The sequence below is a fragment of the Nilaparvata lugens genome, chromosome Y (assembly GCF_014356525.2).
Source record: "Nilaparvata lugens isolate BPH chromosome Y, ASM1435652v1, whole genome shotgun sequence".
Lineage (NCBI taxonomy): Eukaryota > Metazoa > Arthropoda > Insecta > Hemiptera > Delphacidae > Nilaparvata > Nilaparvata lugens.
Window position 1 is genome coordinate 2,810,936 of NC_052519.1, and position 72,089 is coordinate 2,883,024.

Here is a 72,089-nt window from a genome sequence, read left to right on the forward strand (position 1 = left end):
TGTGGACTTCACCTCGAGGACTTCGGGACATCGCGGGATTTCATGGACTCGATGACTCAAGCACTCAAGGACTTCGTGGGATTTCGCGGACTTCACGAGCTTCTTCGAGATGACTTCAGCTTCAGCGCAAGGCGACTTGTGAATTGACACTACACTCTACGAGATCGATTTTCCTGAAGATAATAATAATAATAATAATAATAATAATAATTTTATTAATGGAGACAACAGGATAAACCCATTTTGCCTCCTTCACACAATACAATATTTTCAACACATTATACAATTTGGAATACAAGAAGATAAAAAATGAAGAAATATACAATTAATATGAAAGAATACAAATAATCATTGAAGTAATTGTAAACAATAATAATTGATTATAAGAATAATTATTAAACAAAATAGAATCAAGTAATAATAAAAAGAGAAAAAAGAAGAAGAAAGAATGAAGAGAGAAAGGATGTCTGTGTAAAACCAAGAATGAATAATCAAATTAATAATAATAGAAATTTTATAAAATCAATCACAAAAAGACAGATCACATGCTACCCAACCAAGTTATATGAGATCTTACGGAATTTGGAGGGGGAGAACCAGAAGACGTCTAAGTGCTCCGAACAATGATTAAAGATTCTCTGAGCTCTATTTAGAGGAGAGTTATAATGACTTACGGTTCTAGAGCGCGCTATATGAAATGAAAAACCAGAACGGCGAGCAATGGTATTTACATATATATTAATTTTTGATAGCAAATGGGATGAATCAATTTTATTATTTAGTAAATTATAAAGGAAAATAAGTGATTTGACATCGCGTCTTACTTTCAAAGAAGTAAAATCGAACTCATTTCTAAGTGAATTGGAAGGATAATCAAAAGGACAAAAGATATTATGTTTTCTGTAATAAATTCATCTCAAAAATTTGTTCTGTAAACGTTCCAGTAGATAAATCTGTTCATTATAATATGGATTCCAAATTTCACATGCATATTCTAACAGGCTTCTCACAATTGACTTATATAGAAGTATCAAAGGCTCTACATCACTGAAGGGCGAGCAAGTCCTCAAGATGAATCCCATCTGCTGATTGGCTCTATTAACTGTGTACTCAACATGTGAGTTGAAAGAGAGGTCATAGCTGAATACCACCCCCAGGTCCTTGAACAATTCCACCCTTTCCAAAGGGATACCACTTATAGAATATATATTATTATGAGGAGCGGATTGCCGGGTGAGACTCATGAATTTGCATTTATCTACATTAATTTTTAACCCATTTGAATCACACCATCTGGACATATGATCAATATCTCTCTGCAAATTGTAGTAATCATTTGGATCCTTAATTTCTTTAAACAACTTTACATCATCTGCATACATGAGACAGGAAGAGCTGTTGATAACAGATGGAAGGTCATTAATGAATAAAATAAAGAGAAGTGGTCCCAGATTAGAGCCTTGAGGTACGCCTGATGGGCACTGAAAATATTTTGAATTGAAATGATGAATTTTTACATATTGAATCCTCGCCTCAAGATAACTCTGAATAAGATGAACTAAATTTTTACTGAATCCCAGTACTTCGAGTTTTCTAATCAGAAGTCTGTGATTTATGGTATCAAATGCCTTAGATAAGTCTGTGTAGATAACATCAGTACGCCCCCCACGATCCAAAGTCTGTGACACTTCATTACTGAATATCATGAGATTGGATACAGTGGAGCGACCAGGCAAAAATCCATGCTGTTCTGATGATATAATCTTCTTACTCTGTTCATAAATTATGGAATGAAGAATTTTTTCAAAAACTTTCGAAAAGCAATTTAAGATTGATATAGGTCTGTAATTTTTATATTATTTCTATTTCCACTTTTAAAAACAGGAGTAACCCTCGCAATTTTCCATTTCGATGGAAATTTACCTGACCTAAGAGCTAAATTGAAGATGTATTCTAATGGCTTCAGCAGCACTGCAGCACAGCCTTTTACAATATAAGTGGGGATTGCATCAGGACCCTCAGAGCAGCCCGACCTCAGCCCATTGATGGCAGATAGGATATCATCACAAGAAACCATGCCAACGCTCCCATCTAGAAATGAGCACCCAGACATCTCCGGAAACTCCATCCGTGCATCAGGCGCGTCAGCCCCATAAACAGATTGAAAATACCTGGAAAACCCATCTACAATATCAGCCCCACAGTAGGACTCACCGTCTAGTGTCATGGTCGACTCTACAAAAGAAGTTTTCCTTTTCGAATTAACATATTTCCAGAAGTTTTTTACGTCATATCGCAAGCTATTCTGAATTCTATTGAGATACGCCTGATGAGACAGTGCAATTCTATTTTTTAGAGATGCTCTTAATGATTTAAATAGATCATCGTGATAAGGTGAAGTTCTTCTCTTTCTTGAGCATTTATTTTTAATTTTCAAATCAGATATAATATCAGATGTAAACCAAGGAGGATACTTATTGTTTGGAAATTTCATTTTCCTTCTTGGAATAAATTTTTCAAAATTATGGTCGAGTACTTCATAAAACCTATTAACTGCAGAGTCAACATCATCACAACTCAAAACGGAGTCCCAACTGCAGTCACGGAGACCACAATAGAGGCCAAGAAAGTCCCCCTTGCAAAAGTCATAACTAAACTCGGGTGATCGGTTAGAGTCGAGCTCTGACGTCATCACTGAGTATGAGGCTTCCACACACAACGCAGGATGGTGACCATCTTCAGGGAGAAGTGGATCATCGCTTTTCATAACTCTAACTGGGAAATTACTCAACACAATATCCAAAGTTCTATCAAGCTCATTTTGCACAGAATTATAAGATATTAAATCATAAAATGACATGAAGCTATTAAGGATTTTTGCTTTAGTTGATCCAGAAAACAGATTATAAGTATTAGAGATAATTTCAGGCAAATTAAAATCTCCAATTATCATTAAATTACTACTAAGTAATCCATTAAGAGATTCAATATAGTCACAGTAAGTAAGAAAAGTATTTGATGTTGTAGATGGTGGCAAATAAACAGCTGATATATGATAAAACGTTGAGTTCAATTTCAGTTTAATTCCTACTGAATCAAAACAATTTCCATTATTCTCGCAAAGCTCACTACAAAGCTCAGACTGCAATGATTTTCTCACTGCGATTAGCACTCCACCTCCCCTCTGACGACCATCACCCCCTCCCCTATCACTCCGATAGACAGTGTAGCGATCATATAAATTTCACAACTGAGTATGCCGCTATGCAGCCAGGTCTCAGTCAAAACTATCAAATCATAATTAGCAATCAAAAGAGATTCATGAAGATTTAAGGTCTTAGTACGAAGTCCCCTGACATTCTGGTAGTACACAGACAAACAAGAAATGCATGACATAGGATGAATAAAGATAAATAAATAAATAAATGGGTATTGATACCCCAGAAAAAGACTAAGATAAAAATGAAAGATAAATATATTATAAGTATGATATTATTACAGCCATCCTCAGCCGCAAAAATTATATTAGATAGAAAATAAAACGGACATTTGAAAAACTCTTTGATCGTTCGTGGATGTAAGTTAAATTTAACTTGATAAACATGATTCTATCTATTCACAGAAAACGAAAGATTTACTTCCAATCCAACCGGCAGCTTATCTGCCGATAAGAATATCGGAATACGGTACAGTTCTATAACAATTTATTTTGTACAACTCATAAGATAGAAGGAATATCAAACAGAAAAGTATTTGAGAGTTGATTATTCAGAAAGTGAAATATACTCATATAAGCATAGTATATAAAATCTCATTTAGCAAAAATATGTTTTCTATACATCCTTATTCGTATTGAAAAAAAAGTGTAATAATCCACATAACAATGTAGATAGATTTGACTCGAGAGAGAAAAAACACAACTCATTAATCACATCCCTATAAATAAAATCTGGCACGGTACAAAATGATCAAAGCTGATTATGTAGAAAAAAAACAGAAATATTGATAAAACTATAAAAAGTAATTTTAAAAATAAATAATGAAATTTAATCAAATAAAAAGCGAAGGAAAAGAAACGTGAAAAGAATTAAGAATCTACACATTTCCGATAACACATCCGGTGAATTATAAAGTTCATTATGATACCTCATTCAGCAAGAATATGTTTTCTATGCATCCTTTATTGTATTGAGAAAAAAAAAAGAGTACTGATAGAGATAATAATATAACAATATAATGAGATTCCACTTGAGTGAGAAAACATTTAACCCAACTCATTAATCACATCCCTTTATATAAAATATGAAACAAAACAAATCATAGCTCAATACAATAAATACATAGCTCAATGTGAAAAAAAAACAAACCTAGATATAGCTATAAAAAGTAATTCAGAATAAAAATGAATAATGAAATTCCGTGAGAAAAATTAAGATTCCAAACATTTTCGACAGCACATCCAACATATCATAAAGTTCACTATAATAAACAATAAATGAGCACTTCATAAAAATAATCTAAAATCAGATCACTCTAAAATGAGTAAGATTGAATAATAAAAGTAACCTCACACTGTATTTTAAGCTTTAACAGTAAATAAACAATTGAAATAAAAGTAACCGTCACTAATGAAATGGTTTTAGAAAGAGAGAGAAGAGCAAAAAATAACAAACATTTATCAGTATGAAGTAAGAAATTAAGTGAACAAAAATTTTGAGAGAAACAACCACAGTAAGAGTAATCTAGCATTGAGCAGTGATAGGTACAGCTTTGAGGTCCTCCTCTGAATTAATAGAAAAAATACGTCCATCAGGTACTACTCTGATTTTTATTGAACCGGATTTATCCACCCAAACATACTTGTATTGAAATTGTCTCTGGAGATTCCTAGCTTCAGCAAAGAGCTTTCTACGTTGAGCAGTTAATGATAGATTTATATAAATTTGTCGTTGCTCACCTTGCAGTCCAATATGTCTTGTAGAAAGACCCTTTACCACTTTCCGACCCTGTAATATTGCATGCGTGTCAGTACGCCTCACAAATTTGGCAATGATAGGTGGCGTCGCTTTGCGTGGTCCCCTCACTGGCAGCCGGTGACAGGCGTCGATCGCATCAGCTGTAACATGCATGCCGACGGCCTCACATGTTTTCACCACCAGACCGATTATATCTTCGTCAGGAGCTGAAGGAATGCCGTGAAGCTCAACAGTATTACGACGTCCATACTGTTCTAAATCGTCCAGCTTCATTGTCACAACACTCAACTTCTTCCTGAGTGTCCCATTTTCAGCCTGCAATGATTCAATGATTTTTTGCTGATTCTTTATCAACTCCTCCTGCTTGGCCAACATCGCTGAGCTGGAATCGAGTTTTCCATGACAAGAATTGAGTGATTCTTGAAGTTTATTCTGACCTGCCAGAATCTCCTCTTTGAATTTATTCAAAACACTATCTAACGAATCCGCAGGATTATTAGTAGTAGTCCCAGAGGAAACCGAATTTAAATTTTTCACAGGTGTTAGGTCTACGCTAGAGCAACGCTGTTTACGAAAATTTGCTAAACACTTTCTGCACCTCCACGAACTGTTTGTCAGCATATCAATCTCTACAGCACTCAAATCTTTGTCCACTTCTCCACGAATACATTTACTATGGAAGAGAGACTTACATTCAACACATGCAAGCTTGTCCCTATCGGATCTTTCGACCAGCAAGTTACAAACCGCACAAGCACTCATTTTCACGGTATTGTAAAATAAACAATAAAATGAGAAACGACCAAATAAACAATACACTACAATAATTCACTGCCCGTAAATTGAATTGAAATCAGTTTCAAATACGGCTGAAGATGACTCGCTCAACTAATTCATTAACAGAAAATAGCAGGCTAAATCAGATAAAGACGAGCACAATATTTCGAGCGTCTGACTTCGTCGAGAGCCAACTGATAACTGAACGAAGATCTGGAGGATATTATGCAAGCAGAGACGTTTGGCTGTTAACACAAGCAGGGCCTGAATTTTCATCACGTAGTGTGCTGTACACTACTCAACAACGGAGAGGACATCAGGCGCTAATCAGAGCTTCCGTATAACGAAGAACAAACTTCATCTCCTGTGGAAATCATAACAGATGAATTTCGATGATGGGAGATTTCATTATTTTGGCGGCTCGATTGGATGGCAGTTGGATGAATTACTATCCAGTGACTACTTAACTAACGTAGCCTATTACTGGTTGGACACACATGACTCCAGAGTTTATGAATTTTGTTTATTAATTAATATGTGGTCTTTTATTATAGGTTTATTTTATTCAAAGTAAATAACATGAAACTTATCACGTCCAGTCAATCAATTATTTATTTTGTTATGATTTCAATCAGAAATTAATTACCTTTTATTCAATTATTGTTTTGAATATATTTGTTAATGTTAATAATGGTCGAATTTCATAGTATGTACAGAAACTTGTCAAATAGTTTTCTACTTAATTCATGTATTTGAACTTGATCTTTATTGATTTTTTTCAAGTCATTTTATCGAATTCGAAATTTGTTAAATATTATGGTCGTTATTTGGCTTATTTTATCATTTTTGAGCTGAAATACTTATTTCTCATAAATTTTTTATTGAATTTTTCTTGTTTAATGATACTGTGGTCGTGTTTTTTTTCACATTCTTATTTAAATTGAATTTGATTTTTCACCTTTGAAGTTATTTATTTTCTTGATTTTGAGATTTTGTTAGCTGTAGAGTTTTATGATTGCATAATGGAAAGTTTAGTAGTTTGATTTTGAAAGTTGTTTTTTATACAGTAGAATTTATTATAATTGTAAAGGGGTTATCCTTTTCCTAAAAATTTTCCTTGAATTAGATTTGAAATTTCTTATACTCATTCATATTCCTATAAGTAGTAGTTCTCATATTACATCTTCTCGACTTCGGACTTTGCGGGAGTATGTGGACTTCACCTCGAGGACTTCGGGACATCGCGGGATTTCATGGACTCGATGACTCAAGCACTCAAGGACTTCGTGGGATTTCGCGGACTTCACGAGCTTCTTCGAGATGACTTCAGCTTCAGCGCAAGGCGACTTGTGAATTGACACTACACTCTACGAGATCGATTTTCCTGAAGATCTGGAGGATATTATGCAAGCAGAGACGTTTGGCTGTTAACACAAGCAGGGCCTGAATTTTCATCACGTAGTGTGCTGTACACTACTCAACAACGGAGAGGACATCAGGCGCTAATCAGAGCTTCCGTATAACGAAGAACAAACTTCATCTCCTGTGGAAATCATAACAGATGAATTTCGATGATGGGAGATTTCATTATTTTGGCGGCTCGATTGGATGGCAGTTGGATGAATTACTATCCAGTGACTACTTAACTAACGTAGCCTATTACTGGTTGGACACACACATGCTACTACATGCGAGCTGAGCTGCGAGATATTTCTTCGACAGTTGAGAGACGGCTCGACTTAAACCTTGGATACCTTACGATCGTCATCTTATCTTTGGTGCATGGTTCAATTTGTACCTGTGGCTGGAGGTCTGAAGGAGTTGAGGAAACTATAATGATCATGGACGAACAGCGGACATACAAGAATCGGACAAATATGGGAGGACTTCACATACAAGGACGACTACCAGTTCATCGCTCAGAACATTGAAATATCATCTACATCTTTGAGAACTACTTTAACCTATCTACATTCCAGAACCCCTAAAATTTGAATTGTATTTGTTGAAAAGTTAATTTATTTAGAGAACTATTGTTTGTGCAGCATAGTTTCATTCTGAATCGTTGTAATTTAGTTTGAGTAACCTACCTTTCTATGTAAATGTTCAATTTCAATGTATAGTAGCATTATCAAGTCAATCAGGCACACGTTTGTTTCCAGAGTATATTATTTTGTTTTATTTTTTTTTTTGTTCCCCTCTTGACTACAGACTCAGGGACGAGTCTTTCAGCGGGATGGGTGATGTGTCACCTGGTCATATGGGACATATATATGAATCATATATTTATCTCATATTGATCAGGATTTTAGAGTTTTAATTTAGAAAAGTTTAATGAACAATGTTTTTGTCCTTGAACAGTTTTTGTCATCGACAGAAAGATTGTTTATTTCTTTTGTTATCAAAATTATTGTAGCTTCTCTTTTGTTTTTGATAACAAACGTGCTCGCTTGTGCGACTGATAAAAATATGTAATTGAAATGGCTTCATGTTTGGCATTGACTGAGTTATATATTAATACCCGAAATTTTACTTTGAGTTGTGTCGTTGTGTCGGTGTGTGAGCTCGTTCGTTAGGACTGTGAGTAAAGTCCGGCTGTTCTGGTGAAGGGGATAGATTTTGTTCTTGTTTTATAATACAGTTTTCCTGTCACAGTTCGGGCAGTTTAAAGAGAATTGTATTATTGAATAAGAAGGGATCTGAACCCACTTCATTAGATCAGTTTTTTATTTATTTTTCTTTATTAATTAACGTCGCGATTAACCAGTGGATGCCAAATTGGAAGCCATTTTCATTAAGGTAGGTGACTACTGAGTCATTGTTTTAAATTTTCCATAACCACAACAAATTTAATCTTCACTAGCAGCCAAGCGAGTAGCCCTTGAAATTTCATCTGTTTATTATTATTTCGTTATTTTCTAATTATAATTCTAATTTTGTACAAATAATTTATTGTTTTGTTTTAATTATCAAAAACCAGTACGATCATTTCTTGTTTTTCATTTCCCCACCTTTACACTAGCTAAAGCTGCGTCTACACCAAAGTTATTAACAAAATGTTTATTTTTCCTTCCTCATAGATTCTATTAGATTGAACATACTGTAGCTTATCATACAAATGATGTGCCTATGTGCTTGTCAAGATCCGTTTAATCTAATAGAATCTATAAGGACGGAAAAAATAAACATTTTGTTAATAACTTTGGTATAAACGCAGCTTTAGAAGACCGACCGAGGTGATTATTGATAAACAAGTCATACGGTGATCAAACTAGAAAGATTTCTAGGCCTTTGAAGCACTTGACGAGCCAATCCTGTTAATTATCAATCAATAATATTGATTATTTATTATTTTACAAAGGCGACTTTGTAGAAGTATTGTAAGCCTAGGTGATGATGATGGGATGAATGATAATACAATGAAGGTGGAGTTATGAATGAATAAAAATGATAGGTTATGCTATTCTCTTGAATTGAGTTCTTTTTTTCAATCCAGAAATAAAACTAAAAATTTTGAATTTGATTTGATTAAAAACCGAATATAATAGAATGATGACATTCAATAAACTCTCAGAACTTGAAAATATTGAGTTATTAAGAAAAATGTTGAACCAGAAATAAAACACAAACTAATTATGACATTTTTTTCAAATCGGGCAACTTAAAAAACTTTTGTATTTCAGAAAAATAAGAGTTTTTTTAAATAAATATCCTTATTTACAATATTGACTATTCAATGGGTAAAATTATTCAAAGTTCCTACTTTAGGGAGTGTCTCACATCTTCGAGTGCATATTCCTACCAGACAAACAGAAACAAAAGTAGGACATTGTGATGTTCATGAACATGGGACGTTGTCACAGCATTGCGTTTACATTGCAGGTCATTGCTGATACACAGGCAGTCGAGTCATAAATAAACATGACCTAATAAATTCTATTTTATTTGGTTCAAAGGTAAAAGAAAATGTGTGGGAGTTTATGTTTTGGCTTTTAAATGGCAATATGTTACTGCTGGCAAGCAGCTGGAGCAAATGATTGAAAATGTACGTCCACGATATAAAATCAATGTGTCTAAAAGCTACTTCAAGTTTTGGTTGTACAATAAAAATTTCAACAATTTTTATCGAACGTCCAAAGTCTAAACTACACACACATCAATTTTTGAATGAACAATTTTTTTTCGTCCTTATAAACTCTACCAGGAGCTTGACAAACTCATGATCACATCATAATATATGTTTGTCAAATTTTGTTCAATTTAATCAAATTTATTAGGATGGCATAAAATCGTAAGTTCAAAAATTGATGTGTGTGTTACTAGACTTAAGACTTATTCACACAACATTTTCCCAAACTTTCATAATAATTGGTCTAGTAGTTTCTCAATCACATATAAACACTCATTTGTCTTTTTCTTTAGGGCTTTTTGTAATATAAATAGAAATACAAATCTCAGTACTCTTTTAAATTATTTTATCACAACATGATTCGTACATTAAATGCCATTTTCAAACTTGAAAATGGTATTTAATATCCGAATCATGTTGTGATAAAATAATTTAAAAGGGTACTGAGGTTTGTATTTCAATCTATATTTAAACATTCATTTATATTTTTCATTTTTATATTTTATCCAAGTTGTATTATATTGTGTGATTAAAAAATAAAGTGATAGATTTTATAAATTAAATAGTAAGCACTATTATTCACATTAGTCCATATTTTCTTATGACTCTCAATCTATTTCTTGAATATTCCAATGCTGTCTGTTGTACATTATAATTTTTATAATTTTAGTCGAGTCAGATCTGTAATGCAGCATCTGGACAATGCTTCAACAATGATCAAGTCTGAACTTTCCTTGTTGGACTAGACCCAACAACAGTGATTTTTCATGTGAGAAAAAACACTACATCGAAAATTTGAAACAAATTAGTCACACAAGGTGTTTTTATTTTAATGACAGAAATGAAAAGTCTTTATATTCTACATAATTTTCAAGTTGCAATTTATTTATTTATATATTAATACATTAATATTTACAGATCTATCCTAATAATATTTCCTATCTACCTAATATTTACAACCTCTTCTGGAGATAATACATTAATATTTACAGATCTATCCTAATAATATTTCCTATCTACCTAATATTTACAACCTCTTCTGGAGATACGGTCAACCTGAAAAGATGAAAATTAATTATTTTTTAATCAGTTATTTGAATGAACACAGTAATATTAGTTTGAGTCAGGAGTTCCTAACATCATATCATCACATGTTTAGTCTGATTGAACCACATCTGTAGATTATCAATAAATATTTAGGACATTTATATAATTATAGTAACATCACACTAAAATGCATATAGAAAATGCATACAAATCAATAAAAATGCACATAGAATCCATAAAAAATATTTAATCGAGCATTAGCGAGTTTTTACTCTCAACTCAAGGCCAAAGTCGTTGTGCGTCTGTGTGAATATTCAACAATAACTTTTGAAAGATTTGATCAATCAACTTCAAATTATGAACACATACTCTTCGACTCTTTACAGCTCAAGCTCGTTGGACAACAAAATTTACCGACTCCTTCGTCCTTTTTCAGGATATAACAAATAACATTGAAATTGCTCAAGAAAAACATTTGTTGTTATTCATCATTAAGCCAGCTGAAGAATTCATTGCATGCAATTACTACAGTTTTTCCATTCATTCATAACATCAGCTGAGGCTATTTGGGAGCTGTCACACAGACAGTCCTTCTTGGGCTGACACATGATTTCAGCTAATTTGCAACTTTTACATCAAAAAATTGATACTGATTGAGATATCAATGTGCGGTTTTCTCTTGGAACTCTGTATTGAAATCATGTATCACATGACCATCTTCTCATTTAAAAAAAAAAATGAATTTCGATTCATATGAGGGACAAAGATGTTGAAGCGAAAGAGTATTTTTTTATTTCAAATATGATCCCCAATGAAACATCCTTTCAAATAATTCTTGTAAAAGAAATATTTAGCTGTTTTCATAATTTCAATCAACTCTGTATAATTAAAAGTTGCGCGTTTCAAAAATTACAATACAACATTTCATGAGTGAGTTCTCCAACCCAGGGTGTCACTAGTGCAGAGTTGGTAAAAATTATGGATACAGCTAAATATTTCTTTCACAAGAATAATTATTATGACATCAGGATTCATCGGGGGTCCCATTTGAAATGAAAAATAACTATTCAAAAATTACTCTGTCGCTTTAATATAAATGATAATTTCCACATACTAAAATTAAGGTACAAGTAATATGTAACTTTTTGGCTGTCGACCATTGATTGTAATGGTTATCTAGCCAATCTGACTCTTACCTTCTCACATTACTTCTTCCTCTCCAGCGATGTCAAGAAGGAACCACTCATTCTGAGGCAGTGGCCTATTGATAATGTTGTCGGCACCATGAGCCACTGCACTCAGAAAGTGTATTATTGTGATCTCGCCGTTTATAAGACGACGGATCGCCTTCTTGACATCGCGAGTAACTTTGTCTTTTTTCGGTCGGTTGACCGCAATCTCTCTATGTACTCTAATGAGATTGTCATAGGAGGTTCTCTCTATTAACTGGAGCCTTCCTAAAAAGCAATTAATTCAAAACTTATTACAAGAAAATTTTAAACAATTGCAAACTTCAAAGGACTTGAAATAACTACTGTGCTCTCATCAGTTGAACCACTTTTTTATTGATCTTGCAGCTGTATATTTGATCAAGTGCAGATTCAAATTGGCGTGAACGCAAGCTGAATGATTTTGGAATACACATTTGTTTCATTAAAATCAAATACCTAATTATAATAATAATAATTGTTATTATTATAATCAATTTGTTTCATGTTTAGTACGGTACGGTAGTGATTCGTAAACAATAATCAATTGTCAATTTATAATATAGGAGTTTAAGATAAGATGAGTCATATGAACTATGAGTGGGGGGGGATGTAAACTTGTTTGTCAATGATTAGATGATACAACATGGCATGGCACTATGAGCAACACAGAATAAAATACACCAGAAGGCATCCTCTACCTATCTATTAATATCATCGACAGCCTATCTACTTTAATTGAATATCCAACAACAACTCGAATTTAACTATGAATTCATATTGAACTAGCCGGATGACTCATCTGTCTAGCCAGTGGGCTCCGCCCAGAAAACGCAGGAAAAATGCTCAAAAAGCGCTGATCTTGGTCGGAACTTGGGCGTTATTTCAAAACCCTACCAATACAACATTTTCATACCTCAGCAGAGCCTGTGTATCAAATTTGAACATTTTTTGCCAATTAGTTCTTGAAATAGCTGAGAAAACGTTGGAAAAATGCTGTTCTTGGGTGCCTCTCTGGAAAAATCTCTGGAAATTTTTCAAATCTGTTCTTAGAGCGCCTCTAGTTGGCCAACTATGTTGAATTTGAGCCTATTTGGTCCAGTAGATTTTTAGTTCTGTTGATTATGAGTGAGTGATAGAATGAATCATTGTCATTTTGCTCTTTTATCTAACTATTATAAATATATAGAGTGCCTAAAAATAAATTGATTGAATAAAACCCAGAGCAGTTGCTAATTCCAATTTGGAATCGGTTGAATGAGGTTGGCTAGCATTAACTAGGCCTAGGTGGAACCAGGAATTTTATGAGTGCACGAAACTAGTTTTGCTTATGCAAAAAGGTATTGACATGGATACTAATAATTTTTTATGATAATCGATTAATTATCTATTCTTATTTATCTGTGGACAACGTTGATCAATACGTATTTTGCAACGTTCCAATTTCCACAAATTATTTTCGTGCTGTTTACATCATACAGAAAATATTAGCACATGATCTTTTTGTCTTTGCTATAGTAGCCTACAGTACTACCACTTAATTCAAAACAACAAAATTTTATCAATAATATAGGAAGAAGTAATGACTAGGTGCTAGTCGCTTGATTCTAGGTTTCATTCAATCGACCCAATAATAATGTATCACTTACTTATGAAGCTCCATATGTCGAGATTCACGCCAAACGCACAGAGAAGTTTGGCGTGGAATGACTCGAGGTCATTGTTGGTCCTCCTGGCGCAACCAAAAGTAGACAATGACTCCACGCCAATCACACCCACCCAGAATCTCCTCACATAAGCTGTTAAGTTCTGCAACCGAGCATCCATCTCTCCCTCATTAATGTAATCTATGATTGCATTTAGGCCATCAACTATTGAGAAGGGAGGAACTCGGTTGCTATGAGGAGGTCCTCTCTGTGCTGGCAGGTGTGGCAAAACTACCACCTTTCCAATCCAAAACTTGGATTGACGTGCCTTGTTGCTATTAATGAATCTGTTTCAATATCATATTGAATCTTCTTTTAAACTTGATTTCGAACTGTAACTTACTAATGTTTGGTAATGCCCTGCCTTTACTTGACTGTTGTGTTTAAACTGGTAGCCACACACTTGCTTAGGCCTACCTCAGTTTCCATATGAACTGGACAATTCAACTAAAGTTAGCTCTTCAAATATTGAACAGTGATTAATATTTTCTTGGAGGATCTTTCAATGTTTCCAAACGAACTGGGAGTTATTAATGTGCTATAACCAATCATCCTATCCATACAAGTGTTGGAAATCCGCATCAATTCACCACGGACAGTATACCCATACTTCAAGCAAGCCTACCTTGACTATTTCCTGGAGCCAACTTGAACACCACTATCATGTTGAAACCCTAGGTAACTGCATATTTTTACCATCTTTGTATTTGCTAATTACCTTTATCTTCCTATCCCTTAAATAAGGTTAGGGTTGAGTTCATTTATTATTTGGATCTATTCACTTAGGCTATTTTTGATTTTTTGTTGCTTCATCATAGGTCAGATTTTTGTATGAAACAAGAATAACTATGACAACCTATTGTAATGTTTTCAATCATTCAGTTCAGTATTTGAATTTTCAATCATGAATGTTGTCAGAACATAATCTTTTCTTGTTCATGATGCAACTTACTATTGCATAATCACTTAACATATTAAAATATTGGTTACTTGGTAAAATATTGTACATCACAATTTATTGACTTAGGATTTTAAAACAAACAAGCAATTTTAGGCTAGTTATTTGATCATCACAATTTATTGACTTAGGATTATAAAACAAACAAGCAATTTTTATTGCATCAAATATATTTTGTTCAATTACAATATCTTGTAATCTACAAATTCTATAAATATTAAATTCATCACATTTTAAATCCAATTTCAGTATTTTTCAAGCTCATTATTGTATTGTATTCTTATGATTAGTATTCAAGTTATTTGTAAGTGTGAATTACCATAGATTCAGTGTATCTTATCTGAATTGTCTCTACTAAACTTCGATGTTTATCAATTATAAATTTTCCATATTAAACCTCAATGGTTATTGATTTTGAACTGCCTCTAATGATTCTTGATGTTTATCAGTTATCTTAATTGTCTGTTTCTCCATATAAATTTTTATGTTTACTGAACTTGACAATTTGTTATCAACCTTAATGCTGTATGATTTTTGAGCTACTTGTATTCACTATCAAAAATTATTGTTCTGCCATTTCTATTTCAATACATTTATATATTGCTCACTTGGTATTTTTTCTCCAAGAACCTATTCATGTTAGTAATAATTTTTCCGTCTTTTATGAAACAAAGACGGTGGTCCTCATTATTAAAATTATATTGTATCTGGGTCAATGACCAATAAGCAAAATATTTACATCACATTGACCAGCCGCTCTATACTGATCCACTAGCAACCAGAATTCGGACTCAGAAACAATATAAATTGGTCCTCCGCCCGGCCGGATCTCCTATTAATCTTGTAATTTTGTTTCTTTTCATGTGTACTCAATCGCCCATGTACCTTGTAACCTGGACTGAGGGTTGCTGTGGACGAGGGGTTGCCAATGAGACATACCATTCAGTGGCCAAGCTGTCCATGCCATGTATCAGTTGGACAAGTTGCGCGACCATACACAAGCCAGCATTAATCACAATTACATCACAACCACAGCACAGGTGTCAGTGAAAGTGCAGTGATAATCTCAGTGAAGGTCGTATGAGAATTTTCTTTTGTTATCAATACCTTTTTTGTAACAATGGCTACATCCCCTCCTCCCAGTGACTCACGTTCAGTGTCCCCAGATTTAGGGTCTGAGCATTCTGCTCTTATCAATTCTAGGAACAATTTACTAGAAGAAGCTAACTGGTTCTTCACAGAGTATCCAAATTTTATTGTAAATGATGAAGCAACATATTATCACTTACTTACCATTAAAAATGAAGTTGATCTCCTCAGAGATAAATACAAGAAAATTCATGAACAAATACAACACAAAAATGTATCATTTGACAAGGAATCACACTTTGAAACAATTAAAAGGTTCATATTATTCATTTCTAAAGCAAATGCTGCATTGAAAGCTTTTGAGGCTAAAATAACTAACACTCGAAATGATCTTGTTTCACAACAATCAGTACAACCTGCTACTACTGCATCACAGCATGCAAATTTTAATTTGCCCCAAATTCCTCTCCCTCATTTTGATGGAAACTTCTCAAAATGGCAGGCATTCTCCAGTGCATTTATGCACATGATAGGTAGTCAGGAGCAAATTAGTAGCACATTGAAATTTTTCTATTTACAACAAACATTGAGTGGTGAAGCTCTAGCAAGAGTGGAACATATTGATGCCAATGAAAAAGGGTTTGAAGTAGCCTGGAAATTGCTCGAAGAGCGATATGACAATAAACGACTCATTGCAACAAACCACATCACTGCCATTGAGTCTCCACCTGCAGTTAAACGTAACTGTGCACAATCATTGCGTGCATTCATTGATTTTTGTAAATCACATATTGCTGCCCTTCAGGCACTTGAACTTAAGAATCTCACCGACTTATTGTATATGCATAAAATGTTGTCGCAATTGGACTCTAACACTGTTAAGGAATGGGAGAAATCAGTTCCTATTGACAGTATTCCAACAATTGAGAAGTTTTGGAATTTCTTGGAAGCACAATGTAAAGTTATGGATGCAGTTGCATCCAGTGCTAACAATTCAACAACTATTCACTCTAGTAACGCAACTAATTTTGCTTCCAAGCAATCAAAAGTTAATCACTTTCAATCAAGTAATCAAAATAATGTAAAAATGTTTCATATTTGACAACCAATTGCACTTTCTGTAAAGGCTCAAATCACATGGCCTATAAATGTAATGAATTGCTCAAATTACAGCCTTCTGACCGTTGGAATGCTGTCAAAAGCAAAAACCTTTGCTTCAATTGTCTCAAACCACATGTTCCTAATCATGGTTGTTCTACAAAATCTTGTTTTCATTGTGGTAAGGCACACCACTCTATTCTGCATTCACTAGGTTCGGGACAGAATCAACAAAAAGGTAAAGAAGTTACTTCTAACAATATTCATTCGTCAGTGAAAAAATCATCAGTTGAAAATTCCATTATTGGCAATCATTCAAAGGCTTCATCTTCATCTGTTGCAGTCCTTCCTCAATTAAATGAGAGGAGCATGGTTTCATCAGATAATAATGTACATTCAAATGTTGCATCCTCAGTTTGTCTATTTCAGCAAGCTAGTGTTCCTCTTCTTCCTACAGCTCAAGTTTTTGTTGAGGACTCACAAGGAAATTTGATTAAATGTGTTGCATTGCTATACAGTGGCTCGGATTGCAACCTTATCTCACAACATTTGGCTGATAAGCTTGCATTACCAGCGGTCAGTACTGAAACAACTATTCATTCTATTGGTGGCAACCAATCAAAGTCAACTTATGTTCTTTCAATTCTTGTCAAATCTACAGACCAACAATGGTCTACTGAAGAATCTTGTATTGTCATTGATAAAGTTCCATCTTCTTTCTCAAATTCCAGAATTGAAATAGAAAAACTTGAAATTCCATCACACATTTCACTGGCTGATCCTAACTTTTTCAAGGCTAAAAACATTGATCTTCTTCTCGGCGCTGGCGTTTTTGCTTCAGTCTTGTCAGCAGGACAGATTGTCATTTCCAAAGATGCACCCATTCTCCAGAGCACAAGGTTGGGTTGGATTATTTTTGGCTCTTGTAAGGTACCCAGCTCATCTGTTCCAATTTCTCATGTATCCAATTTTTTGTCAACAGTTTCATCAAACACTCCTTGCCAACTTGAAAAATTCTGGGCTCTCAAAAGTGTAATTGTGGAGATTCCACCACCTGATGATATTGCTTTCTCAGAAAAGCATTATGAAGAGCACACTCATCGCCAGGAGGATGGTAGATTCATTGTATCACTCCCTAAAAAGGGAATCATTTCATACTCTGGGTGAGTCCAAGTTTCAAGCACTTAGACGATTCAAATCGCTGGAACAAAGATTAGCAAGGAATAATGAATTGAAATCTCAATATGTGGCCTTCATGGAAGAATACAAGGAACTACAACACATGACTAAAGTTGATGAGCCCACAGAGAATCAAGGGGTGTACTACATCCCACATCACCCTGTCTTTAAACTTGATTCTACTACTACAAAACTTCGAGTAGTTTTTGATTGTTCTGCCAAAACTTCTACTGGTGTTTCCTTAAATGATGTTCTTCATATAGGGCATACTGTTCAGCCAGAGCTCTTTGAAACTGTTCTGCGCTTTCGTACTCATCTTATTGCCTTTGCAGCTGATATTGCAAAAATGTATAGGCAGATTCTCCTAGATCCAGCTGATCGTGATCTACACCGCATATTCTGGCGTGATGACATCAATAAACCAGTAGAACAATATCGCCTTAATACTGTGACTTATGGTTCTGGTCCTGCAGCATTCTTGGCAACGCGCACACTAATTCAACTTGCTGATATGGAAGCAAGGGATGACATCTCAGTGTCTCAAGTCATCAAAAACGACTTCTACGTGGATGATTTAATATCTGGCTGTAATACTCTTGAGCAGGCAGTTACTGTATCAAAAAATTTGATCAGCACTCTTGAAAAGGGTGGTTTTCAACTTCGAAAATGGATGTCCAATTCTACAGATCTTCTCAGTACTATTCCATCACATCTTCTAGAGACATCATCTACTAAAGCAGTTGCCGACAGTAATGATACTGTTGCAAAGGCCCTAGGCCTTATTTGGAATTCCACTTCTGACATGCTATCAATTTCATCAAGTGTTGGAGAGATCTCACACAAAACAACTTCCACTAAACGGGAATTTCTTTCCTGCATTGCGTCAATATTTGATCCATTAGGTTTAATATCACCTATTGTCATTGCTCCTAAAATTCTTTTCCAAGAATTATGGTTAGCCCGTATAGGCTGGGATGATTCATTACCCCCAGGTCTACAGGTCTATTGAGTAAATGGTTGAAAATCCTTCAAGAGCTGCATTCTATCTCTAATATTGATATTCCATGTTGTGTAATCAGTGCTGATACTGATTCTACCTTTGAATTGCATGGCTTCTCTGACGCCAGCCTCAAGGCATATGGAGCTTGTATATATGTTCGTTCTGTATCAAGTAATGGAATAAAGGTCCACCTACTATGCTCAAAATCTCGTGTAGCACCTCTTAAGGCATTGTCTATTCCCAAACTGGAATTATGCGCTGCACATTTATTGTCTCGGCTAATCAACAAGGTATTGAATGCTATTAAGTTACCAATCTCCAATGTCTTCCTATGGTCTGACTCGCAAACTGTGTGTGATTGGATCAAAACACCTCCTGATAGGAAAAATGTCTTTTGTTCTACTCGTATTTTTGAAATTCAAGAGTCTACCTCATCATTTCATTGGAATCATGTTCGCACATCCAATAATCCTTCGGACCTCATCTCAAGAGGTTGCTCTCCACTTGAATTAATGAATTGCAAACTGTGGTGGTCAGGTCCATCATGGTTATCATCTTCAAGGGAGTCATGGGACTCATTTTCATCAAATGTATTATTGTCTGAATCTACTCGTGTTTTTTTAGTTATTAATTTTAATCAATCTGTATTGTCTAATTTATTTGTAAGGTGCTCTAATTATCATAAAATGGTTCGCTCTGCTGCATATGTATTACGCTATCTTCATAATTTGCAGCATCCTGATGATAGGAAAAATGAATTTTTATCCGTAGATGAAATCAACAATGCTGAAATTTGTTTAATCAAGGCTGTACAGGCTGATGCCTTTTCCTCTGATTTGAAGGAGCTGAATTCCAACAGTGAGCTTAGCCCAAACAGTACATTACATCCATTCACTCCTTTTATTGATAATCAGGGTGTGTTGAGGGTTGGAGGTCGTTTGGAATTGACTAACTTACCTTATGACACAAAACATCAGATCATCTTACCCAATAAACATAAGTTCACATATGCATTGATTGTAGCATATCATCGTCGTTCAAGGCATGCTGGTGTCCAATCAACTATGGCTAGTCTTCGCCAAAGATACTGGATCATTTCTACTCGTCGAACCATCAAAAGAGTTCTCAAGACATGTAAAATGTGTTTCCGATTTTCCACTATCAGATCTGAGCAAATAATGGGGCAACTCCCACATTTGCGCACAAAAATTGACTTCCCATTCTATACTTGTGGTATCGATTATGCAGGTCCTATCTCAATCCGTTTGGGAGGGCCTAAATCAAAAACTTTCAGCAAAGCTTACTTAGCTCTGTTTATGTGTATGGTAACTCGAGCCATACATGTAGAGATTGTTTCTGAACTATCATCAAAATGCATTCATTGCTGCATTGATTCGATTTGTAGCACGTCGTGGCATTCCTCATACCATTTCATCAGATAATGCTACCACGTTCCATGGTGCTAACAATGATTTGAAGGAATTATTCCAGCTATTGTCTTCATCAAAAATTTCAGAATGATATTCATGGTGTTACATCTTCATTGAATATTCGGTGGTATTTTATCCCACCCCGAGCTCCACATTTCGGTGGAATTTGGGAAAATGCCATAAAAAATTTCAAGCACACATTGCATAAGACTACATTCAAAAGGACATTGAATTTTGAAGAGTTATCTACATTTGCAGCACAAACTGAAGCTATTATGAATTCCAGACCTCTGGTACCTCTTACAGAGGATCACAATGATTTTTCTTACTTGTCTCCTGGGCATTTTTTGGTAGGTCATCCATTAACTGCCTTACCATTCACTCAACCAGTCACCAAACATGTAGACCATGTTTCTCGTTGGCGCCACCTAGCAGCTACAACACAATTGTTTTGGAATAGGTGGTCCCAGGAGTACCTAGTTACTCTGCAGAAAAAACAGAAATGGACCTCCTCCTCAGAAAATGTCAAGATCAATACCATTGTAATTTTGAAAGATCTTGGCACACCACCATCAGTTTGGAGGTTGGCCAGAATCCTTGAGGTACATCCTGGTGCGGATAATAAAGTCCGAGTTGTCACACTTCTCACACCTACAGGCATCTTAACACGTGCTATTTCTAGTATTGTACCTTTGCCTCATGATAATGAGATTGAAAATATAATTATATAAGTCCAAAGTGTAGGTCATATTTTATCTAAATTCACAAAGAGTTCGATTCTTGTTGGCAAGAAATCATTGTTATTTCACTAAAAGATAGGATAAAATGAATAGTTGCCCTTCCAGGGGGAGCTTTGACAACCCACAAGACTCATTTTTCATTTACATAAATATCGAAAAAGAGCATAGGACCTTATTTTTTTGTTCAGCTTGCCAAAATACCCCTCATTTCAATATTAAAATTTTCGACTGACTGTACAGTGAGTCAATCATTCCATCAAGGCTTGAATAATTTTGAAATTGTAATTAAATAAAAATGGCAGAAAATAATTATCATGTAAATATCAACACCTTTAATTAAAGACATATTAACTGCATGCGTTTTCATATTGCCGATACAGCATTGATAAAACTGCAGACGTTTATTTAGCAGTCTCAAAAAACTGTTCTAGCTGAAAAATTGATAATCCAAGCCACGTGTAGGCCTATACATTGCATCAGGAAAACAAAGTTTAAAACTATGGTTTTCCTAAACATATGTTTTTGAGATAATTTCTTTGATGCAGCTGTTTCACATTCACCATTATATTATACAGAGTTAATGAAAATAAAAATATTTATTGACTACCAAAACAATACTATTATTATATCAATCATAATAATTAATTATCAAAACAATACTTTTATTATATTAGTAATAATAATATTATTAAACATATTTATCCATTATCAGAACAATATTATTGAGGTTAAGTGGAATCAGGTAGAAAGCAATAGTAGAACAGATGTTCTTTTTTGAATTTCTATCATATTATTTTGTTATTTTCAATGATTACAACATATGTTAGAATATCACATGTCAATAAATAAATTATCCCATTTCCATATGGCGTTCTCCTTACCATGTCCATAACCTCACTTAATAGGATCCTTTTTCATCCTTTGAAATCCTTAGAGGCAAAATATCTAAAAATCCGTTCTTAGTGCGCGTCTAGCATGTTTGAAGAATATTTGTGCAAAGTTTCAAGTCTGTAGGACAATTAGTTTGAGCTGTAGTGTGATTTTACATAAAAATTTTCGAAAAATGCTCTCTCCTGGACCCCCCTGTGCTCCTGATCGAAATTTTTCTGCATAGATCTAATTTTTTTTCGTAGCTGAACAAAAAAGTTCCTCATGACTTTGCTGTGCAATGAGCGGTTAAAAAGTACAAAATTTTGGGGGGGGGGCCCAGCTCCCTCAGGGGGCAAATTTCTGAAAATCCTTTCTTAGTGGATGTTTTCAGGCTACCATGAACAATTGTGCAAAATTTCAAGTTTTTAGGCTCAGTAGTTTGGGCTGTGGTGTGATTACAGTCTGTCGGGGCTTAGCCTTTTATAAGTATAGAGATATATATTACCACTTTAAAGTTTTATAATATAAATATAAACAGTATATACATGACACGGATAGATTAAAAACACTCAAAAACTTACATTTAAACGAAATCAAACAGGTTGTCAATCAACATGGTTGTTGTCATCATGGTTGTCAATCAAACAGGAAGTGAAGTGGTGCAGATTTGAACATTCCAAGATAGAGACGCAGTAGAGATGTTGTGTAGACCATAGAGCACAGACGTGCTCTACACAACATCTCTACCACGTCTCTATAGTCAACCGTTGGAATGTTCAAATCTGCACCACTTCACTTCCTGTTTGATTGACAAAGGGGGCCCAGCCCCCGAAAATTTTAATCTAAGTTTTTATAAAGTTTTTAATCTATCCGTGTCGTGTGTATCCTGTTTTATATATATATATATATATATATAAATTAAAACAGGAGACACAAGATATAATTAGATTGAAAACACTTAAAAACTTACATTAGAAATGGGAAATTTTCGGAGACTGAGTCTCCTTCCTCAACCGAGCAGACTGCAGTTTTGAATCCAACGGTCGACCACAGAGTACGCATGGAGAGTCAATTGTAGCAGCAGATACCACAGATTACGCGGTGCAGACGGATGGAGAGAAAAAGGGTACTGATTCAGGGGACATTATGGGGTATTTAGGGGCGGTTACAAACGGGATATTTAAGATTTGAGTGAGTTATGAATAAGGAAAGGTGTAGCTTATGAATTGATAGAAAAGAGGAGATTTAAAATTAGAAATAAAAAAGAATTAGACTAAAATTGGAGAAAGGAATTTTAGAATTGAACTTGAATGAAATTTATTTTTCATTTTTATTGAACATTTAATATATATTTGATAGCTGTGAAATGTATTATGATATGATGAAATTTATGTCAATTTAATTAAACAGTTGCTAGCTTTGGTACTATTGCTGCCTGTTGAGACCAGGACTGGAAGCAGCTCCAAGCACCCAGATAAAAGCCAATTCTTTCGTCTTGACATCTATGGAGGGGGCTGTGGGAGGGAGGGTCTTAAGGACTTTGACTTTGAAGCATTGGTCAAAGTTGATGTTGTGCTCAGAGCCATGGGTAAGGATGGGTAGGGAAGTACTATTTTTAAAGGAAGCCCTGTGATTGTTAATCTGGAGGTTTAGGGCAGTGGTGGTTTCACCTATGTAGAAGGCAGGACAGAAGTTGCAGGAAAGGAGGTAGATGCAATTTTTGGAGATGCAATAACTGGATTGATGGATTTGGTGGGTGTAGTTGGTGATAGGACTGGTAAAGGAGATGGAAGAATCAGTGATAGGACAGCTTTTACTGCCGGGGCGATTGCAAGGTAGGGTACCAGGTGGATTTGGGATTTCATCAGAGGTGAGTGATTTGTTTTTACTGAGAATTTTCTTGAGGTTGGGAGGTTGCTTATAAATGAGAGTGGGTGGTTGCTGGAAAAGGTGTTTGGTAGAGGGATTGGAGGAGACGACATGGAACAGAATGCTTACCCTTATTTTCAACATAATAGGTTGCTAGGGGGGAGACCTGAGGGGGATTTCTCGGGACTTTTGGGAAAATGACCTCTTGGGAAGGTCCTATTGATGGAAAAAATTCAGCTTTCGTGTAATTTTCAGACCGAGAAAACATTCATTCACTGGGCTAACAGCTTACCTGAGTGAAATGAAACCAGCAGCCTTGGTGTTGGGCGCCTGGAAAGATACGTTTGCTGGCATTAATCAGTCCTACTTCAAAGTAATGATTGAGAGCTCGACGAGAGCGGTCGTATCGGAGTGGTTGCTGAGTCAGCTGTGCAAAGTTTGAACGTTCCGTAACAAAATATTTCGTGCTAGTGAACTGTGCTGTAGTGAATATTTTATTTGAAGATTTAAAAATGTCTTGTTTTATTTGCTCTAAATCCGTTCGGAATTCAGGTGAGCTGATTTCATGTGTCGACTGTGAAGCGAATTTTCATATAGGATGTGTGAAAATGACCAAGGACGATGCGGACTACATAAAAGAGAAACAAACAAATTTGGAGATGTAGCAGCTGTTCCTCTACACGTCGGAAAAGTATGGTGAGTGAATCGACAACAGGAAACAAGGACGTGACTCTCCAAGAACTCGCAGGAGTTCTTGAGGTAATTGCAGGAAATCAGACGTCGATGAAGGAGAATATTAAGAAAATGGAGTTGGAGCTTGGGAAATCAATTGAATCATGTCATCAGGCGATTAACGACATAAATAAGAAGTTTGATGAACAAAACAAGCAAATTAGCACATGCCTCATCAACATCGATAAGCTTTCAACAGAAGTAGCTAGCCTCAGGAAAGAAAATGCAGAACTGAAGGAACGCGTCGAGGATATGGAACAATACTCAAGATCGAACATGCTGGAAATAAATGGTATACCCAAAAAACAGGATGAAGATGTAACAGAAATCATTTGTAGAATGAGCGAAGCATTAGGACACAAAATAAAAGCAGATGCAATCGACATTTGTCACAGACTTAAACAACGAAATGAAAACCTACCTCCACCAATCGTTGTCAAGTTCGTTCGTAGAACAGACAAACAAGTAATATTGAATAAAAGGAAAGTTACGAGGCAGTTTTCTACAAAGCAGATGGGAGAAACAACGGACCATCCAGTCTATGTGAATGAAAGTCTAGCACCTACGCGAAGAAGGATTTTCACCATGGCGAGAGAGATCTTCAAAAGAGGCAACATCAAATACCTATGGATCAAGGAAGGGAAGATTCTACCTAGGAAAGAAGACGGAACACCAGTTATTGAACTCAAGAACAGGGAACAAGTGAAAAAGTTGAGCGTGATAAGTGCATCAAAGCAGCCAGGTAACCAAGAAAATAACAGTGTCAGTATCGTAAATAAAAATGTCATCAGAGATAAGTAACAGAGAAACACTAATTATTCATCAAAATATACGCAGTCTGCGAAGTAATTTCGATTTATTCTTAGTGCAAATGAGGAAATTAGAAAACAACCCGCTAATAATAGTCTTGACAGAAATATGGATACTAGAGAATGAAATAGACTTATATCATATAGAGGGCTATTCCGTACATGGTAATTTCAATCATAACTACAGAGCAGGAGGAACTTTGATTTATATAAGCAGTGAGATAACGTTCAAAACAAAGACAATAGTTTTTATTTCAGCGGACTGTGTACATATATCTTGTTCATATAATAATTTTGAATTTCAGTTGTTGGCTGCTTACAGGTTGCAATCAAACTCACCCAAAATATTTCTTAACGAATTAACCTTGTACTTAGAAGAAATATTTAATATTAACGAAAACAATGAGGTCCCTTTCTTTTTCACGGGAGATATAAATATAGATCTTTTTCAGAACACCAGAATTATTGACGATTACAAATATCTAATGAATAGTTTTGGATTTGAATCACTCAATACTGATTACACTCATAGGTCCCGATTTTCCAACTCTTTAATAGATCATCATCTTTACTTAAAATCCGGCAAAAATAGAACAAAACTGAATAAAATTAATCTAATTCCAGAAATACTACATTTAGATATAACTGATCACAGTACAATCATACTTAAAGTTGAAGGATTGAAGAGATCCAACGAAGAAGCAGATACAAATTATAAAAAAATATGCCTAATCAATTACCGGAAGTTGAATAATATTTTATCATCGATGGATTGGGATAGAGAAATACCAGCAGTATCAGTTGATGCGAGGGATGGGAAAATTTCATTGACATTTTAAAAAGCGCTATCAAAGATTCACAAGAAAATCTTCTTTTAAAAAATAACTTGACACAGAAATATAGGTCGCCATGTATAAATAGTTATCTGATCAAGCAAATAAACTTAAGAAATGAGTTATACAAAAATGTTATCAAACAACCTAATAATGACGACTTAAAACAAATATACAATACATTCAAAAATAACTTACGTAATGAACTGAGAGAAAGAAAACAATATTATTATTCAAAACTGTTTAGAGAAAGCCAGGGAAACATTAGAAAGACGTGGAAACAATTGACGCGTTAATAGGATTGAAAAAAATAAAGAACCACTAAAACTGATTGTTGATGAGCAGGGAAATAGCATACATGATAGTAATAAAATTTCTAATTCGTTTAATTCTTATTTTCTAAATGTTGTGAATAAAATGAATGATGAATTAGAACAAACCACATTGCAAACCAGGGAAGAGTCTGCTAGAATATCAAAAATAAGGTTTCCATACAATTCTCCAACAAATTCAATTTTTCTCCACCCTACAAATCCGGAGGAAGTAGCAAGTACAATAAGAAAATTGAAAAATAAATCTTCGCCAGGTGTAGATGGGATAAGCACAAGCATGATTAAAAAACTTACATGAATTATTTGAACAAATTAACCGATCTAATTAACCTGAGTATTGCCAAAGGAAAATTCCCAAGCATGTTCAAACACAGCGTAGTTATACCTATTCCTAAAAAGCCAAATTGTAAAAACATAGATCAGTTCCGCCCAATTTCACTTTTACCGGTTTTTTCCAAGATTTTAGAAAAAATATTCAAGATTAGACTTGAAAACTTTTATAAAAATAATAACTTTTTTAGTGATAACCAATATGGTTTCCGTGAAGGAAGAAGTACAGAAGCGGCAATTAAAAATCTCATTTCAAAAATAAATGACAGTTTTAGTGTTAATAATAAGTGTGCAGCTCTGTTTCTTGATATATCTAAAGCATATGATGCAATTGATAAAAACATGCTTCTAAAAAAACTTGATTTATCAGGAGTAAGAGGAATTGCCAATGATTGGTTAAGATGCTACCTATCTAATAGGAGTCAAAGGGTCAGAATTAACGATACGTTGAGTGAACCCGGGGACATTACCATAGGTATTCCTCAAGGATCAGTGTTATCAAGTACTTTATTCCTGGTCTTTATTAACGATTTGACGGATGGTGACTTACAGGGAAATATTACATCTTTTGCAGACGATACAGTTATATTTTATTCGGCCAAAACAAATCAAGAACTTAAAAATAAATTAGAAATGGATCTTAAGCACCTTAGGTGGTGGTTTTGCGTAAATAAATTAACTATCAACACAGACAAATCTAATATAATACAATTTAATCTTCAAAACACGGATCAGGAGTTAACTAGTATTTACTTCCATAAATTAGATTGTGCGCAACAGGTGAATAATATATTGTGTAACTGTGAAACTATAAAACAAGCACGTACAGTTAAATATCTGGGCCTCATATTGGATAGTAGGCTCACTTGGTCAGATCATGTACAGAAGATAAAAAATGAGTTATTTGTATACATAAGGAAGTTCTATTACCTCAGACAGTTATGTCCAAAAGAAGTATTGTTACAATTATACCATGCAATTATTGGTTCTAGAATAAATTATGGAATAATATGCTATGGGAGTGCATACAATGTTCATATTAAACCTGTGATTACTGGTCAGAAACATATATTAAAAATAATTTGTAATAAACCTAAACAATATAGTTCAATGATGCTCTTCAGAGAACTATCAATATTATCAGTGAGACATTCTTTTCTATTCAAAGCATTGCTGGATTTAGCTGAAAATAATTTCGATATTCAACAGATGAGAGAAAGAATAAACCTCAGGAATTCACAGGACATTAACCTCCCAAAACCAAGATTAGAACATTCCAGACGACACTTCAAATACATAGCTATAAAAATATTCAATTCACTTCCAGTAACAACAAGGAAAATAACGTCACGTCAGTTATTTAGAAAAGAAATCAAGAAATTCATTTTACAACTAGACAACCCGAATGATTTTTTTACTAAATTAATATAGGTCTAAATTTAGTATAATTTTCACATTACACGACATGAACACTGCAACAATCAAAGATCATTGAACTCACAAATCCCGTCCGGTATGCAGTAAGACAGTATCAAATTTCAATCACTGTCTCTTTCTTCAAAACGCATTCATTTATGGGCTAATTACATCAGCACTTTGAAAAAAAACGAAATGTTAACTATGAATAAAATTGAACTAAATATGAAAAAAAAACAGCAACCACTCCGTACATAGTTTTAAGTTTTGTGTAAGTGTATGTAAGTGTGTGTGTGTGTGTGTGTGTGTGTGTGTGTGTGTGTATGTGTGTGTGTGTGTGTGTGTGTTTGTGTGAATGTGTGTGCGTATGAATGTGTGCGCATATGTGAATGTGTGTGCGTATGAATGTGTGCTAGAATGATTATAAATATTGACATATTGATTTATTTCAATATAATACCATATTCAATTATTATGTTCTTCATGATATAATATTTAAATTTGTATATAAATATTTTATTATATATATTCAAGTGTCCCCACACAGGGTAGCCTATAGGGAACACATATTAGAAATTAGGAAACAATATTGTATTTGATTTTTGGAATGCATTTGATTGTATAATTATTTTTTTTGAATAAAGAATTTGAATTTGTTTGATTTGAAGTGTGAAAAAAAAGTCCGTGTTGATTCTCACCACAGGCCAGGTGATAGGCTAGCTGCTCTCTCACAAACGTTAACACCCTTCTGTAACTATCTTCTGTTTTCCTCGTCATCAGAAAAATCGCCAACAGGAAAGCCTGAAAAATCATTAAATGATTACCCGCATTCATTCACATTATAACTTGGATCGAATAAATTATTCACAAACATTTTCAATATCTAGTCATTACTTCTGTCATGCGTATAAATAGTGACCCCTGGGTTAGAGAACTCGCTCATGAACTGTTGTATTGTTATATTTGGAACCAGCAATTTTCAAATTATTGAACGAGCGTTAGTGAGCTCTTACTTTTGACTTACTGAATACTGAAGGCCAAAGTCGTAGTGCTTCTGTTTGTATGCTCTACAATAACTTTAGAAAGAATTGATCGATCAGCTTCAAATTTTGAACACGTATTCTTTGAATCTATTTTTTAGTTTTTGTTCGTTGAACAACGAAATTGACCCACTCCTTTCTCTTTTTTCAGGATATAACTGATAACATTGAAAGTGCATGAGAAAAAAATTGTTTTGATTTAACATTTAGTCAGCTAAAGAATTCATTGCATGCAATTACAGCAGTTATTCCATACAGATACATTTATAACATCAGCTGTGGCTATTTGGAAGCTATCACTCAGACAGATCTTCATGCGCTGACACATGATTTAAGCTGGTTAATACATACTACTACAACATAGTTTACACATTTTACATCAAAAAATTGATACGGGTTGAGATATCAATGTGCGGTTTTCTCTTGGAACTCTGTACCGGTATTGAAATCATGTATCACATGACCAACTCCTCATTCAAAAATTAATTTCGATTCATATGAGGGACAAAGATGTTGAAGCGACAGTGTAATTTTAGTCCAAATAGAATTCCCAAATGAAACCTCCTGTCAATTTGTACTTGTGAAAGAAATATTTAGCTGTTTTCATAATTTTTATTAACTCTGTATAATTAAAAGTTGCAGGTTTCAAATATTACAATACAACAGTTCATGAGCGAGTTCTCCAACCCAGGGTGTCACTAGTGCAGATTTGGTAAAAATTATGGATACAGCTAAATATTTCTTTCACAAGAATAATTATAACATTAGGATTCATCGGGGGTCCCATTTGAAATGAAAAATAACTATTCAAAATTTATTCTGTCACTTCAACATTTTTGGCCCTCATATGAATCGTCGAAACTCATTTTTCCAAATGAGAAGGGTGTCATGTAATATATACAGACTTTTGAATATAAATCCGAGCACCCTTTTTAAAATTATTCAGTCACTAATAATAGATAAAAACTTCAAGAAGGGTATTCAAAATTATATTTTAAAATTACTCAGTCACTAATAATAAATAATAACTTCAAAAAGGGTATTCAGATTTATATTTTAAAATTACTCAGTCACTAATAATAAATAATAACTTCAAAAAGGGTATTCAGATTTATATTTTAAAATTACTCAGTCACTAATAATAAATAATAACTTCAAAAAGGGTATTCAGATTTATATTTTAAAATTACTCAGTCACTAATAACAAATAATACTGTAACTTCAAAAAGGGTACTCAGATTTATATTTATATTTATTTCAAATTTCCTAGGTGAACAAAGCATGATTGATTCTTTGGATATAATTCGAAATAATACTAATTATTCTGAAGACTTGAGTAATGAAAAACATTGACAAAAGTACCCAACAGGCCTTTGAATTCTATGAGATATAGGGACCTTCAAAATGTAGACCTTTATACTTGCAGAAAATAGTGGAATGATCTGCGAATTTGATTGATTACAATAGATAAGTTTCGGATTCTGTACGAATTTGGAGATAGTATAAAAACATGCGAGAAGAAATTTTATAAATAATCAAAATACTTACAATGTCTATGTAAATCGCATGTACAGAAAAAAGTTGATGGACCCCCAATGGACGCCTAGGGATTATTTTAAACGTGGCATCCATCATTACGTGGGATGCCTCCCCGGGATGCCGTCTTAAGAACTCGACGGTCCTGCGACTTGCAAAACCATCGGCCAGCGTTTCACCTGCATCCCCCTTGATGGCCAGATCAATTAGGAAATTTTCCTCCCCTCCCTTTGTTGTTTTCAAACCCTCACGACCGGGAAGCATAATTTCCTCCCTCATCTGTTCAAGTGTACGAGGGATAGCCGGCTCCGCCAGACCCCTCGCGCGTTTCATGGCCTTCTTTGCATTTATCGGTGAAACAGCTATAGCAGCTTGTGGATTCCTTAAAAAATATTCAAGTTGATTATATATTGATATTCATAATTTAAATGATAAAATTTTATTATCAGAATACGGTAAAAGGCTTGGTCGCCAGTTAGACAACGGTGGTGTCCTTATTTAAAGCAAGCCGGGACACCATTGCAGTGGTGCCAGCTGTAGCCGGGCTGACGACCAACTGAGTGAGAGACACCGGCCGGTCGCTGGAATGTTGCGCATCTCATCCCTGGTTACTCATTACAGAATACATATTATAATGAACGCAATAAGAACTATAGGGCCCCGTGACTCATTCAAAGACTTGGTATCCCACTGGCGAGCTAGTTGTCCTATTGTAATATTCATGATGAAATAGTCATGTTATTAATATTATGTGAATTCAAGATTGGAACAACGAAAAAGATTTGGATATGTAAACGATTGGAAATTCCATAGCATGAGCTTATTGCTAGGAGCAGTAATCTATTTATTTATTTAGCGTATGGCAGTATACACAACACATTTATGATCACAAAATTCGAAAAAAAAAGAAAACAATAGAAAATTCATATATAAATCGAATGAAAATATCTTAGTCACTTTTGACCTGGAAATTAGAGGCATGCTTCCAGGGTATTTAAGTAGGCTATTGATGCTGGTTTAGCCACCAGGAAATCTTCATGTGCACCTGTGTATGCTGATCTGGGACATTCCTCCACTATGTGTCTCACAGTCTGGACTGCTCCACACTCACAGAAAGGGGAGTCAGCCTTCCCCCACTTATGCATCAGATAGGCACATCTACCATGATGAGTTCGTACCCTATTCAATGCCGACCATGTTTTTCGAGGCAAATCGAAGCCTGGTGGCCTTTTGGTTACAAATGGGATGTCAATGTTCTGCTTTGCTGACCACGCTTGTTGCCAGGCCTCAGTTATACGGAAACCTGAATCTAAGGCTGTAATTGCCGTCCTAACCGGTGGCTTACGAGATTGCAGACGTCTCTGATTGGCATCTTGTATATCCTCATGTATTGGCAGGCTTCGATTTTCCTGTATCTTCTTGTACTCTCTAGTAAGGGCATTCATGCGTCGAAGATTTGGGGGTGGGATGTGACTCAACACCGGGAGCCATTCCACAGGGGTAGATTTTAGAACACCACCTATCATTCTCATTGAGTTATTTAGCTGAACATCAACCCTATGAACATGAGAGCTATTCATCCAGACTGGAGCACAGTACTCAGCAGCTGAAAAGACAAGGCTTAGGGCTGTAGAGCGTAATGTAGATGCTGAAGCTCCCCATGATGTTCCACAAAGTTTTTGCATAATATTGTTTCGGGTTTTTAGTTTTTCTGCTGTCTTTGTTAGGTGCTCTACATTTTGTTAGTGACTAATCGCATCAGCTCTCAAGCATGTAGCTTCTGGAAAAGCACCAGGATTTGATAGTGTAAACCCAGAATTTCTAGTTAAATGTGGAAAATATGCAAAGATATGGCTGGCTAAATTCTTCACTGATGTTATGCAAACTGGCAATGTACCCAAAGAGCTGAGGCAGTCAAAGATTATAGCAATTTTGAAACCAGGAAAACCAGCAAACTCAGCAAAAAACTATAGACCAATTGCATTACTGTCGGTGGTGTATAAACTACTGGAGAGGCTAATCTATAATAGAGTATGCCAGAAAATATGTGAAATCATACCTGTTGAGCAGGCTGGGTTCAGACCAAACAGGAGCTGTGTTGATCAAGTTCTATCACTTACAACATGCATTGAAGCTGGTTTCCAGAAGAAATTGAAAACATCTGCTGCCTTTATCGATCTATCAGCAGCTTATGACACTGTTTGGAGAGAAGGTATGATCTATAAGCTCCTAAAAGTGATCAAGTGTAAAATAACAGCTCGTCTTGTGAATAATATGCTGAGTGATAGAACTTTCAAAGTCATCATTGGATCTGATATAAGCTCACAAAGGAAACTTAAGAATGGTCTGCCTCAGGGCTCAGTTCTTGCCCCTCTCTTGTTCAGTCTGTATATTGCTGACATGCCAGAAACCTTGACTAGAAAACATGGCTATGCTGATGACTGGGTATTATCGACACAGTGTAAATCATTTGAAGAGTCAGAGGAAATTCTTACAGATGACTTGAGAGAGATGGGTAGGTACTTTCGAAGATGGCGTCTCCAACCAAATGCCAGTAAAACAGAAGTTGCATGCTTCCACCTGAACAATAGAGAAGCTAACAGAGAGCTAAGAATTCAATTCGAGAATAGAAGCCTTAAACACAATAAGGCTCCAAAATATTTGGGCGTGATACTTGATAGGACACTTTCATTCAAAGAGCACCTAACAAAGGCAGTAATCTATAAAAGTTTGAGATCAAATAGTTGGCGCGATGACCACATCTTCTCCACCCCCTACCCACTCTTCATCATAGGTTCAACGCTGGAGAGGAGGATAGGACAGCCCACTCGCCCCCCGCGTATTTTTGGCTTCAAAATTTTATAATTTAAAACTTAATTGATTCAATGCGCAGTGGTAGTGAATTGTAATATTTAACTATAATTAGGTGTCTTAATTATTCTAAATTCAAAATTTCCAGTATTTATATTTTTGGATGAAAATTGAACTTGAACTTCGCACAGTAGAATCGTAACCTATTTTTTGAACATTTCACTATCAAAAATTGGGAATGGAATAGTTTTGGGCCGAACCTGTTGTTCCTTTCCAATCATATTCATATGATTTATGATAGTATCCGCAAATAAATAAATAAAATGAATAACTTTCGATTGCTTTCAACAATCAACTTAATATTTCCAACACATCATATTCTCTGAGCCATTATACAGGTCGAACTTGTTTGCCGATGAAATTGACTCATTCCTCCGTCCTTTTTGATGTGACAGGTATTATATTTATTTCAGTCATAAGCTGTTACTGCTACTACTAAAACTACGTAATAATAATGATAATTATAATAGTAGTAGTAGAAGTAGTAAAATGCAATAATTTACCCTTCTGACAGATTGACAGAACTTTTGCATGCGCGCCGTTTCGTTCTTCCTTACAGACAAGATATTATAATGGTTTTGGATAAACAGATGAACAAGGCCTACTTGATTCATGTGGCAGTACCTCTTGACCGCAATTTAAGGACGGTGCAAGTTGGAAAAATGAATAAATAAGCAGCTCTCGCTAAATAGATCAAGGATTTATTCCATCTGGAATATGTGGTTGTTCATCCCAGTGACATTATCAGCAACACAAATTGTTCTGAAAGCATTCACCTGGAGTTTAATTGAGTTGGGCATGAAACATTCAAAAATCAGTGCCAATCAATTAGTCATTTAGGGTGGAAAGTTTTAGCACAAGATTAGTAGTAAACAAAACAATCGAAAACAGAACATATACTTGGCGTCTGGTCCGTATACATTCTTCTTTGCATGTACCAATTATGAATTGTGGATTCTAATAAATAAATAAGTAATAATGTCTTTCAAATATATAAAATAAAAAACTGTTCTACCTTTTGTTATAACGCGCTCCTTCAGAGTGATAATAAAAGCCGTGGCCATCACCATATACAAAGGTGCCTGCCCGTTCTCCAGGCAGCTTTACAGACTCTCTGGCTGGCTGTTCCTGTTCCTTCGCAACCGCTGCCCTGGCTGGCTGTTCCTGTTCCTGCGCAGCCACTGCCCTGGCTGGCTGTTCCTGTTCCTGCACAGCCGCTGCCGCTGCGCGCTCATCAATTTCAGCCATTCCTGTAATTTTCGTCAAATATGAATTGTTTGAATACATCTTTTTTGCAATATAGAATTACGGTTTACATTTATTTCTATTATTGATGGAAAGGTATAATTTTTTTTAGTTGAATTATTACACTTAATGAATAAAGTAACATTTAGAAATATGCATTCTACATCTATACAGCTGCGGATAATACACTGGTAGTGTATAGAGACAGAATGTTAACTGCAGAGCTCATACTATTTGAGCTAATAATTTTATATTTTGTCAAATCAAATTTTACGCCTCCGTTTTTCACTAACAATATCTATATATATAAAAGCGAAATGGCACTCACTCACTGACTGACTCACTCACTCACTCACTCACTCGCATAACTAAAAATCTACCGGACCAAAAACGTTCAAATTTGGTAGGTATGTTCAGTTGGCCCTTTAGAGGCGCACTAAGAAATCTTTTGGCAATATTTTAATTCCAAGGGTTGTTTTTAAGGGTTTAAAGTTCGTCTTTTAGCATGTATATTCTTCTTCTCCCAATCTCTTAATTATAATTGAAATTTCCATATCATATGTTACTATAGAACTATAATCTAGATACTGACAAAACTAACTGGAAACTAAATTAATAATTTTGTCAGGTTGGCATTAAGTTGAGTTGACTTTGTTAGGTTGGAACCAAGTTGAAGATTTAAATGCATTTATCGCGGAAAAATTGATTGGGCACTGCTACTTCAATCCTGGGAATATTATATTTCTAGCCGTCAGGCTCGCTTCGCTCGCCGTATCCGTTTAGCCAGACGTTTAGTCTGGACCCCCGACTGGATTGTCCTAACATATGATAAAAATGCTCAAATGAAAAATGCAGGCGAGCGAAGCGAGCCTGCTGATCTCATCCTTGGACGATCCAGTCGGGGGTCCAGGGGGCGGAGCCCCCTGGCTTGACGGATACGGCGAGCGAAGCGAGCCTGACGGCTAGTTTCATATAAAAGGAATAGAAAAGAATAAAGGTCTCAATTCAAGACCTTCAAAACTATGTATATTAATTTTCCAGTTATAGTCTGTGTAAAATGAGCCCTTGCTCTTCATTCGAAGAAATTACAGTGTTACCAAATCGTGTAAAATTGCAACTTTCTCAAATTTTCAATTGAACGTCAGAATTGGATGAGAATATCATTCCCGATATCCCAGTGATGCTGAAAACGTTGCAGGATCAGAAATTCAAATTTTTCGATAAAATTGGAAACATCGCGAAAATATGTTTCTCTTTTGAATAGGCTATCACTTCTCTCAGAATCATGGGGCATCGTAATGCGTAAGAATTCTATATCCAAACAACGGGGAGAATGTCTCCTTTCTATTGGTGACTGGATCATTTTTATCCTATATATGTGGTTATGTTTCAATTAATGATTATGTTTGTCAATGTCGAGATATTTCGTGCAAAAAACATAAAATTTTCGACATGCTAGAATTTTTTTGGTTTCAAAAGATAAGTGGGTGGCTGCAAGAAACTTTATCAGAAATAATTTAAATTATTTTTACAATACTGTCAAAAGTAGTCGGAAGAACGTATTTTGGCCTCTCAGGAGTTTCAATGTCAATGATAGCGATGAGGATTGAGAAAATAATTCCAATTATATCTGAGAAACTTTCTCATTGGAGAGCCAAGTCTCAACTTATTTTCCACAGACTATAATCTGCACAGTGCACGCTTTTCCGCGCTACAGTAGATGCCCATTCGAGTAATACTACCACCAACGGGTTGTTTCAAGGAAATCAACTGGTTAAATATGCAAGGCAATTTTGTTGTCGGGTGTACCTGAAAATCTATTTCAGATAGAACAAGGTCTCAGGTTGTATAGCACAAAATTACTTCCATAAAGATTTTGAATCATGCATTATAATAGTGAAAAATGGAAGATAATATAGATGATCAAAAACAAAAATTCGACCAAATTTTTATTTTTCTGAGAACTCAACTCATTTTTGAAAAATTGTGACTAAGCTCTTAATGATGATAAAGAGCTTTTTCACTACCTCGTGACTGGACTAATCACTAATGTATAATACTATTTATTGTAACTTATCGGAATTATTTCTTCACTATTCACTGTAACTGACGTATGAGAACCCAGCTCAAGGCAAATTTAAAAGAATAGACGTGACTTAGCTGACTCAATCTGTGTATTCACCAGCTGTTATTAAAGCTACATGATTTTAAGTATTGATGGAAAACAATTTTCCTACTTTTTCTTTTTCAATCTGATAATTTATTACAATTGCAATATTTATATTATTGGAAAGAAATCATTGGAAAGATACTATTGGAAGATCGAAGTAACTCACAGAGCGCGAGGTCCACTGTTCACAGAAGTACTAGTTAAGAATCAGTTCGAAATTAATTGAGATTATAATTTTTCATATCACAGGAATCAATGAGTAGAATGAACAGTTACTTCTTGATATGCAAAATGAGATTGAAAAAGTTAATTGAATTTCTTTTGATATGGGGCTTCTGGAACATAAATCGAATATTTTGCAATTAAATTTAAATTGGATTATCTGCAAATATTATCTTACCTTATTGCAAAACGATTTCTGTGTTGAGATGTTATTAGATGTATCCGAGTTTCGAGTAGCCTATAATTAACTGCCCTGAAGACACTACTGCTCTTAGCACAAACGTCGAACTTCAACTGGTGCCCCTCCTTACCATCAGTGCCCCTCCACTTTCGAAGAATACTTTTCATAGTATCCCACTCCAAATTGGCAATAGCCAAAGGGCTGGTTCTCCATCCAAAATCGCGCCTTTCAAGAAAAAGAATGCTGGGGCCGCCCTTGTCAAACAAGATAGCAAAACAAAAGTCTATTTGGAAATTCCTTCACTGAAAGCGTGCGAACTAAGAGAATGAGCACGCTCAACTTTTGTTAAAGAAATGAAGACTAGACTCTAGACTAGTGCCGATTCTATTATAATGAATTTCGACGACATCTCCTTTATTCTCCAAGGACACTTCAGAACTGATTGTTACTTATGCCGAGAATCATCAACCAACTCGTTTCTTTGGAAATGCTCTGAACTTTATTATTATTCTGGACTTTCATGCACAAAGTCCCTTGTGTCCATTAGTGATGAATTTTCTTTTAAAAAGTTGGCTTTTGTTGGTGTGGAGTCTTTTGATTTAGCCGAGTTGTGATGACTGAATATGACCGATGTTTCTCATCGTTCTGACGCCCAACCAGAATACAATGAGCTTCCGCCCTTATTCAACACCTTAACAGAAAGTACCTTATCCAATTTCGAATTCAATGAACAAGCGGGGTGGATGAGTATTGTATATAAATCTCATATAGAATGACGAAGATTTTTTTAAATAACACCAAGAATTGTTCGACACGACCAATGATACTGTAACCGGTGATATCTTTGTCTCATGACTTGGTTAATTTTCCAAAAAAATTAAATATATAAGAATACATGTGGTTCGATAGACATTCTTGTAGTCTATACCATGGCTGCGCACCCATGTGGACTGAGGGGGTGTCCACAGTCCTTGATTGTTTGGGAGCTTTTAGTGGATTCGTTCATTCAAATGCACAGATTATCATCATTGTTGAATTGTCACCTAGTTTAGCAAGTAGCAACCACTTCCCTGGGAATATTTCCTCGATCTTAAATTCCTGGGAATTTCACATCACTAGATGTGATCTTAAGACTCGATAAGCCACTCAAGCGAGGAAAATCGAGTGAGTAATCTATAGATTGTTTATTGTATCAAAATATTACATATATCCTCTGCTATCCTCACGTCTGTGAAGTTGGGCCGGATGATGTCAGCCCTTTCAATGAAAATGTTATTAGTCGCTAGTTTAGCGTTAGTTTAGGTTTGTTTTGACAAATTTGACATTTGTTTAGGTTTCTAAATACTGTACCAAATTTGAAAGTTTCAAATTTTCCGGGTCAATTTCACACTAGCCCGGAAATTTTCATAAAATTAGTTGAAAATAGTATAGATCGTTAGTTTAGTGTCAGTTTAGGTTTGTTTTGACAAATTTGAAGTTTGTTTAGATTTCTAAATACCTAATTTGTGAAATAGACTTGACTAACAATGCTGCTCAGTTGCCACTTGTTGCCACCAGGCTCGATTATGATAGGCTTTTGTCTCTTATCCAGTCTGAGGGCTGGCAGTCTGTATTTTCTAGTAGGGATGTTAATGTTTCAACAGATAACTTTGTAGCAACTCTACAAAGCTATATTGAAAAATCCACTATAAATGTAGCCAAATCTAGTTCGAGGTTTAAAAAAATCAAGCCATGGATTACTCAAGGTTTAGTATTTTCTATTAGAAGAAAGCAAGCTCTATTTAACAATGTAAAAAGGAACCATTCAATTAAATCTGAGAAATTATTTTAGAAGTTATCGAAATAGATTGACAGTCCTTATTAGAGAAGCTAAACGATTGTATTATAGCAGAAAAATTGAGGAGGCTGGAAATGATGTAAAACGGACTTGGAATGTAGTTAGGGAGGTAGCTGGTTGTAAAATAAGGAAGGAGTGTTTGGAAGAAATTGAAATTGATGGTAATGTCTATAGTGCTAGGGATAATCCCAATATATGTGCTAATGCTTTTAACGATTTTTTCATCTCTATAGGAGAGAAACTGGTACAAAATATTCCTAGTGAGCCTGGTGATGATTTGCAACCAGACAATCCCCACAATCCGCAAGATTATTTTACTTTTCAATATGTATCAGAGACTGAGGTTGTGGAGGCGATCGAGAGTCTTAGAGGTGCATCTGGGCCTGGTCATGATGGCATTACTGTATCTGTTTTAAAATCTGTTAAAAGTATTGTTGCCTCTCCACTCAAACACATTATTAATGTAAGTTTTGAACAAGGTATTTTTCCAGATTCTTTTAAAACAACTGTAGTAAAACCAATATTCAAATCACAAGACAAAAGGAAAATTACCAACTATAGACCTATAAGTTTACTTTCGAATTTGGCTAAAATAATTGAAAAATGTGTAAAGAGACAGCTACATAAATTTTGGAAGTGAATAATATTCTGTCAAAAAATCAATTGGTTTTAGAGAGGGGATGGGAACACAGGAAGCAATTGCTGCTTTTGTTCAAGAAACAATCTTAAACTTGGATGTAGGTAGGAGACAAATAGCTATTATTCTTGATCTTGCAAAAGCCTTTGATACAGTTTGCCATGATCGTCTACTTGATTGTCTCCGTAGCCTTGGTCTTGAGGATGTGGCACTGGGATGGTTTTGCAGTTATTTAAAGAATAGGCAACAATGTGTTAGAGTCAATAACACTGTTAGTGAATATAAATCTGTTAAAATGGGAATCCCGCAGGGAACAGTGATTGGACCTTGCCTCTTCCTGATCTATATTAATGACTTTTGTAACCTTAATTTAATCAATGGGAAAATATTGTCATTTGCAGACGATGCAGTTTTAATTTTTCATGAAGAAAACTGGGCTAGCACATATGACTCAGCTGCTAGGGGACTGGGAGAAGTAAAAAAATGGCTTGATAGAAAAAAACTGACTCTGAATTTGTCCAAAACATAATACATCTCTTTTTCCTTGAATATACAGAATCAGCCATTTAATATGTCACTTGTTTTGCATTCTCCAAATTGTCTTAGTCATGTAGATTCAGGGTGTTCAGTTAATTGTAATAAAATAGAGAAGGTTAGCATTATCAGATATCTTGGAGTAATGGTTGATCAGCATTTAAAGTGGGATGTACATTTGTCGCAGCTTACTACACGATCTAGAAAACTTATTTATTTATTTGTGAAATTACGTTCTGTTTTGCCTATGAAAGTCATGAAGATGGTGTATTATGCACTGGCACAGTCATTGCTCCAATATGGTATTGTGGGTTGGGGTGGTGCATATACAAACGTTCTAAAACCAGTAAAAACAATACAAAATTTAATATTAAAAATTATTCTGAAAAAGAATAGAATGTATTCAACAAGATTGGCTTTTTTGGAGTTCTACCGATTAGACAGATATACCTGAAACACATCATATTATATTATAAGAAGCTATCACTTTTTCATTTCATTAATAGAACGGATTGTGCTATTACAAGACGGGAGGAGTCAGGTCTGGTTACTGTTCCTAGATTATTGACTACTGCTGGTCAGCGTAGCTTCATATATTTATCTCCATTATTTTTTAATATTCTTCCAAGTAATTTGAGAGGTTTACTCGCCCAAAAAAACTTTGGACTACATTTGAAAAAGTATCTGGTTAGCTCTCATGGCTGGGATAGTGCCGAGAATTTCTGGATTACATTAGTATAGTAATTATTCCAATTGAATAGATTTCATTTTGTACCACATCTTATATCATGTTATACACTGGGCAAGGCAATATCAGGTCATTATTATAATTTATTATAATTTACAAATTTTGTTGCATCTAACACATATTGTATGAAAATATATTGATCTATTATAGCATCACTGATTTATCTTGTTTATTGAAAGGATTTGATTTTAGTTGTTAATGTATATACTGTAATGTTAATTAATAATAAGTAAGTAGTCAAAGTACGGCTGCTCCTTCCCCAAGCTCAAGCTTGCTCTTTAGTTCCTTATGTTTATTTGTATTTCCTATTGATTCATTTTGTTGTTATATTTCTAAATTGTGAATTATTGTAATGCTTTTTCAAGGAATAAATAAATAAATAAAATAAATAAATAATAAATTTGGAAGTTTCAAATTTTCGTCCGGGCCAGCTTCACACCCCAGCCACAGACCTCAATACTCAATGGAATGGGTTAAAAACTGTGTAGATTGTTAGTTTAGTATTGGTTTAGGTTTGTTTTTGACAAATTGGACTACTGAAATTAATGAAAAAATACTTAGTTTATAGCTATTTCCCTCAGCATAATTATCTCTTTATTTGTCAAAAATAGCTGATCTGTTATAGCTGAGTATTCCGCTTTATTAATTCCTCGTCTTATTTCAAGATTAGGAAAAGATTGATTCCATAACAAAATTGGATATTCCAATTCTCCAATACATATACAGTCGAACCTCTGTATAACGAAGTCGATTATCCCGAGAAAAAATTCGCTGCAGAGAAATATTCGTTTTTGAGAGGTTGTTCTGTCAAGAAAACTGCCACGATCTTATGTATAATGGCGGTTGAACACAAACTACGGTAATTTTGGCAATAAATACAGTATAAATACTATAATGACTCAACTTTCCTTTTTTTAATGTTTTATTTGAAAAAGAGAGTAATTTTCAGTTGAATTTTGCATTTGAATGAAACATAATGTTCAATAAACGACTCACATCTATTCAAACAGTCGAACATGTTGTCTGGTACATTATTTTCGAATTTTAGTCATTGCCTGATAATTTTGCAAGCTTCAAGAACTTCTTGATCTGACGGATTTTTCTCCACAGGTTCGTCAAAGCCATCATCATCATAGTCAGTTCAAAGGATTAAAATGTGTGACAAAAGCAAGAATGGGGAAGTCCAGTCGTTTACCTACCTGGTCTACAAATGACAAGGTCTTGGAATTCTATTTCCAGTAACTTTCATTCAATTTCCGACATGTGTGTTTCAACCTCTATTTACTGTCTACCACCCTATCTTCTTCCTACCTCAATTGCCATTATTTTTAGTCTATTGACCTTCCTGCTGAAACTGAACAATTCCTTGAAAATGACCGTCTGCTTCCTATACACACTACATATTGTATGTTGAAGTCAAGAGGAAACTTTGTTGTTGAGAGGTCCGAAATTTGTTAAATAAGCAGCCAAAACTCTACAATGTCATGGAACCAGGTAAAAATTATGTTATGTAGAGGATTTCGTTAAGTGGAGGTTCGTTATAGAGAGGTTCGACTGTATATACGTTTCAAAAACCATTTGAACCTGAAAAAATCTTTCCAATAATTTCTCCAAATAATATTCAGTCCGATCACAATTCAGCCTAAGCTCAAAATTCATGAGACTGAATTCATTTAAAAGAAAAAAATCTTTTGTGGCTCACTCACACGGATTTTCTTGCCATTGTGATGCTTCTTATGCCCGGTCTACACGACAACAATATACCTGCCAGGTTTGCGCTAAGTTTGCGTCATGTAGACGGGAGATCGTTGTAAATTTCTGAGGTTTGAAGGTTTGTGCTTTCTTCAATCAATCTCAGCCAGGTTTGCGTCAATTTTTCTAGGAAACGATTATGTCTCATCTATCCATCAAAACCTAAATCGCTTCAAAATGAAGATAGAGAATTCGCGATTTCAGATTCGGATTCAGCACCCTCAAATTAAAAATGTGCGAGGTCAATTCTCGAAAATATTTAAAATCAAGGAAGATTTTTGAATGGATATCTTATTTACTCTATAGTAATGTAATAGATATAGTTATTCACTCTTTACTTGATAAACAGTATTCTTGATTATTATTATTGAGGAGATGGAGGAGAAGTGGGACGAGGAGGTGAAGGAGGAGGAGGAGGAGGAGTAGGTGGAGGAGTAGATGGAGGAGGATGAGAGGATGAGGAGGTGAAGGAGGAGTAGGTGGAGGAGGAGGAAGAGGAGGAGGTGGAGTGGTCGAGGAGGAGGAGGAGAAAGAGTAGGGTGAGGAGGTGGAGGAGGAGTAGGTGGAGGAGAAGGAGGAGGAGTAGGAGAAGCTGGAGGAGGAAGAGGAGGAGGTGGAGTGGCTGATGAGGAGGAGGAATAGTTGGAGGAGGAGGAAGAGTAGGAGGAGGAGGAGGAAGAGTAGTGTCAGGAGGAGTAGTTGGGCGAGGAGGAGGAGTAGGTGGAGGTGGAGGAGGAGGAGGCGAAGGAGAAGGTAGAAGAGGGAGAGGAGGAGTTGAGGAGGAGGGGAATAGTTGGAGGAGGAGGAAGAGTTGGGTGAGGAGGAGGAGGAAGAGTAGGGTGAGGAGGAGGAGGAGGAGGAGGAAGAGAAGGGTGGGGAGGAGTAGGATGAGGAGGAGGAGGAGGCTTGAGTTACTATTCATCTCAAGTTTATAAACACTTCAAAGACTTCATATAGAATATTTATATATGGTTTAGTTTATAATAAAGGTTTGTGTTAAAGTTGGTGTCGTGTGAACAGAGGTTTGAGCAAACTTGGCTCAAAGCCTTATTGTAATAAACCACTATCACAATAAACCTCGGTTTAGGACTATGATTTGAAATCCATATGTGATATGAATTTGGATTTAACCTACCACATTGTGATGTATTATTATTTTGAAATTGATCAGCTGACTAGTAGTTCAATGAACAGTAGACCTCGCGCAGTTCAAAACCACAGCCTCTTGTAATACTGTCCATCAGAGTGAATTATGTCCTGTCCTTATGTGTCCGTGTCCGTGTAGTTATATAATAATTATAGTTTCACAATTAAAAAGGAAAACAAAAGAAAATAATAACGAACTTAATTAAATATTCACAACGATTCAGTATAACTAATAAGATTAGAAGAGAACAATATTTCAGTTAGATTCAGGTAAGTTAGTGAAGGGGTAAAAAAAGGGGTATGAAAAATATGCTTATACAAAGAAATAAGAAACAGTTGAAAGAAGAAATAGTTGGTAGAGCTCAAAAATAATAATTTAATCATCAATTGAGCAGCATAATTTTTCACAAGATTTTTTTCACCAAGAAGTCTTGTTCTATTGCATGGAACATGGCAATTTTTCAAATTGCAGAAATCTGGCATGAATATTATTATTTAGAATTCCATATAATAAATTAAATGCTCTTAAGCTGCGTTTACACCAAAGTTATTAACAATATCTTGATAACTTAATCCTTATAGATTTCATCAGATTGAACATAATTTATCATAGTTACACATGATGATCATATGAGTTTGTCAAGTTCCGTTCAATCTAATAGAATCTATAAGGATTGAGTTATTAGCATTTTGTTAACAACTTTGGTGTAAACGTGGCTTAAAGGATTTTCTGGTTTTTAAGTCTTGGACTTCAAATGTTGACCTCGAAGTTTCAGTGGAAAAGGATATTGAACAAAATGTTTCATACTTTTTCAAATAAAGATAGCACAATAACCTTCCTGAATTTATTGAAAATCAATAAGAAGTCCTGAAGTCGGATAAAGAATATTATTTGCTAGTAGCAGTCACCGTGTCGAACTTAATATCTCTGCGAAATTTCATGACCATTGGTCGAACGGTCTAGGAGGAGTATCCCAACAAATAATAACAATTTCATATGTATAAAAGCTTCGCTCACCTTCGGCTCGCTCAAAAATTAGAAATGGAAAATAAAAATTTACATGGATAAGGCGGAGCACCTGCAATTCTTAAGGTGCGTACAGATATACGCGCCGCGAACATGAGCAATTCACTTTTAATCAGCTAATAATAATAATAATAATGTCGAGTGACCTGGCTGGCTCAGGTCTGGTGTCAGAGTTTTCAGGTCGCAACTGATCAATTTCAGGGCCTCTGACATGACCTAACGACTGCTTTTTAGGCAGCCGGGACCGACGACTTAACGTGTCTATCCGAAACAGCTGATGCCAAGCTTTTTATATCTGTATCTTTCCGTTTCTGTGAAAATACAGATATAGTCAGCTGATTAAAAGTGAATTGTTCATGTTCGCGGCGCTTATATCTGTACGCACCTGCACAGATATGGCACTTGTGGCAGGTGATGATCTTACCAATGTCAATTTATATTATGAGCTTGATCAAAATCGTTGGAGCAGTTTTTGAGAGAACCGCGGTTTTTTATATAATTTTGATAGAACTTTGAATCGCAACTAATATAAATGCTGAATAAATGCTATATTTTATGTTGAATTCATCTGAATGCAGGTACTGCTGGTGGCGGACATACAGAGATTTTTACAAGTGCATCCGTCTTCTTTCTCCATTCATCGGAGAAAGGAAAGTCGGCTTTCTTTCTACAAAATTCTTGGGAACCCTTCTATTGAAAATCTTTGAAATAATGTAGACTGTTTCAAATAGAAAAATATTAGCTATGGTAGGTTGGATTCAGAGACAGAATTCTTTCAGACGTATGCCCCTTATTAGCGTCTGTGCTCATATTGTTGCATTAGTGCGCCAAAAGTCATCTTTATCGTTGTGGACACTGACGAATTTATTAACCTGCTTGGCCTTCCCCAACACTGTCCAACAGACAACACTGATTAGCATGACCATGCTCGTAGCACGGAGTGCCCTTTCTACTTTTTTGTTTGAAGAGTAGGGTATTCATTTCGGCGCCATTCGCTCTATGTCTCTTTCGCTTCTCTTTATTCGAGACCATGACGTGTGACTTGTATCTCCATTATGGCATTTGTTTTTGACATCTTCACCCATCGACTAGCCGATCTCACATCAGCCTATATATATATTTTATTATAAAGCCCACTTTCGATGTATATATTATGTTTCAACTATTCAGGTTATTAAACCACGTAAAAAAACTCATTACTGGTGAATTTCTCAATCGATATTATTATGAAGAAAATTTTCTGCAGTCAATATTATATTTTACTCACACTCATTTATAGAAGTACAGATAATAATTGTAATAATAAGCATATTTTAATACTCTGTTATAGAGGTAGATAATATTCTTCAATGTTGAATAGTCATAATGCTATATTATAATGCTGTAATTAAGGCATTTCTCTTTATGTTTAAATGTTATGTAATTATGTTCAAACGGTGAAACGCGGTAATAGATTTTCATGCAATTTGACAGATATTCCTTTTCAAATTGCGCGTCGATGTATATACAAGGTTTTTGGAAATTTCAAGGATAATATAAAAGGAAAAAGGAGCCTCCTTCGTACGCCAATATATTAGAGTAAAAATCAGACTATAGAATTATTCATCATAAATCAGCTGTCGAGTGGATTATAATAAATTGCATGCCATGACGCATATCTCAATGTAGCTTGGGAAAGAAATCAGCAGCTGTGTAGACTATTGATTGCATGCCTCATTGAATGCAATTTTTATGCACTATTAAATGAACTATTGATTGCGTGCAATAACTCATGCAATTAATAACTAAAATACCATAGTATTGGCTCTCAAATTTTCTCTGCTTTGAACTCGGGCTGTCCTGTTGCCAGTATGTCTTGAAGGAGATTAGCTTTTGATGTTAGCATTTTTGATACACCAACCCGAACAGCCATTAGCCGTTTTCACACCGATATCTTGCCGACACGACACGACAGGATAGAATTTACTCTGATGTACAGTATATGAGGAGGCTGTGGTTTATAAAACTGCGCGAGGTCTACTGTTCACAGAACTACTAGTATTATACTTCGGTCAAACCAAGTCTACACATATAATAACATAACATAATATATGTTAACATAATAAGTTCTTGTTGATCGTTGCTCATGCTTGAGAATATTAGCAATTTTTGTAAATTCGATTGATCGATCCAGCGCATGAGCCGCATGTGCATTACTTCAAAGTATTAGCAATTATTCTAAGCTTAGGTTTCTCTGAACCACGCAGCGTTATTGCGGGTTCCGTCAACCGTGATACGCGAAAATCACGCTTGCGTGATAAAAAAAGCGGGTGTTTTCTCTGACAGCAACCTTGCAGCGCGTGATTATATTTTCAGCCATAGGCAACATAGATGTCCAACACGTTGCTGTAGCTAATGATCTATTAATGAATTTTGTAAATGAAAACGCATTGAACTTTTTATTGACTGTGGATGAGAAGGGTTTTCTATAATTGTGATTACCAGGCATCTGTTGGATAAAGATACCAAGTTTAGGGAATATTTTAGGCTTTCAATACATTTTGTTTTACAAGGTACTGTTCTGTGAAAAGTAGACCTCGCGCAGTTATAAACCACAGCCTCCTCTAATACTGTCCATCAGAGTAAATTCTGTCCTGTGCTGTTGTGTCAGTGGCGTATCCAGGGGGGATATGAGGATGTATCCCCCCCCCCCAGCGAAATGAGACCTACATTTATTTCTTGGCCCATTCAGCAGCTACTTAGTTAGCTTTCTTTATATTGTATGAGTCGAACAAATATCTAGGAAATGAGAGAATAGCACAATGATAATTATGAGATTATAAGCTAGACAGTGAATGGTCTAGTGTATATATGGACTGAGATAGCATGAAAATAAAAGGATAGCACTTTAAAGTGAGTCAATTTTGTTACTTTTCACCATCTATTATTTTGAAGAAATTCAATGTAGCTTATATTTTTTCAGAGTTGATCATAGTTTATTGAGTTTCAAGCATGTGTTTGAGAAGACAAGTATGACCACCCATAGTAGTTCATATCCTTAAACGATGCACCATCAGTTTCTTCTACCCTTAAAATTTCCCGGTTATGATAAACGGGGGTAGCCTAATTTCCACCGTTAACAGGGGAGATACATCCCTGAATATTTGGGAAAATTGTTTTATTCCTCTCCCCTAGAAAAAATTCAAGTTCAAGAACTGAAGTAAAAATTATGAAAAATTGAACAAAACAGTTAATGAAAAGTATCTAATTATGATTTTGGTATTATTTATGCTTACTTTCTGTTTTATTATTTTATACTTTTGTTTATAAAATTATGTATTTTCTTTTATTCGTTTTGAATATGTATTTGTTGTATGGCAAATAAATGATTTGATTTGAATCAAGTTGAAACCTATTAGCATTATTATTTTTTGGAACAATTGAATTACTAGTAAAATTCTTGAGTGCGCGACGCAGAGGGAATTACAGAGATTGCGCGCGTGAAGTCAGAGAAAACACTTCCCTAGCAATAGCTGCAGCAGACTTTTGCGTTAAGTCAAGAGAAACCTAGGCTTTAAAATGTAGTGGCTAGTCGCGCGTGTAAATTCTATTGGTCGATCCAGCGCACGCGCATTACTTCAAAGTATTAGCAATTTTGAAATGTTATGGCTAGTCGCGCGTGTAAATTCTATTGGTCGATCCAGCGCATGCGCATTACTTCAAAGTATTCAAAGTGGAATTGTGGAACGCTAGGAACTTCAAGGCCATCTCTGTTTACAGTCGATCAGCTCTCCCATCAAACAGTTGGATAGGATCAACGGGAACGCTTCCAACCTTGCTTATTCTATTGATTGTGTTCATGGGAGGTTGCGGTACATGTACGATTTCGACCAAGGACACGAAAATGCGTTCGGTGGGAGCTTTTGACAGTTCAGGTACCGGTCGCCATCTTGGAACAGAGTGGAGTGGTGCATGCTCACTTGCACCACGTACATGCTCACTTGCACCGCTCGAAAAGTATGTTCCACAAAACCGGTACCGGGATCAACGCTTCTTATTGGTCAAGAGTTAAAGCGTTGGTTGTCTGCTGTTTTGTTAGGTTATGTATTCACATCCAGAATCTATAGACTAAATAAGGATGAGTTGTACAAAGTATTTTATTCCATTGATGGAATTAATTATTACAGGATAGTCGAAAAGCAAGAAATTCATTCATTATTAATTGGCTGGAAAGTTTATTATTTTTTAGCTTTATCGACCATTCTACTAAACTAAGATGTGTTTATGTTATATATAAGTCTGAATATTATATTTTGTTGATTTATTCCTAGGCTAGGATCTATCCTGATAAATTTCTGGATAGTAGACATAAATCAAGAAACTTTAATTATTAACATTTTGCTAATATTCCATAAAAAGTTTTATTCATTAACACTAATTGCATAGAAAAAGTAGTCAAATTTTCATTAATGACAGCACGAGCCATCATTAATTATTTAAAAAAACTTTTTAAGGAAAAACATGATTAGCCTAGTGCTTCTATAAGAACTAATCAATACTCCAGCTTTGTTGTGATAAGATAACATAGGTCTGTTACAACCTACATAAAAGATAATATTGGCTTGGACAAGCTTGTAGGTATAATAAATTTAAAAATATATATTTTTTCAAATTATAAATTAATAATTATTATTGATTCAATAATAATAAATAATAGCTGAAATGTTCATATTGATAACACCTTTATTATTTTGTCCATCAATCTGTAAACGATTAATTTCAAAAGTACGCGCCAAAAACGGTGAACCAGAATTCGATTTTCGTTCGGTGGGAGCAAGTAGTGGTGCACCAGTCACGTGGTTTCTGGTTACTGCTCACTTCGCCGAAGCCGTACATGCACCGCAACCTCCCATGAACACAATCATCGTTCGTTCATGTTTTCTACTCATGCGTTGCGTTTTGCATTTATTAGTAGTTCTAAGAATAGCCGCTTGGCGCGACTGAAAAGGCAAAAGGGGGCAAATTCAAACTACTGTACCGTATGCAAAATATTACTTCTTACTATTTACTTCTTCGGTCCTCCCAACGGTCCTATGTCCGAGGAGTCGTCATGGAAAACATATACTATTACCATGATCCATGAACCATTAATTATACTATTATTAGTGAATTTTACTGTTCGGATTTATTCAAAAAATATGAATAATGTAATGTCCATATATGTGACAGTGAAATATAGGAGAACAGCATATTGCCAATCTCCACCTCTTGCCGAGGAACTACTACTACTTGAAAATGTAGTGTCTTTGAAAATACTAATTCGGTTAGTATTACAATAGTTTTGAATTTTCAAAAGGCTGTTCATGTTATAGCACTCATTATGGCACGGTTGCACAAAAGCCGGTTAAATTTTATTCATGCGGTTCTCGTTGAATTAATCACGATTGAAACTTGACCAGCTTTTGTTCAAAACAAACACCAACCTATATTTTATTTACAATGCAGTACATTTGGGCCCGCTTGCACATTGAAGCCTTTTAAATTTTAATCATGATTAAATTCTACAAGAACCAGCAATCAGTGAAGGTTTTTATGATTGGTTCTCCTGGTATTCATTTAATCACGATTAGAATTCAACATAGGCTTAATTGCAACTGTGTACCCTTCTCAATATTCTCTTTATAAAAATAAAATTCAAATTTTAATTGAAATAATTAAAAAACTTCCTGATAAAAACTTTGTAACCTTTAATACCGTATGTTATTAGTATATATGGTTTTCATGTGTTATAGGCAACACTACATTATAAAAGTGTAACTTACCGACTGTGTAACTTACTGTACTGGATATTATTAAAGATTTAATGTGTCAAACTTTTTCAATTATAAATTTGAATTTAAAAAATTTAAAATTATCCAAACTCAATTTGAAGTGAATAAACCTTATAGATATTGGTAGAACACTGAGTTCTGCTTTGCTACTCATAAATTTAAACTAGCAAAACTATTCAGTATATTAATTATTTAGAAGGTAGTGTTTTGACTAGTTAAAATTTTAAGCCCCAAAGCAGCCGAGTTGACACTCATATGGAATTCGTCGATCTATTTCAGGAACACTGTACAGCCATCCCTGATTTTACTTATATACTTTACCAGTTCATGATATAATTGGAGCATTATAATTAAATATATTAAAGGGTTCCAATAACTATAGTCAAGGAATTGAAAGAACTTCTTTATTTTTCTACAAACATTATGAAACTATACATTTTATACAAAAGGAATATAATTATAAGCTCATCAATACAGACAATTAAAAATGATTTCTTATCTTTACTACATACACTAGATAATTCAAACTTGGCCTTTCACACTGATGTGGAGTATATCAATTATTTATTAATAATCTCAACAAATTCCACAAAAAAAAACAAATTTACACTTTGGCATCAAGAAATAGTTTTTATAAATTAAATCTGATATGAAATTATCGAAGAGTTCTTCGTCTTCCCAATAATAGTCTACTATTTATACACTCTTGAATCGATTATCTACATAGAATATACAAAGATTCATAAAGTAAGTCCCTATATGGACAATATTGCTTTTAATAAATCTACTTTCATATTTGGAATTCGATTTTTAATAGATTTCACCGTCACAGTGAAGACACAATCATGAAGAATAGAGTTAGACTCTCCAGATGTCCACTCTTACAAGTTATTAAATATCAAGGTACACTAGAGAACATCTTATGAAGATTCTATAACTACTTGTACAGTTCTCACTCTTCCTTCTAGGGCTACTGATTATCAATACACATTAAATATAATCAAAACCACCCTCAATTTTATTTGGAAATTCACTAGTTTCAACTCTTCAAGAGCCTTTTTCAAGTGTTGATATCTTTCTTCCATTTATAGTTAACATTTACTCACACTTACGCGACTCAGGTCGAGAAGAGACTCGACTCTAGTCGAGAGCGTGTGTTTCCAAATGATGACACTCAGACCAGTCGATTCGTCACCATCTGAAAACACATGCTCTCGACTAGAGTAGAGTCTCTTCTCGGCCTGGGTCGCGTAAGTGTGGGTTGAGCCTAAATGTGTTGATTTCTCATTTTCGATGATTGGTGTGATCCAAGATTTAATATATATTAATTTAAAAATTTTCACCTGTTTCATTATGGGAAATGACTCTTGAAGAATAGAAACTCTTGAAACACTTATATCGAGTAAAATGAAGGGTACTTTTGATAATTTTTTATTGTGTTTCGTACAGTTCTGTATTTGAGTAGCTCTGAACTGATCCACTTTTCTGCAAAAATATTCAATTTCAAATATTCTAGTTATTTTAACAATATTGGCGGCTAGAATCAACTTCAAGAGTAGCTAGCTTTACCGTTAATCTCCAGTACCATCTGGATAAATCAAATGAAAAGAACTGAATCAGCTTCACAACTCAGTAGTTTCAAGTTTTTTAGCAATCAAAGGATTGCTGAGCTTGTCCAGATGATGGTAGAGATTCTGGTGGTAGCCGCCGCCATTTTTGTTCAGATCGTTCTGCTCCTTAACCATGGCTGGGACGTCGACGGCCGACACGTTGATCATGTTCGAACGACTGTTGCAAAACAAAAACACAAAATTATTCAATCTGCAAAAAATCTAACTTGATAGTTTGAGAATGAACAACACTCTAAAATTCAGAAACACTTTAGTGCTCAAGTGTTACTTTTTGCCAGTAGAGCCAAAATTTTATTATAACTTTGCTTAATATTATCACATAATCTTGTCAAGTATCTTATGTACTATATACTTCTAAAACGTTGTACTTTTGTTAACTTTATTACGGTTATTATTATGTGATTGTAGAAATGTCTGTAACAATATTTGGCAAATAAATTTCAATTTTCGTTCAATCATGTGGTCCTACATTTATTTTCCCCCTACATACAGACGAATAGTCTTGTAGGGGGTTTCCTAACATATCAATTTTATTATATATCAGGTTATATTAATTTGTAATCTTTTTGGGAAACAAAAGTTATTTTCATTTAATTTGGACGTGATCAAATAGTTGTAAAATGAATAACCTTCTATAATTCAGAATAGCTATTTGTGTAGTAAAAGAGTAAACGCGAATCTATTGCTTAATCAAGCAAATCAGTTATCACGCTTCGCGTAGTGGAGCACGATAATTTTTCGAAAGCAATAAAGAAGTTTTACTATAGAGAAACAATAGCATGAGTAGATATCCCATGGTATAGGGAGTTTATGTCGTAACTTTTACTGTTATCTCAAGCCGATAGTCCACGTAGTTCTTTCCCTTGAAGCTGTGTGACACTGGTAGTCTCTCATATTGTGCCGTTCATACACTCTCACCCCAACAAAACAGTGAAAATCGACAGTAATCGGCTTGAGATAACAGTAAAAGTTACGACATAAACTCCCTATACCATGGGATATCTACTTACGCTATTGTTTCTCTATGGTGTTATGTTAGATACGAAAATAGACTCACTAGAAATAGATGTTCATAATCAATATACTCAATAAAATCTATGAAGGGGAAATTATTATATTTATATTGATAGTGGTTAAAGAAGTTTTACGTTCTAATTACTTAGGGCCGGTTTCCGAGCTCGGGATTTAGGTAAGTTCTAGACTTTAACCACGTTTAAACTCTGGAGTAAGAAAATTGGCTTTCCGAGTCAGGGCGTTAACGTAGTCGAGGACTCAACTACTTATAACTTATAGATCCCGAGCTCGGAAACCGGCACTTGAATTTTTTTCTACAACTTCAGAATGGGTCTAAAAACAATACATAATATATTTTCGCTATTATTGAGGTTGATTAAATCCTGATTATAATTTATTTTTCAAAAATTCGACTTAGTTATTGTCAATATTGTAGAACCGTTCCATAATTGAATAAAAACACAAATATGTTGTCAAATTCTACACATTTTTATTCGGTACACGACCATAGTTTCGTGACCACACCGGTCTCATTTTCAAGTTGACTGACTTCAAGTTTTCAAGTTTCAGTCAACTTGAAAATGTGACCGGTGTGGTCACGAAACCATGGTCGTGTACCGAGTAAAACTGTGTAGAATTCGACAACATATGTGTATTTTTATTCAATCAAGTTATTTTTCATCAAAGAATAATTCAGACAGAGCTTACAATCTACAGTTTCAAATAAATAAAACCTTAGTTTAGAAAATCAAACTTTGATATCAAATGCAAAATGGCAACGATCAGATTATTACTGGCCTAAGATATGAGTGGACAGCTTAGGTGGGCTCCGAACCACCGGAAATCAATTTTAGACAAGTATCATATGCATGTCTCTGCTTGAATCAAATTTATGGCTACTTTTGACCACACACAAAACAGCTTCCAAATAATAGATAGCTGGAACCGTTAGCAGTATAAGGGTTTTCGAATATTGGACTGCAAGAGTCACGACCAATAAGATTTAAACCTACAAGAACACGAACGGCCTTCTTTTGCACCATGAAAATCGCATGCATATCAGATCCACTGCCATCCCAGAAAAGAACACTGCAGCGAATCAGTGACAGAAAGTAGCCATGATACACCCTGAGAGTCGTTATTTGACTGGACACATTATATTATAGCCATGGCTCTCAATGCAAAAAGAGCATGATATAACCTGCCAATCAAGACTCTAATGTGATGATCCATTTAAGAATCGGGAATTCTAATTCTAATAGGTTTGTAGGAAACGCCACCATAGGAAGTGCCATGTAGCTGAATTATTGACCGAGCGAAGTGAGGTCTAAGATTCAAGTCGACGGTTTGGCATTTCTCTTAGGGCCGGTTTCCGAGCTCGGGATTTAGCTAAGTCCTAGACTTTAAACAGCTGGAGTCAGAAATTTTTTTTCCAAAATGGGGCGTAGTCGCAGTTCATTGTCATAGTCACGTTTGAATTAAATTTCGAAAAACTAGAAAATTGAACACAAAATAAAATAAAATGAAAACTACGACTACTGTTATAAAAGCTGCGACTACGCCCCGTTTTGGAAAACCAATTTTCTGACTCCTGCTGTTTAAAGTCTAGGACTTAGCTAAATCCCGAGCTCGGAAGCTGGCCCTTAATGTTTAAAATTTTATATGTTTATATGTTGCGCATTTACGGCGAAACGCGGTAATAGATTTTCATGAAATTTGACAGGTATGTTCCTTTTTAAATTGTGCGTAGACGTATATACAAAGTTTTTGAAAATTTTGCATTTCAAGGATAATATAAAAGAAAAAAGGAGCCTCCTTCATACGCCAATATTAGAGTAAAAATCATACTATAGAATTATTCATCATAAATCAGCTGTCAAAAGATTATAAATTGCATGCAATGACGCATGCAATTCAATATCTCAATGTAAGTCAGACTATAGAATTATTCTTCATAAATTAGCTGTCAAAAGATTATAAATAGCATGCAATTAATAACTTAAATAACATAGTATTGTCTCTCGAACTTTCTCTGCTTTGAACTCGGGCTGTCCTGTTGCCAGTATGTCTTGAAAGGAGATAAGCTTTTGATGTTAGCATTTTTGATACACCAACCCGAACAGCCATTAGCCGTTTTCACACCGATATCTCACCGACACGACATACAGACAGGATTTATTCTGATGGACAGTATAAGAGGAGGCTGCGATTTATAACTGCGCGAGGTCTACTGTTCATAGGACTACTAGTGTATGGTTGAAGTGAGTGACTCACCTGTTGCATGAGGAGTTACCGCCTCCATCGTTTGGCGTAGTCAGTGCGACAACAGCGTTCTCATCGAGCGAGTCGCGTTCAGACGCTTGACTGAAACATAAAACTGCATTCTGCGTTACGTCACCCACAGAAAAGCATTCAAAACACCCAACAAATCAATCCTAACCTGACCTTTAACACTTGTAAAATGTTGGTAGAAATTTGATTTCTTCAAAACCTGAGACATATTCACTAGAAGCAAATAGGAGTTAGTAATGCATTTAATACATTAGGGTTTAATAATGAGAGTGGAGTTTAATAATCAGAGAGAGAGAGAGAGAGAATTTAATAATCAGAGAGGAGTTGGTAATCTTAGATCTTCCCTAATCTCTGCTAGAAGTAAGCGCAAGGTATACTCACAGAGCACAGTTAGAGTGGCATGATAATTTTTCCAAGTTGTTATTTTTTTGAGTAGATGAAAATTGATGGGCTACATAAGTAAAATCGTCTACCTTCATCCAACCACACAGAGTTTCATGTGATGATGATCTGTTTTACTTGAGGTTGTAATATTAATACAGATCATATCTCACCTTAATGCATTCTAATACACCCTGATAAAAAAATATTCAAATCTGATCAAAGGAATTTTCTTTGAGGGCTCACCATAAAACGTACACATATTATTTAGAGCTTATATCATATTTATAATAATATAGGATTAAAACGTTACTGAATTCGTTGTAGAATGATTGAATATGTATTTCACATGAAAATTTGTATATATCAATACAAATGACTGTTGGTTTTACCTTAATTGTATAAATATGTGTAAGAAGCTGGTTGCTCTACATTCACGCTTCTTCTTTCTAATCATATGAACCATATGACTTGTTAATAATTTACTAATGTTGTTTATCAAACTAACAGCAGAGCTGATGAGAGAATCATTGAATGTTCATATTTGTACAGTTTAAGATTTATTGAGATTTATATTATAATTGACATTAAAATCGATTTTCTAGAGTAAATGAAAATCTTTCGTCAATTATTCATTTTAAGTAATATGTGCGAAGTAAGATCATTAAAAATCGATTTTTTTGTTCAACATGCCGAAAAAAGGTAAGAGTGAATTTTCAATTGATATTGATAGGAAATTTGTTTTGGAAAAATTCTCGGGGAAAATTGGACAAAATGCAAAATTCTGGCTGGAAGATTTTGAGAAAGAATGTATCCGTTACAATATCCACAACGATGAAGAAAAAATAACATGTTTAAGACTATTTTTAGAAGGGAGTTCTGAAGATTGGTATACTTCCAACAAATATAAATTAGGATTGAAAAATTGGAATTTGTGGTCAAAAACATTTCTCCAAACTTTTTCTAATAAAGGCTGGTCAAATGTGAGATATGCATATTCATTCAAATACATTGAAAATTTTGGATCTATGCTTGATTATGCTTTGAAGAAGGAACGATTATTGCTTGAATGTGAGAGAACTATGACAGATGAATCTAGAATCTCACATATTGTTGTGGGACTACCAGTTCATATTCAGAATAGATTAGATAAGGAAAATATCGAGACCACAGAAGATCTGATGAATGAGATTCAAAAATATGACTCATTCACAAACTCAAACGGACATAGTCATATAAATAGCCAGAAAAAAGACTCAACCAAGATGGAAGAGATAAGAAGAAAGAAGACTCCTTGTCTGTATGTACAGCCTTGGGAAAACCAAATCGCTTTCATCCTGCAGAGATCTGTAGGAATAAAAATAAAACAGTGAATTTCACAACCTGTGAGGAAAATACACTCGATGTTGATAACTCAAAAAACTGAATAAGCCGGCGTGTAAGTTCATTCCATTGATTACAGTTAATGTACTAGTTGATAAAAAGAAGATTGTAAAAGGGGTTTATGACAGTGGCTCAAATATCACTCTAATAAATCAGAAAATTGTTGATGAGCTGAAGACAAAACTTATGAACGACCATAACCTTTTTCGAACTATTAGTGGTGTGAATTTTACAAATCGCCGGGCCAAAATTCCAATGAAAATCAATAAAATCGAAGAAATATTAGATGTATATGTTGTGAAGAACAATAATTTCTCTTATGACTTACTTCTTGGATTGGATGCAATAAAAAAGTTCAAATTGATACAGAATGAAAATTTAGAAATTTTACAGAAGGTTGATGACAAAACAGATGTTGAAAGATTGAATTATGAGTCATCTGTCTTCTCTGTAAATATGGAAAGCAATCTGTATTATCTTGATACTGAAAAGAGACAAACAATAACAAGGCTGATTGAAGGTTATGAATCACTATTTGCAAAACACAAATATGATGTAGGTGAGGTAAAACATGCAGAGGCAGAAATCAAACTTTCAGAAGATAGATATATTATTAAGAAGCCATACAGAACGTGTATCCCAGATAAAAAAGAAATAGAACAACAAATTTCAAAACTTTTAGAGGCAGGATTGATTGAATATTCAACTTCACCATTTGCATCTCCTGTTACACTTGCCTTCAAACGAGAAGAAAAAAAATCACGGCTATGTATTGACTTCCGGGAACTGAATAAAATTGTAATACCAGAGCCACAACCATTCCCAAGAATAGAAGATATAACAGTGAAGGCTGGTAATTGTAAATGGTACACAGTACTTGATGTTAATTCAGCATTCTGGACAATACCAATAAAAAAAGAAGACAGAATGAAAACTGCATTTGTGACCCACGAAGGCCATTATCAATGGTTACGGATACCATTTGGTTTGAAGACCGCGCCTGCAATTTTTCAAAGAATATTGGGTAACACTTTACAAAAAAATAAGTTGACTGATTTTTGTACTTGCTACATTGATGATATTTTAATATTTTCAAAGACATTTGAGGAACACTTGAAACATATAAACCTCGTACTTGATGCGGTTTATAAAGAAGGGTTCAAGCTGAAATTGGAAAAATGTAACTTTGCAAGGAGTTTGATTAAATATTTGGGACACATAATTGAAAATAACTCAGTCCGTCCACTCACTGACAATCTCAAAGCAATTGAAAAGAGACAAACAACCGAAAACCAGAAGAATGTACGCCAGTTTTTGGGGAAAATAAATTTCTATTATAAATACATAGAGAATGCAGTGAAAGTTCTAGAACCTTTACACAATCTACTGAGGAAGGACATACCTTTTATCTGGTCAGAGACATGTGATAAAGCTTTCCAAAACGTGAAGAAATACTTATGTTCTAGTCCCGTATTACGAATTTATGATTATGAAAAACCAGTATTCATTCTCACCGATGCCAGTGGAGAGGGATTTGGAGCTGTACTGAAACAACCAAAAGAAAATAATGAGCTTCATCCAGTAGCATATTTTTCAAAAAAACTGAGCCCTGCTCAAAAGAAGAAAAAAGCTATTTATCTGGAATGTATGGCTATAAAAGAGACAATTATGTATTGGCAATATTGATTGATAGGACGGAAGTTTACAGTGATCACAGACCACAAACCATTGGAGAATCTCAGAGTGAAAGCACGAACCGATGAAGAATTGGGAGATCTTGTATACTACCTATCGCAATATGATTTCACATTGATATATAGCCCAGGAAAAGGAAATGTTGAAGCAGATACTTTATCAATAAATCCAGTTTTAGAGCACTTTGAAGGGAATGAAGACATTTTAACAGTTGTGAATTTGATATCTATACAAGAAATAAAAGACGATCAAGAAAAAAACAAAGAAGCAATAATGAATAATAGGAATGTTGAATATAAAGAGGAAATATTCTACAAATGTATGAAAGGAAACAAAAGAATCTTCCTTTCTCAAGAAAAGGGTAAAGAATTGATTGAGAAAATTCATTTTCAACTAGGACATATCGGAACTCACCACACACTATTACACATACGTCCACATTACTACTTTTCCAACATGGATGAAATGGTCAAGCGCTATTGTGATTCGTGTCATATATGTAAGAAGAATAAAACAAGAAGAGGTCGCTCAATAGGATTACTTTCACAATTGGGTCCAGCTAGTGAACCGTATGAGATCATGTCGATAGATACTGTTGGTGGGTTTGGTGGAAACAACTCAACAAAACGATACCTACACATATTGGTCGATCACTTCTCTAGATATGCATTCACTTCAAGCTCTAGCGGTCAAACTACTAAAGAATACATTCGTTTGCTAGATCCTATCTTACAAAACCATTCTGTCAAGATCCTATTAGCTGATCAATATGCGTCTATCAAATCAAAAAAGTTTAGAGATTACCTACTCGAAAAAGGTGTTACAATGGTGTTCACATCGGTAGATTGCCCACAATCAAATGGTCTTAATGAGCGGCTAAACCAGACATTGGTGAATCGTATTAGATGCAAAGTGAATAGTCCAGAAGGAAGAACGCAGACGTGGTCGAAAATAGCGGAAAGTTGCACATCAGAATACAACAAGACAATCCATAGCACTACTAAATTTACACCAAGATATCTGCTATTGGGAGAGGATTTGGAAATAATACCATCACAACTGAGGAAAAAACGAAACTTACAAATAGACAGAGAAGAAGCAATAAAAAATTCCAATTTAAACCACAAACGGAACAAACTGAGATGTGATAAGAACAGAAGAATATATGGTTTCAAGGAAAAAGAACTAGTGTATATAGAAAAAGGGAACAAGTTGAATAGAAATAAATTAGATGAAGTTAGAAGTGGACCGTTCCCCATTATAAGAAGAATATCAAACTCAATGTATGAAGTGGCCTGCGGAATCAATGGGAGTGAACCAATCATCTGTCACTCAAGCAAATTGACACCTTCGAGGAAGTTTCTCGTTCAAGGGGGGGAGATGTAAGAAGCTGGTTGCTCTACATTCACGCTTCTTCTTTCTAATCATATGAACCATATGACTTGTTAATAATTTACTAATGTTGTTTATCAAACTAACAGCAGAGCTGATGAGAGAATCATTGAATGTTCATATTTGTACAGTTTAAGATTTATTGAGATTTATATTATAATTGACATTAAAATCGATTTTCTAAAGTAAATGAAAATCTTTCGTCAATTATTCATTTTAAGTAATATGTGCGAAGTAAGATCATTTATATATGTATATGAATGAATAAATATGAATACCAATATTCCTTTTAATATGAATATTTGGAATATTTTCCGATATTAAATCTATTTTTATAAGTATGGTGATATTAAAATATTATTATATGCTTAGTTATTTTATCCGTTACAAACCTCAATTTAAAATAATGTTTCAAAGTATGGAAAGTATTTTTTGCTTCTCTGCCATACTCCTGCTAAACTATGAATACCAATTAGAATATAAAGCAGTTTAGAATGAAGATAATTTGAATAAATTTGCATAAAAATAACACAGATCTTATTCCAACAAACAAATAGGCATATTATGTTATGCTTGTATCGAGCTTGACAAGGTGAGAATTAATATAGAATTCAATCATGCCACATTGGATCCAACAAAGAAAGAAATGAAAATGAGCCGCATGTGATTCAAAAGCATGCTGCAGTCAGTGAGTGGATATATTTATAATATTATAATATTTTTTTCACTATCACTCTAGTTTACAAGTAATCATTTTAGTTGAATATTAAATAAAAAAGACTACGAAATTGTCAAAAAGTGTACACAAGAAGTGAAAGTAATCATTTTAGTATTGAAACTTTATGAACCATAGCGGTTCGTGATAGATCAATTAAATTGTTAATATTTTGTATGAATTTCAAGTGAATAAATTTTGATTTGATTTGAATTAAGAAACAAAAGAATTGCATAGCAAAGTTTAAAAGTAGGAATGAATATGGTTGCGTGGGAAATGAAAATTAATAAATCAATTTGTGTGAAGTGATAACATGGTGATCATTCAGCTAGAACACAGAAGGAAACTAGAGAAAAAGATCAACTTGTGCATAACTATATAAAAATCTATCAACTTTGCAAAGAAATTCTGTTTCAAAGGAATTGTGCAGTCCTATAGGATTCAAACTTCGTATTCTCAATGTGCTCAGTGCAGTGATATTTTTGTGATATTACCTCAATGTGATATTTTTGTGATATTACCTCATCGTGACCATTCAAAGTGCATCTGATATCTGCATGTATTTGTGAGTGATTCATGTGATATTACCTCACCGTGTCATTATTCATGAGATATTTTATGATATTACCTCATCGAATCATCCTCCTTGTACCATTCATTCTCGTAAGCTTGCATCCAGATGGGATTCGAACCCTCCACACTGTGCATGTTGGTATTTGGAACTCTTCCGGCCACTCTGCCCGTTAAATCAGATTCTGTAGTACCTGAAGTTATAGAAAGTTCAATAAGATTAAAAAATTATAATGATGTACAATAATATTATATGTTTAAGCATTCAGCATGGTTTTCCAATTGTTAGTATTGAATAGCCTACTGGATTAGTGCTTAAGTAGAAATAAATACTTTATTTTATTTATTTACAATGCAAATGACACTAATGTAATAACATTATATTTACAAGTTTATATGTTTGTATCATTTTGTGATACCCTTTAAGGAGGGAGATGTTGTATTGAGAGGTTGGTGACACTATCAGATGATGATGGCACTGGTGTGGTGCTTGTGTGTGTGTCCTGGAATGACTGGACAACAATCATATAAAATAAAGTGCTCTTATAATATTAACTTGCTTTGTGCTTATTTATAAATTACTACTTATATATTTATGACATAATGAGAAAGAATATAGAGGAATGTTCATCTATATAAAAAAGATTTTGATCTATAGTAAGGTCCACGTTATAATGGCAGTGCAGAAAGATAGGAGAAAAACGTTGCCGATCTTCTGTCTTGTCAATGCCTTCTAAAGACGGTAGCTGATACAGGTTTTTTGATGTAATATTAACTGTTCATTCTCGTTTAAAGTAATCAATTATATTTTATTAAGCAAGAAATTATATTTTTCAATATATTCATAATGAATATTCATAATTAAGATGAAATATTTTGTCAGTTATTTATGAATTCTATATTGTTAAAAAACGATCTGGCAACAGAGCAAAGCGGGAAAGAAATGATAGACAAGAATAGTTATACCAATTTTAATCAAACAATGTCATTATAACGTGGACCTCACTATTGCTTTCTAAGTAAAATGAAATAAAACTTGAAATACGTCTCATACGTCTGTTGAACGCACATTCACATCTACATAGTTATAAATTTTACATTTTACCATGATATTTTTTATTGGCACTATTTATAATGTCATTCTCAAAAATCAAGTAAGATTTATCTTGATACTTGAGAATGACACTAGACTTCAAAACATGTCATGTCTCACTATCGCATCTTTATTGATTTAATATAATATAATTCAGGAAAGAATTGTCTTACATGTTCGGAATAGGAAACACACGATTGATGCATCATCATGTCTGAAATTTATTTATTTATGGAGACAACAGGTTACCCCTAATGTGTCTCCTTCACAAATACAACAATACAAGATACAATACGTGAAATACAACAATACAATGAAAAAAAATGAACAAAGTAACTTTCAAAACAATATTGTCAGTATGAAATACTGAACTGATCAACTTAGAAAATCATCATTAATCCATAATTTACCAAGAATGGTTATGGAAGTCTATTTTCATCTTTGTAAATCAATTAATTATGATAGTAGATATAAAAGGCCGGTCCTGGGACACAAGTGTCCCAGGACCGGCCTTTACCTCAAGGTCATCCAGGTCAACCACCCCCAACCTCAAGGTCATCCAGGTCAACCACCCCCAACCTCAAGGTCATCTAGGTCAACCACACCCACCTCAAGGTCATCTAGGTCAACCACCTTAACCTCAAGGTCATCCAGGTCACCCAACTTAACCTCAAGGTCATCCAGGTCAACCACCCCAACTTCAAGGTCATCCAGGTCAACCACACCCACCTCAAGATCATCCAGGTCAACCACACCCACCTCAAGGTCATCCAGGTCAACCACACCCACCTCAAGGTCATCCAGGTCAACCACCCTAACCTCAAAGTCAAAAAAAAAAATAAAAAAAATAAAAAAAAATAATAATGAAAAAATTAAAAAAAAAAAAAATATATATATATATATATAAAAAAATAATAAAAAAAAAAATTAAAAAAAAATAAAAAAAAATTAAAAAAAAAGAAATAAATAAAAAAAAATGAAAAAAAATTAAAAAAAAAATAAATAATAAAAAAAATAAATAAATAAAATGAAAAAAAAATAAAAAAAAAGAAAAAAAGAAAAATTGAAAAAAAAAATTGAAAAAAAAATTGAAAAAAAGAAATGAAAAAAAAAATTGAAAAAAAAAAATTAAAAAAAAAAAAAATTAAAAAAAAAAATTAGAAAAAAAAATTGAAAAAAAAAATCAAAAACACATAAGATTGGGAAAAAAGGGAAAAAAAATTCCCTCCAGATCCTGAACTGGGGTATAAAAGGAGTTGTTCTACAAGGAGTGTGACATTGTGTCTTTGACAGTCGTGCCGTCAGTACATGTGTGTACCACCAGTACGTGTGTGTGTGATTTTATTATATTGGTTTTGGATCAATTTCATCTTTATCAACATCAAGAGTAAGTACCAGTGCATTTTATAGTTCTATATATATTTATATTATATATTCATGATTTAACAATTAAGTTCAAAAGAGTAGAATTTTGAAGTAGTTTGGGACTGACAATTAAATTCTAAAATGACTTAAATTTGAAAATGTCAAGTTTAATTATGAATTAGGTTCTTCGAGTTGGTGGTTGTAATCCATCCTAACCTAAAAAACGTATAATTATAAAGTAGATCCTAGACCCCCCATTCACATTCCCCCATACAGCTCCGGATCATTATTCTTAGAACATAAACACCATAGAGTAAATGACATAGTCAAAAATGACAAGTTTAATTATGAATTAGGTTCCAATACATACAAGTTATGAGTTAAATTATGAATTAGGTTCTTCGAGTTGGTGGTTGTAATCCATCCTAACCTAAAAAAACGAATAATCACAAAGTAGATCCTAGACCCCCATTCACATTCCCCCATCCCCACCCATCCCCATAAGTAGATCCTAGACCTCCATTCACATGGTTGTAATTCATCCTAACCTAAAAACCATATAATCACAAAGTAGATCCTAGACCCCCATTCACATCCCCCATCACCACCCCACCCCACCCCACCATACAGCTCCGGACCATCATCCCTAGAACATAAACACCTATGAACCTCCATCCCCCGACCCACGATCCTAGATACTGTTTCACTGCCTTCATCCCCCACATCTGTTGATAGTGATATATATATAGAGTTGAATACTGCATACCATACTAATACAATATTGTTCTGCATTGTTCCAGATGAGCAAAGCTGTACGATGTCAGCAAACAGCAAACTCTGTGGACGAGTTTGTTGTCCTGGAGGAGGCATTCAAATCCCGACTCACGACTCTATACTACAATAATGCATACAAGGATGAGCCTACCAAAGATTTCCACACCTTTCTGAGCAGTCTGAAGGATAAAATTGTTCACATCATCAGTCAACAACTGCAGACACATGGAGCAATGAAGTTCAATCTAGTATTGGAGGCAACATATTTCCGCAGCACCCTTGATAAGACCTTCTTCGATCAAGAAGAGTTTCAGAATGTTGCCTTCAAAACTCCAAACTATGCCATCTTCAGTATCATCAATCTTCCAGACATCATCAACCAAGCGTGCATGACCCTACTGGATGAGGAGTCGAAATTCGAAGGAAATTCCAGTGGATGGAGTCTGCTTATCATCGATGGATTGCTCATCAGGATTAGCAAATATATTCCACTGCGTGGATCATCCTACATCAGTCTTCCACCTCTTCTATCAGCACGAAAGGCAATCGTTAATCCTATAAACAAGGACCAGCAATGTTTCAAATGGGCCATCCTCGCCAAACATGTACAAGGCAACCATCCTGAACGAGTCAACGACCGATATTATCAATTGGAGGAGAGATACAACTTTTCAGGCATTGGATTTCCCACTACCATCAGTCAAATCGATATATTTGAGAAAGATAATCCGGAGGTATCAGTTAATATTTATGGTGTGGATGAGAAGAACGTTATATTTCCAAGAAGAGTTGGAAATGCAATGAAGGCAGATCACTTTGATCTCCTCCTCCTCTGTGAGAGTAAGGATGATGATGAAAACAGCACCCTTGAGGATGACAATGAACATAAATCAAATAGCCACTACTGCTACATTAAAAATTCTGAAAAACTTGTGGGATCTCAACTCACAAAACATCAGCATAAAATTATCATCTGCAGACGATGTTTCACCCATTACACCCAGAACAGAGATGGAGAACGTAGGATGGCTGAGCATGAGGAGTATTGTGCTAGCAATAATACAGCAAGAATCATCATGCCACAGGTTGGAAAAGATGGTAAACCTCCAACCTTGAAGTTTGAGGAACATGTGCAAAAGTATAGAGTACCTGTTGTAGCATACGCCGATTTTGAGTGCATCCTGGAGAAACCTGATGAAGACAATGAACAATGGATTGGTGAAGCTACCAAAGTTATCCAGTATCATCGGGCAATGAGTTACTGCTTATACTTTGTGCGGGACCCATATTTGGAAGATTCCTGGCTGACAATCACTAACCTAATCCCTCATGAGCCAATTGTCTACAGGGGTCCTGATGCCGCCAAACATTTCATGAAGACCCTCACCATGTATGCAAAAGATTTAGATGAGGCAATTGACTGCAGGAATATCAAGTTGCTCCCACTAACCAAAAGAGAGAAAGAACGACATAATGCAGCTGATTTCTGTGAGGCCTGCAATGAACGGTTCAATAAAGATAAGGTGTATGACCATTGTCATATAACTGGTATCTACTGGAATGCATTATGCCGTAAATGCAACCTGCAGCGAGAGCGACAATCATTCATACCAGTGTTTCTCCACAACTCTTCAAACTATGATACACACCTCATTATTCCAGAGCTGGGTAGAGATAAGGATCGGCTGTCTGTCATCCCAAACTCATCGGAAAAGTATATATCATTCACCAAACAAATATCTCCAAAAATGCACCTTCGATTCATCAATACATTCCGGTTTACACCTGATAGTTTAGACAATCTGGTCACCAACCTAGTCAAATCAGCATCGAATCCAGAAGACTTGTCCAAAGTGCTGCCACATACTGCCAAGGTGTTTGGAAACAAATTGAGCCTTGTCTCAAGGAAAGGAGTGTTCCCATACGACTACTGCGATTCATGGCAGAGGCTCGAAGAAACATTGCTACCACCCAAAGAGGCATTTTTCAGCAAGCTGGTTGATAGGAGTGTTAGCAGTGATGATTATGAACATGCTCAAACTGTGTGGAACCAATTCAGTTGTAGAACTCTGGGAGAATACAGCGACCTATACTTGAAAACAGATGTTCTCCTGTTGGCTGATGTCTTTGAGAGCTTCCGCGATGTATGCATGAAGACTTATGATTTGGATTGTGCTCACTACTTTACATCTCCAGGCTTTTCCTTCGATGTCATGCTGAAATATACTAAAGTCAAGCTTGAGCTCCTTACTGACTATGACATGTACATGTTTATCGAGCGAGGTATCAGAGGAGGAATAACAAATTGTATACACCGTCATGCTGTAGCCAACAATGCCTACACAGGAGCGCCTATTGACCCTGAGAAGCCTACATCATATCTCCTGTACACAGATGCGAACAACCTGTACGGCTGGGCAATGTGCCAACCACTTCCATGCCGGAAATTCCAGTGGATGGAGAAAGATGAGTTGGAGGGGGTGAGCAGAGGTATTGAGGGTGTTGGAGATGTTCAAAAGATTGGCTACATCTTGGAGGTGGACATTGAGTACCCTTCTGAATTGCATGATGAGCATAACAACTTCCCATTCCTGGCGGAGAACAAAAAAACTCTTAAATCCAATCATGTATGACTCATGACAGCTCTATGCAATCGCGAACGATATGTATGTCATTACCGCACCCTCAAGCAAGCAGTACAGCATGGATTAGAAATCACTAAAGTTCATCGAGGTGTGCGGTTTGAGCAGGAGGACTTCCTAGCACCCTACATCATGCTAAACACCAGACTTCGACAGCAGTCGAAGAATAAGTTTGAAAAGAACTTTTTCAAACTTATGAACAACGCTGTGTTTGGTAAGACAATGGAGAATGTGCGAAAAAGGGTGAGTATGGAGCTAGTGAATGACGAGAATCGATTGAAGAAACTGATTGCTCGACCAGTGTACAAGGACCGCATCATCTTTGGTGAGAATATTTGCGCTGTTATGATGCATAAGGAAAAAGTGGAGCTGAACAAACCTATCTACATTGGTTTGACAGTGTTGGACATCAGCAAAACCCTTATGTACCAGTTCCACTATGATGTGATGAAACCTACATACAAAGAGAACCTACAACTGCTTTATCAGGATACTGACAGCTTATTCTACATCGTGAAAACTGAGAACCTATACAACGACATCATCAACAACCAACAACTGAAAGATACCTTTGACACCTCAGAGTACCCTCCAGACCACCCATGCTATTCAGATGCAAACAAAATGGTGCTTGGCAAGTTTAAAGATGAATATGCTGGCCGAGCGCCACTTGAGTATGTAGGCTTACGTTTGAAGCTATATGCCTGTAGGTGTTACAATAGTGATCCAAATCAGCTGACAAGTGGATTGATAAAGAAAGCTAAAGGAGTGAGGAGACCAATACTTGGGCGAGAACTCTCAAAAATGCATCCAGATGCTGAACGTTACATAGGCTTCCAAGACTATCTAGATTGTCTATATGGTGATGAGGATATCTATAGAGAACAAGTGATGTTTGGCACTAGGAAACATCAGATCATGACCCAAGTCATGAGAAAGAAGGCATTGAGCAAAGCTGATGAGAAGAGGTATATTCTAGATGATGGAATTACAACTCTTGCACATGGACATTACAAGATCCCCACTCTAGCACACATTGATGAGGAGGATGAGGAGGAGGAGGAGGAGGAGGAGGAGGAGGAGGATGAGGAGGAAGAGATGATTGACTCTCAAGAAATTCCCAAGGTTCAGGCAGCTAGTAGTACTACAACAGCTAAACGGCTACATTCCTCATCACATGATGAGCTCATTGATAAAGTCAATGAGTCAGGAAGCAGTACTATCCCTGCTAAACGGTCACGTCCCTTATCAAATGATGACTATAAAATAGATGGTGATTCATCCCAGTACAGCATTCTGAGGAAATTGCTTGAAAAGTGACGTCATACCTCATGCCAGGAAGTGTCAACAAATCCACTGCGCACATGTCTTCGCCCTACATTCACATCGCAAGACTTTTTGGAAGCGGTCATCATCAGTTGAGGTCTGTGCACCGTGCTGTAGAGAACTAGCATCAGCTACAACTAGAACTCCAGCTACTACTCCAGCTAGTACTCCTGCTGTTACCACTACCACTGCCAACATCAGCCTGCAGTGGAGCAAGCAGATATGTGTGAGTGTGGAGACTGCCTACTAATAACCAGCAACCAATGGATTGTACAACCATTTCTGAAGTTTGGAGATAAGGACCTACCAGAACCGTTTGGAACAGCTCAAAACTTTCTAGAGACACTAACATCCATCTTTCATGATGCCGAAGTGTCAAGCTATACCGACCTATGCGAGGGAGCAGCCATCTTGAAATTCTCATTCAGCAGAGGATTCTGCGAAATAAGTGATAGATTGGGTGAATTATATCACTGGATAGTTCTCGATATATTGGACTGAATCTATTGAATTGTAATGTAAATAATTGTATTATTCATATGAATGCTCAGTTTATATATATTATGTTATGTATCAATAAAAGAGAGAGTGTGTTATTTCAAGAGAAATATGTTGTACATCTTATTCCATACACCCTTCAACTTCTAGAGTAAGCACTCTTAGACATTTAAGGTATAGTGAATACAATAGGAAGCATCCTTCTATGATAAACTTGTCTTTATCATACCATGTAGGAAGTTCATGATGGTTGAGCTCAACAGCTTGATGCCTATATAAATGCTAATTAGCAAGTTCATATATCCAGTATGGATAAGACAGTATTAGCATAAGAGCTGCACAAGCAAGCTTGTTGGAATTTCCCAACAAGAAAGGTTACAGTCAAAGGTCTTTATGACCTCTATCAAGCTGACCTTGTTGAGATGATACCATATGCTCAACAGAACAAAGGTTATAGATACATAATTACTATTATCAATTGTCTTAGTAAGTTCGCCTTTGCTATACCAATTAAAAGCAAGTCAGCTGATGATGTGGTCAAGGCAATCAGATACAGAAAATAACTCTTTTCTTATTCCTACTGGGGTTATGCTCTAGAACATCTAGCTTGATTCTAATTTCATAATTCAAATCTATGTTGGGGTTCTCAACTTCTTCCTCTATCCAATAGTTTGACACATACAATGCTTCCAGGTTTTCAAACTGTAAAATATATCAACTATTATTCCTACGGTATACATAGTATAGGAGTTATAAGAAGGGTAGAATTTGTCATTATTGTAATCAAACAGGTATATTGTAGGAACAATAGTTAAGAGTACAAGGCACATCCTGCACTATCAACTCCTATAGTAAATTTCTATTGGAAACATTTATGGATAGTGAGTTATGATATTATATGATGTTATGAATCGGAATTTATAAATTTATTAGAATAAATGGGTTTGTTTCAATTCAGAACTGGGATGAATCTGAATTTCAGGTTCGTGATTTGGGAATTTCTATCAGAATCGATGAATGGGAGAATACAAAAAAAAGGTACTTGGTAACTTCTATTCCATTTCAATAATTTCAGAAGCCATACAGAGAACAGTGAGTATATTAAGTTAATATTGGATTATTCAATTTCATTTCAGTATAAGGTCAACGATTTTCATTCATGAATGGAGCTGATATGACAGACAATTCCACTTTAGTCAATATCTTTCAAGTTATATTACAACTTGAATTTCTACTTTTCTCATTCTATCACCTTGGCATCAAATTAATGCAATCGGTAGTTATTATAATGAAATCATATAGAGCTCTAATTTTATACAAAATTGGCATTTCCAATAATGTTTTAATATGTATGGATCTCTCAATTAAGCTTTCCGCATTCAATGCGTGAGTTGTAACAGTAATGCAGCCAAGGGTTGCCGGTAATCCTTCCTACAACTTCATGTGACTTTAGAATTTGATACATGGAATGTGAGACTATCAGCAGTAGATTGCTTTTAGCGAAGTGAAGTAATAAGTTTTTATAGAACTAGATAATTTGCACCGCATATCCTGTTTCAATATTGATAAGAGTGGAAGGAATAAACACTTCATAATAGAACAAATTCACACCTGGACTAAGAATAGAGTTCGCGGGAAATGATTCACACCGCATATATCCTGCTTTTATTTTTATTAGAGTGGAAGGAATAGAGGAAACATTGTTTTGTGTGAATGAGATAATAGGATGTTTTTCCTAATCATTGAATGGAAAGGATATGCGGTCAAGAAGTGGAGCAATTTTTAGAACAGGAAACCATAAACAGCTTTACTCGCAAACTTATTATTTATATACTTTTCTCATTGGAAATATACATATCGTCTCCTAATGATAAAGTCGGCTTATCCATAAGGAAATATCCTACAATCCCGTTTTTTTTTTTTTTTTTTTTTGCATGTTGGGGAGATAAATCTTCTTCAATGTGTTAGAAGCTCTTAGAAATTTACTATAGGAGTTGATAGTGCAGGATGTGCCTTGTACTCTTAACTATTGTT

The 72,089-nt window shown here is 35.1% G+C and overlaps 4 protein-coding genes across 4 annotated transcripts in view; 1 reads left to right on the forward strand and 3 right to left on the reverse strand.

The window, feature by feature from the left end:
- Positions 1–10,761: 10,761 nt before the first annotated feature.
- On the reverse strand, positions 10,762–14,025 carry LOC111062650. Its single transcript, XM_039443559.1, has 3 exons — positions 13,787–14,025; positions 12,126–12,386; positions 10,762–10,938 (listed from the first exon to the last, which is right to left on the reverse strand). Exons 1-2 carry the CDS (start codon positions 13,962–13,964, stop codon positions 12,130–12,132), a joined length of 435 nt encoding a protein of 144 aa, XP_039299493.1. The 5' UTR covers positions 13,965–14,025; the 3' UTR covers positions 10,762–10,938; positions 12,126–12,129.
- Positions 14,026–24,769: 10,744 nt separating this feature from the next.
- LOC111063019 lies at positions 24,770–25,609 on the forward strand. The gene has a single exon (XM_022350707.2). The coding sequence runs from the start codon at positions 24,770–24,772 to the stop codon at positions 25,607–25,609; it is 840 nt and encodes a 279-aa protein (XP_022206399.2).
- Positions 25,610–25,664: 55 nt separating this feature from the next.
- On the reverse strand, positions 25,665–32,630 carry LOC120355186. The gene is made up of 4 exons (XM_039443513.1): positions 32,299–32,630; positions 31,117–31,486; positions 29,227–29,329; positions 25,665–25,669 (listed from the first exon to the last, which is right to left on the reverse strand). The coding sequence occupies exons 1-4, from the start codon at positions 32,628–32,630 to the stop codon at positions 25,665–25,667; spliced, it is 810 nt and encodes a 269-aa protein (XP_039299447.1).
- A 19,047-nt stretch (positions 32,631–51,677) lies between these two features.
- Positions 51,678–72,089, reverse strand: part of LOC120355187 (cadherin-23-like) — a 65,288-nt gene continuing 44,876 nt past the window's right edge. Inside the window, 3 exon segments of the mRNA XM_039443514.1 lie at positions 51,678–53,072; positions 56,204–56,293; positions 62,416–62,551. Coding sequence (XP_039299448.1) covers positions 52,907–53,072; positions 56,204–56,293; positions 62,416–62,551 — 392 coding nt within the window. The 3' untranslated portion in view covers positions 51,678–52,906.

Excerpts from the sequence above, each read along its gene's own strand:
- LOC120355186 (XM_039443513.1), bottom strand. The coding sequence starts at position 32,630 with ATGATAGGTGGTGTTCTAAAATCTACCCCTGTGGAATGGCTCCCGGTG. Across the intron at positions 31,487-32,298 it reads GATTTGCCTCGAAAAACATG|GAATCCACAAGCTGCTATAG; the intron begins GTCGGCATTGAA and ends ATATTTTTTAAG. Across the intron at positions 29,330-31,116 it reads ATGCGATTTACATAGACATT|GCTTTCCTGTTGGCGATTTT; the intron begins GTAAGTATTTTG and ends ATGATTTTTCAG.
- LOC111062650 (XM_039443559.1), bottom strand. The coding sequence starts at position 13,964 with ATGGATGCTCGGTTGCAGAACTTAACAGCTTATGTGAGGAGATTCTGG. Across the intron at positions 12,387-13,786 it reads CGACATATGGAGCTTCATAA|GAAGGCTCCAGTTAATAGAG; the intron begins GTAAGTGATACA and ends ATTGCTTTTTAG.
- LOC111063019 (XM_022350707.2), top strand. The coding sequence starts at position 24,770 with ATGGTGAGTGAATCGACAACAGGAAACAAGGACGTGACTCTCCAAGAA.